Raw genomic sequence first — 69,876 nt, forward strand, 5'->3', positions numbered from 1 at the left:
GAAAAAAACAGACCATCCTCTGATAGACACAGAAACGCATTTGCACTTCTGGTGAGAATTCGCAGTGAAACTTCAGCAGACCAGGGGTACGGGTATCTTTCCGGGTGTCGGCCACGTCGCACCTACTAGTGAAATGTGAGGAGTGCGTGGAAGTCAGGGCCAAGGCAAAGGAGCCCCGCCCTGTAATGGAGGGTCTGACCTTGAGATGTTCAATCTGGCGCCACTAGCCACTACCACAGGTGGGTTTTCAAGTTTAAATCGTATTAACGATTCAGTTCCCGAGTCTCACAAGCTGTATCTCAAGCACTAAGCAGCCAGCTGTGGCGACTACAGTGCTGAGTGCCTGCACGGGGCCAAGGGCGCGCATGTACTCTTCTGAGTTACAATTCAGTTCTTCCGACAACAGCAAGAACTGGTGTGAGCCCCACCCTGCAGATGTGACACTGAGGCAGAGGGATCAAGTGACTTGCCCAGAGCCGTGGAGCCAGGACAGGAAAAGCCAGGACGCAAACCGCGGGCCACTGGCTCGAGCTTGCCCTTTGACACGATGCTCTTTTGCCTCGGTACCCCTTCAGTGCACCAACAAAACAAATTGGATAACATAACGGGGCGGGGGGGGAGGAACAGACAAAAAAAGATGTCTTTACAACAGCAAGACAATTTTAAAAATATATATTTTTATTGATTTTTTACAGAGAGGAAGGGAGAGGGATAGAGCATTAGAAACATCGATCAGCTGCCTCCTGCACACTCCCCACTGGGTATGTGCCTGCAACCAAGGTACATGCCCTTGACCAGAATCGAACCTGGGACCCTTCAGTCTGCAGGCCGATGCTCTATCCACTGAGCTAAACCGGTCAGGGCAAGACACTTTATAAAAAAACAATGAGGCACGAAGCAAACAAAAGACATGCAAGACAGCTCCTTACCGGGGAGGAAGTCCTGGCTCCCAGTCCCTCGCTCTGTCTGGCCAGGGTAGGGTGGCCGCAGGCTCCCACAGATGGCCGGGAGGCACTGTTCGGCACAACTGCAGCCGGTACCCCAGGCAGTGAATCACCTCCTGGATTTCAAGCAAGGACCCCTGGCAGAACCTCAAAATTCGCTTGTGGCCTCCCCTCCTTCCAGGCGGTGACCTGTGGAGCCTCCTCCTCCCAGCAGGGTCTCCCTCAGCCCACAGCAGCCTCGGTGACGGTGCTTGTCTCTAATCTCTACCTGCCGCAGCGCCCAAGGTCTCTCCGTGCTGGACCTCCATCAGGACACAGACACAGTTTTCAGCACCTTGGAGAAGCTCTTCGCATTCGGAGCAGGGGCCAAAGGCTGCAGCCAAGCTTTCCAGCTTCCCATTGGGCTCACTGCTTCCGGGGGGTTGAAAGAAGTCTTTCCAGCGTGTGCAGTGGAATGGCTTGTGTTTTGAGAAGTTTAAAGGATGGCCCCATAATACCTCTGGGATGATGCCCAGGGCTAACGTCATCCTTAATGGGAGCTCCTTGCGCCATCTGCTCTGTCTCATTACAGACTGTCCAGTGCTCTCACTAGGCACAGAGCCAAGGGGGCGTCACCGTCGGGCTCCAGAGTAAGAAGAGGCAACAGAATGTGAGGAGCTACTTCTGGGATTCCCTTCAGGGTACTAAACGCCCTGGGGGGCCCACGGGCTGTGCCCACGGCTGTGCCTCTTCGTGTCCTCAAGCTCATTAGTGGTCCAGCTCTGCCCCCTATTCTCCCCTCAGAGCTGAACAGTAACCCCTACAGCACCTCCAGTCTGTTGATCGTTCTAACGCTAAAGCTCGCAGTTGCAACAATACTTAAACCTACTCCTCTAACTGGGGAAAGGAAAATGAAATTGCTATAGGATAATTTTAAAAATATATTTAAGGAACTAGATGAGTTAATCTTTGTGGAGTTATTTGCATTGTATAAGTAAAGTCCAAGTAGGTACAGTTGATAGCTTCTGATTATCTCCCATCCCCATTACAGTTCCCCCCGTAAACGTTTGTTCCTCAATTGGAAGACTCACAGATCCAGGAAAAATGTTCTGATCCCATTAATTACAACCAGGAGGGTATCAAAACCAGGTCAAGACCGTGCTCACTTGTCAGTGTTCTTGGGTTGCTTAGTTATCTTCCATTCACCAGGATCCCTACGTGCCTTCCATTTCTCAGGGTCCTAGAACTTCAACCACCAAGAAAGAGGGATACAGTTAACTCAGGTGGACTGTTATGGACTGAAGGTGTGCATCCCCCCCCCCCATTTGTATGTTATTAACCCCCAGTGTGGCTGTGTTTAGCATATTTGGAGATGGGGCTTCTGAGGAAGTAATCAAGGTTAAATGAAGTCATAAGGGTGGGGCCCTGGTCCTACAGGATTAGTGTCCTTCCAAGCAGAGACTTTAGTGAGCCCCCCCCTCACCCCCGCACTGAGGAAAGACCAAGTGAGGGTAGAGATGTGGTTGTTTATAATCCAGAAAGAGAGGCCTTCAGAAACCAAATTTGCTGCCACCTTACTCTCAGACTTCCAGCCTCCAGAATTGTGAGCAAATAAATTTATGTTGTTTAAGCCATCTAGACTGTGGAACTTTGTTATAGCATCCTGAGCAAAATAAATACAGCCGACTCTTGACACCATGGGGTTAGGGACACTCCCGCCTCGTGCAGTCAAAAATCTGTGCTTAAAATTTGACTCTACACTCAGCCCTTCAAATACCCGGATTCAACCAACTGCAGATTGAAACAGCATTTGGGAATTGGCAGTTGGGAATGTGGAAATACTGTTTTCCAGCCGTGATCGGTTCAATCTGCAGATGTGACACCTGTGGATACGAAAGGTCAGCCGATTTACTGAAAAGAACCTGTGTAGACGTGGACATGTGGTTCAAACCCATGCTGTTCGAGGGTCAACTGCACGTATAAAGCTTCAGAGGGTTTAAGCTGGGCCCATGGATAGAGCTGTGTTTCAGTCAGACTTTTCAATGTAATCCTATGTAGTTTATACATTTAGAAACATTATTCTGAGAAGGGCTGCAAAGCTTCATCAAACTGCCAACAAGGCCCCATAAATAAGGCACAAAAAATATTAAGAACCAATTTACCTCCTCTGGTGGTCATAAAATAAACCCATGTGGTCTCGGGGTGACAGGCCTCTCCAATCGTTTTCAACCATAAGTCTTACTCTTTTCTAGTACATTTTGCTCTATACCCTTTAACTATATTAAAACCTGTACATCAATACAGATACAGGTGAGAAAGAACATTATATAGTATTGTCTGAAATTTTTAATTCTAGCAGACACATACACTTTGAGTGTGAGACACTATGTAACATAGTATAACCACATATATATACACCAAATGTACCACATAATAAGATTACAAATTACAGTGAACAGCATAATAATAAGTTCAACAGAAGGATCAATGTTTGAAAGCTGGACTGTAAGAAACCTTTCAGGAAAGCAGAGCCACTGAGTCTGACAAGGAAACAGCTCACGTTTGCTGTCAGGGCTCAGGGAAGGAGGCTAACCAGCTGATGCTAATGAATGGAGTAAGTCAAACAACACATTTCTGCTGTTAGGCAGTGGTTTATAATTAGGTCTAAAGAACCTAAATATCCTATCTGGGAGAAATAATCATCATCATAATAACAACCACCAAACTGAGAGATCTCACAACTCCGTCAATACCCAATCCTACTGCCCAAAACACCAGTGCTTTATAAATACAGAATTGGGAAGAATTCATCAATGGGGGGTGGGAGGTGGGTGGAAGAGAGGAAGGCAAGCTTTTAGGGGATATATAAGTAAAATAGCCATGTGAAAATAAACATTTGGGATGGCTTTCCTTTGTATAGTATTTGTACAGGATTATATTTATAATCCTAAATGAGGCCAAGCTTTATGCATAAAGTTCATTACTGTTGCTTCTAACATAGGATGAAAGCAATCTAGCAACCAGGAATCCGGTTACTGTGCACATTCTATCCATGGGGTATTTAACACGCTGGCATTAGAATTAGGATTAAAGGGACAATGTAACACCAGAGGAAAATACTTACGTTATTATATTATGTTAAAAACCCACCAACACTCAAAACTGAAGAGAGACTATGATTCTAAATTATGGGCGTGGGGGAGAAATCTCAGCTAAAGAGTTTGGTAAAACACTTTTTCTTTCTTTCCCTCTTATCCTCGGTGTGTTTTCTCCATTTCTCACCACCATGTCATTCGCTCAGCAAAGTTGGTCAGTGCAGGCACTGCCCTGGGGCAGAGCAAACAGCCTGGGGTGAAAGGTCGGTGCTCGGGAACCACCTCTCGGTTAGAGAGGGCGTAAACTTAGCAAGATAATCCAACTAAATGGCATATCACATGATCGGTGTGCGGCGAAAACTGAAGCACAGAGAGAAAAGAAAATTGATGCTGCAGGTCCTGTTTGACGTGGGCGGGCGGGGGGATAAGGCACCGGTGAAAGGACTCGGGCCGGGCGGCTCAGGAACGCGCGGGACGCGCCAGCCCGGCAGGTGGCGCTGCAGCCGCGCCGTGCGGAGGGGTCATGTGACCCGGGGGGCGGAGCAGGAGCGCTGAGCGGCCCGCGGACTTGGCTCCGCCCTTTCCCTTCAGTCCGGCGGGCAGGCGGGCGGAGCCGACAACCAAACCGACGTCTTCCAGCGTCGGGGGGGCGGGGCGGGGCGGGCGGGAGCGAGCTGGGCCTCCGGCGCGAGGTCTCCGCCGCGTTGGTTCTTGGGTTGCGCGGCGCGGCTGCCGGGTGTGCGGTCGGGCCGGGAGCTGGGAGCAATGGCGACCTTTGTGAGCGAGCTGGAGGCGGCCAAGAAGAACCTGAGCGAGGCGCTGGGGGACAACGTGAAACAGTAAGCGGCGCGGCCTGCCTTCTCCGCGCGGGCCCCGGCCCCGGCCGCCCGCAGACGCCCCCGCCGCCCGGGCCTGGGCAGCCGGCGTCGCGGGCGGCGGGGCCTCTGCGCCGGGCGGGCCGCCGGGCCTCTCGCGCTGCAGGCCGCCTCCCCGCCTCCCCGGGCACCGGGACTGCCCTGGGCGGAGCGGGAGAAGCGCGCTTCACGCCCTGGCCTCCTGCGCGGGTGCGGCCGGTGCGGGGCGCCCCAGGAGGGCTTCCTGGAGGCGGAGGCTCTGCTCGGTGAGGGGCCGGCGCTCCAGGACGGCCGTTTCGGACCCTCCGGTAGAATAGGAGTGGGCACTTCGGAACACCTTCCAAGCGCTCACGTCTAAGGTGCTGCCTCGTGTAACCTCTCAGCAGAGATGGGAGCCAGGTGCGGTTATTCCCGCTTGATAGGTGAGAAGAGGGCGATCCAGAGAGTAAGTCACTGCAGGATTGGGACCCCCTGGCCCTGATACCTGACGGGTTGGTTGCAAAGGGCCCAGGTGCCCAGCCACACCTTCCCCTGGTTACAGCAGGGGACCGAGGACGCTGTTGGGTCAGAGGCTGAATGGGCGAGTGTAATACCCATCGTTCAGTCAAGGCCCAGGCCTACCATCGTAGGAGCAACCTCTGAGATGGAGTGTCCTGTTCAAACCGGTGCTAAATGTTTTGGGTGACTTGGTCATGTGTTACTGCTTTTCTCCAGGTGTCTCCGGTGCTTCCTAGTCTGACCCACTTGCACGCCTCGCCTCCACAGGCTGACTGGCGTGGTTTTGGAATTGTTGAGGAAAACAGCCGTTTGGCTGTGGGTATACAGCAAGTCAGCATAGGGACCAAGACTAGAGTCAGTCTTCCAGCCTTTGATAGCCAGGGCTGCCTGGTTGGGCACAGAGTTTGCCCACAGGTAGACAGCACCGTGTTGGAACAGCTTCCCTGCAGAGCCTCGTCTCAGCTCTGAATCAGCTCACACGCTCCAGACATGCATCTGTGTGCATCTTTCTTGTAAACTATTGATGCAAGTTTCTTGTGTTACTGACCTCTTGTTGGATAGAAGAGGACGGGAAAAGAGCTCTATTTCACTTCCTAATTGTTCCCGTCCTTTAAAAACAAGAAGGCCTCTAAACGTCCACTGTTGGGAAGTTATCAGTACTGAGCGTGTGACACGTGGTAGCAAGCTCTGGAACTAAACATGTTTGGCTGTTGAGTGAAAGTCTTAGGTGACTTTAAGATTCCATTAAGGCTGCGTGTTTTCTCCTGGAAAAAAAGTTTTTTCACTCGAACCCAGAGCTTTGGCTGCAATTTCATTCATCCATGGCCAGTTCCATGCAGAGATCATGGCCAGTTCCATGCAGAGATCATAGCCAGTTCCATGCAGAGATCATGGCCAGTACATACAGAGATCGTGGCCAGTTCCATGCAGAGATCATGGCGAGTTCCATGCAGAGATCATGGCCAGTTCCATGCAGAGATCATGGCCAGGTCCATGCAGAGATCATGGCCAGTTCCATGCACAGATCATGGCCAGGTACATGACAGATCATGACTAGGTATGTTCAGAGATCATGCTGAGGCGCCCAGAAGCTAATCGGTGAGCAGGAGAGGCCCTGCTTGGGGCATATGGCAGTGAGGGCATTAAACCATCTGGCAGAGAAATCTCTGCTTTTTTTCTTTTCCTGTTTGGAACTCAGATGAGCATTAGAAAGTAAACAAGTGTGAACTGAAAGTGATTATGAGACATGTACTAATTTTTAATCTTGTTTGAGGAACAGGGAGCAGCTTCCTTAAGCACTGAAACAAGAAGTGTGGATGTAAAAACTCATATATTTTACTCATTTCAGGTGGTGTTATGTTAGAAAAGGTTGGATCTTTTCTTTTCTACCAGTCAACTAGTTATTTTTATGATTAGCGGTTGCTTTTTACTTTTAAAACCACTAAGTTTCTGACATCTATGGGTGTTTTCTTGGTGGTGAGCCGTTTTAGAAACGAATTACTTCAGCCAGTTAGATTGAAACTGGACTGTATTTGAAAGGAAAGAGGTGAGCCAGAAACAGTATTAATGACCACTCCCCAGCCCATAAAACACACACATTTTAATATATACATCTATTTTGAAATTGAATTATAGTTTTGGATGTACAACAGGATGATTTCGTATTTGTAAATATTGCAGAATGATCACCACAGTGAGTCTACTTACCATCATTACCATACACTAAATAGGTTGCCCTGGCTGGTGTACTATGTGGTTAGAGCGGCAGCTCACACATCAGAGGGTCACGGGTTCGAGTCCCAGTCAAGGTTACATACCTGGGTTGCAGGTTTCATCCCCAGTCCAGGTTGGGGAGGGTGTGGGAGGCAACCAATTGATGTGTCTCTTTCACATCAATGCTTTTTTCTCTCTCTCTCCTCCTCTTCCTCCCCTCTCCCTTCCACTCCAAAAATCAATGGGAAAAAATTCCTTCAGGTGAAAAGTAACACACAAAAAAAACACAGTTTTTTTCCTTATGATAAGACCTTTTAAGATCTCTCGTAGCAGCTCTCAAAGATGCAGCACAGCATTGTTAACTAGAGCCAGTGATACTTTAACTGCGAATATTGAATGCAGGCTTCTGAAGAGTAGTCGCCTCTGAGAAGGGGTCAGTGAGGAAGGAAAGGGACAGCTGTGCTTTTGGCCACTTGGCCCACGAGTCCGACTCTGTGACTGCCTGTCAGCCCCTTTCACGGAGGACTTTCCGCCCTTGCCCTCCCGTTGGTGTTCTGATTGCCAGGTGTGCTGTCTGCGGGGGTGGCCATAACAATGCCACGGACTGGGGGACCCAAACGGGCATGTATTTCCCACCGTCTGGAGGCTGGAAGTCTGACATCCAGGGTCAGCAGGGCCGGTTTCTTCTGAGGCCTCTCCCCTGGGCTTGGCGATGGCCATTGTCTCGTGTCTCTCTCTGACCTGTCTCATAAGGACACCAGTCACGGTGGGTCAGGGTCCACCCTGACACCCCCATGGGAACTGAGCCCTCTCGAAAGGCCCTGTCTCCAAGTAGTCACATTCTGGGTGGAGATCAGGGCCCTCACCCTCACACTAGGCAGTAGAAACTGTCCTCGGGGTGGTGAACGCGGGGGAGAAACGGCCTGTGGTTCTTCATACCGTTCCTGCCCCTGCAGGTACTGGGCCAACCTGAAGCTGTGGTTCAAGCAGAAGATCAGCAAAGAGGAGTTTGACCTGGAAGCTCATAGACTTCTCACACAGGATAATGGTAAAATAGCTGCCCACCTGGGGGGGTTCCCAGGTTTGCAATAAATTAGTCTTTTCACTTAAAAAAAAAAGTTTGATTTTGGTGGTATATAAGGTCGTTTTAATAATGTGGATATTTAAAATTAAGTGTAAAGAACGGCAGAACGGGGGATATCCAAAATCCTTAAAAGCTACACTGAAGTAGTGGTTTCCTTGGTTGTAAATACGGTGTATTTGACTCCGGCACTCCTCCCTTTTACAGTGCATTCTCACAACGAGTTCCTCCTGGCCATTCTCACCCGGTGCCAGATTTTGGTGTCTACCCCAGGTAAGGGAGCCGCAATACGCCCAAGACACTGGCCTCAGCTTCCAGAAACAGACACGTGTGTCTGCAAGCGAAATGTCCTTTGAAGGGCTGAGAAAGGGGGTGGGTGCTGGTGCAGATTCCTTTATGCCCATGTTAAAGCAGGGCTCTCCCTAGACTCACAGCGCCTTTGGTCATGACCCCCCACCCCGCTGGACTTCACACACTGGAGTTGGGCAAAGTGGGGAAGGGCTGGGTGGCCAGGATGAGGAAGTGAAGGCCAGTGCAGGGAGGGCAGTGGGGGTTTGCATAGATGGAGGGAGTGGGGATTACAACCTTTGGGGACCCTGGGCTTCCACTTGTGAGATAACTGGCACCTGGCAGGTAGGTTAGAGCTTCCACGTGTGTGTTTGACCGATTATTGGTGAAAAACAAAAGGTCCTAGACAGCAGCCTATTGGGAGGTTGAACTAAACAGGTGTTGATAGAAACACCCCCCCCCCCCGCCCGTGTCCCTAATTGCTTGGAGCTTAAGTGGTACAAGCCACCTCTTTCAGCCATCTTGTTTTAATCAATTAGTCCAAAACAAATAATTGATTACATGCAAAATTTGCCCCATGATAAAACTTAGCCTGGGCTCTTGTTAAAAAGTGCATTCTTAGGTACCTCCTGCTGTCGATTAAGTTGAATTTTTTTAAAAAGGGCTATGGAGATGCTGATGATCATGTATGAAAAGCCCATATTTATCTAGAAATGGCCGGTATTTTGTATCATCCATCCCTGTGCCAACACCTATTGTGTGATAAAGAATTCAGAAAAGGTCTCCTGGAGCCCAGTTCCCCCTCCAAGAAGTCCCTAACCCTCACCTGCCCTCACTGCACGGGCTCACACGTGTCAGGCTTCTGTGTTCTGTTCAGTTAGAGTGGACTTGGGCCAGGTGGGTCGTAGAGGTAATCCACTTCATTGTGAAAAGCTGATTTGATCGGAGAACCAGCACCGTGAGGATCAGATCTGTCTTTTGAGGCAGATCTCACTTCTGAGCGTACTGTGAGGCACCACACGCCCAAGAGATAAGCGATCTGAAATAGAAACCCTGGTTGAGTGGAGCCCTGGGTACAGGTTTAGCTTAGAGAAAGGAGTTAATTATTGGATGGTCTTAGCTTTAATTTGTAAAATAGAGAGAGTGATGTCGAACCTACGGGATAATAAATAAATAAATAAACAAACAAATAAATAAATAAGCAGCCCTAACCGGTTTGGCTCAGTGGGTAGTGTCGGCCTTTGGACTGAAAGGTCCCAAGTTCGATTCCAGTCAAGGGCACATGCCCAGATTGCGGGCTTGATCCCCAGTGGGGGGCGTGCAGGAGGCAGCCAATCAGTGATTCTCTCATTATTGATGTTTCTATCTCTCTCCCTCTCCCTTCCTCTCTGAAATCAATAAAAATATATTTAAATAAATAAATAAGCAGATGAAATAACAAGTAAAAAGGTGCTTTTAAAAATACAAAATGCCTGTGCCCTAGTCAGTTTGGGACAGTGGATAGAGTGTCTGCCTGCGGACCAAAGGGTTCCGGGTTCAATTCCGGTCAAGGGCACATACTTTGGTTGTAGGCCTGGGCCCTGGTCCGGGCTCGTGCAGGAAACAACCCATCTATGTGCTTCTCTCACATTTATGTTTCTCTCTGTCTTTTCCCCTCCCACTCTCCCTAAAAATCAATGGAAAAATATCCTCGGGTAAGGATTAACCCTTTGCACTCACTTTTTTCTCGATTCCTTTATTCTACTCGGGATTTAATTTTTTAAATACCCCAGATTTTACAAAGCTTGGCAGTAGAATAAAAAACTGGAGTTTCTTTTCATACAAACTTATTTATTTGGATTTTTTTTTTATATTTCAAATTTTGATACATTCAAAGAGTAATTTTAATCTCTATAATTTTTCATGGTGTGATATTTTTTGAAACATTCACCCACATGAAGACCTGGTTTACATTCACATGTTTTGCAAATATAAATCGTCTCTCTTCTTCCTCCTTTGATTTTTCTGTTAGAACAAACAACACAATCTTTGTGTTTTTTGTTAGGGTGAGGTGTGATTATATGGAGCTTTCCATCTCCATCAACACCCAAAATATATTTTCTCGAAATGAAATTATTTAATACTAGTGGCCCGTTGCTCTAAGTTAGTGGATAATAATCTACCCCTGGAAGTTAGTGTACTGGTCTAACCTTTTTCACGTGACTGATGTGTCTTAGAAACAAATAGCCTTTGAAGATGCCATTGGTGAAGCTTAGGTGGTGGCATCAGTTGAGACGGCATTTACATTTTACTTGTCTTTTCATGCTAATGAAAACAAGAAAAGATACTGGAAAAATAGACAAAAATCCCTCTTCCCCCCCGCAGTGAAACTACGTGTCGAGTGTGGCTCGACATACGAGCTGCTACCGATGCTAACCGTGTCGAGTCACACTCGACATCTGAGTGCAAAAGGTTAATACACAAAAACCCACAAAAATGCTTAGCAAATATAGAGAGTTATTAATAAGTATAGCTGGTTGACCTGAATTAAATAAAACCTTTGATATTCTTGAATGTTTATTATTGGCCATCCTATCGAATAATCTAATAAAGGAGTAATATGCAAATTGACCATCACTCCAAGACACAAGATGGCTGCCCCCATGTAGTCAAAGGTGGCTGCCCCTATGTGGACACAAGATGGCTGCCACAAGATGGCTTGCAGGAGAGGGCAGTTGTGGGCAGTTAGGGGTGATCAGGCCAGCAGAGAAGGGCAGTTGCGGGGGACCAGGCCTGCAGTGGAGGACAGTTGGGGGAGACCAAGCCAGCAAGGGAGGACAGTTGGGGGGGACCCAGGCCTACAGGGGAGGGCAGTTGGGGGGACTAGGCCTGCAGAGGAGGGCAATTGGGGGGGACCAGGCCTGCAGGGGAGGGCAGTTGGAGGGGGCCAGGCCTACAGGAGAGGACAGTTGGGGGGGGGGCAGGCCTGCAGGGGAGGGCAGTTAGGGGCAACCAGACTGGCAGGGGAGGGCAGTTAGGGGTGACCAGGATGGCTGGGGAGGGCAGTTAGAGGCAATCGAGCCGGCCAGGGAGCAGTTAGGCATCGATTGGGCTGGCAGGGGAGTGGTTAGGGGGTGATCAGGCTGGCAAGCAGAAGCGGTTAGGGGCAATCAGGCAGAGGCAGGAGAGCGGTTGGGAACCGGGATCGGGCCTAAACAGGTGGTTGGACATCCCTCAAGGGATTCCAGATTGGAGAGGGTGCAGTCTGGGCTGAGGGACACACCCCCCTAATCATGAATTTCATGAACCGGGCCTCTAGTTTTTAGATAAGTAAAGAAACATTTGGAATCTGACAGATTATTTCTCCATCAACACCCAAAATATATTTTCTCGAAATGAAATTATTTAATACTAGTGGCCCGTTGCAGGAAGATTCCTGCAATAGGGCTTCCTGCTGCGGTCGCTGCCCCACCTGCTTTCCTCCCTTCTCCCCCGGCCCCGCCTGCTTCCCTTCCTTCTCCACCACCCCGCTTGCTTGCTTCTCCGAAGCTTCGCTCCCTTCTGCAGGCTTGGCTTCTTTCTACGCTGTCTTGATATGCAAATTAACCGCCATCTTGGTTGGGTTAATTTGCATATTCGCCCTGATTGGCTGGTAGGCGTGGCTTGGGCGTAGCGAAGGTGCGGTCAACTTGCATATTACTCTTTTATTAGGTAGGATTGGCTAGCAACAAAGAGAAGATTTCTCTTACAAGTAAAATACAGAAATGTGGGTCTGAACCGACAGCCCTTGCAGGTGGTGGTCTGTATCCTGGCTGGGCAGGAAAAGTCATTTAATAACTATGTATAGAGTGGCTGCAGTGGGCTGGACATTCACGTGCATCACGTTAATCCCCACAGCAACTTGCTAGGGGCATTTGAGCCTCTTTTTATAGATTAGGAAACAGACCTCAGAACAGAAGAAAATTAGCTCCCAAGGCCCCACCCAAGAGCACGTGTGAGTGGCTCCCAGCTGCCTCCCCGCAGTTCCTGTCCTCGCTGTCTGTCCTCATCACGCTTGGCTTCCTCACCCAGAGCATCTGGCCACAGGACAGCAGCGTCACCTGAGGTCCAGGTTGGCTGACCTTCCCAAGTGAGGTCTGGGTGCCGAGATGCCTGGAGCGATGATGTCCCAAACAGTTCTTTCTAAACCAAGGAACTGGGAGGATTTTTTTCCAAAGCTTTAAAAACTCATCCTTCTTTCCCAGCCGGTGTGGCTCAATGGTTGAGCATCAGCCCATGAACCAAGAGATCACCGGTCAGGATACATTGCCTGGGTTGCAGGCTCCATCCCCAGTAGGGGGCATGCAGGAGGCAGCCGATCGATGTATCTCTCTCATCAATGTTTCTATCGCTCTATCCCTCTCCCTTCCTCTCTCTAAAATCAATAAAAACATATTTTTAAAAATAAAGTAAAAACGGAAAACTAAAAACTCATCCTTCCAAATACATCAAAATGGAAATAATGTTTTGCTAGGATGATGGGTGATTTTATTTTTCTCTTAAAAAATTTGGAGGGTATTTTTTTCAAGTGAATTACAATGAGCTTGTATTACTTTGACTGTTTTTCATTAACACTGAACAATATGTTGATGGCTAAAGAGAATAGTGCAGAAGGTCTTACAATGAAAAGCTTCTTCCCACCCTCGCCCTGTTCTCAGAGACAGCTACGCGTGTTTTCTGTCTGGGCCCTCAGTAGCTCCTCATATAGATGCTTCATTCTCTCTCTGGATGTACTGATTTTAGACGTGTGTTTCATCATCTTACTGCTCTGTGTTTTGTGAGATTTCCTCAACTCCTTTTCCAGCCTTTCTGTCTCCTGCATCCTTAAATTCAGCATTTCCATAGAATCTTCTTTTGTTTTATGGATATGTGACTTCTCAGACTTCTCTGCGGACACCAGCTAGGAGTGACTTGAGTCCTCTGTGTAGCCTGGATCCTTTACCTCTCGAACCTCTATTTTCGTTTGCTTAACTTGGTCTTTCTTAAGGTGCTTCGGGTGGATTATTGTCAGACGCCTGGGGCTTCATGTTTAAGAATGGGCTTCTTCCTTGGAGGCCAGCATGCAGCCCAGCTACCTTAGTAAACCCAGAGGTGCTCTCCCCACCTGTGTTAGGTACCGCGTGGACGGCAGTGAGCAGGGCTGGCCTCAGGGCAGTGACTGCCCCGGAACTCAGCCAGCCCCGCACAGGGCTAGGCAGCTGTGTGAACAGGGCACCCTGCATTTCTGCCCTGTACTGAGCCCGGCTGGGAGGGAAGGGTTTGTGTGGATGACCTTTGCCTGTAGACCTTCCACAGATGGTATTACGGGTCCCTCCTGGTGCCCGCTGCACTCACCTTCTCCGAATCCAGATCCTTTCGGTTTCTCCTGGGCAGGTTGACTCCCGCCTCATTGCCCCGCCTGTGATGAGGTCCGTGGCGTTGGTTTGCTAGCTGGTCATGGCCACCTCGTGTCTGCTCTGTAAGCCAGCACCTTCAGCCCACTGTGCAAATCTGTGGAGATCTCATCTTGTCCCCTCCTCATTGTCCTCTTCGTCTGCTGTGTGGGCGGGCCCCTTACTTTCCTCTGTTGCCATTTTTAGCAGGTCCTGAAGGAGAGCAGGTTAGCACACATGCTTGGTTCCCCGTCCTGAGCTAGAAAACCCTGCTCTGCTTCTGTGATATGCTGCAGGGACAGTAGCCGACGGTCCTCCCTCTGTGACACGGCTGCAGGGACAGTAGCCGACGGTCCTCCCTCTGTGACACGGCTGCAGGGACAGTAGCCGACGGTCCTCCCTCTGTGACACGGCTGCAGGGACAGTAGCCGATGGTCCTCCCTCTGTGACACGGCTGCAGGGACAGTAGATGACGGTCCTCCCTCTGTGACACGGCTGCAGGGACAGTAGCCGACGGTCCTCCCTCTGTGACACGGCTGCAGGGACAGTAGCCGACGGTCCTCCCTCTGTGACACGGCTGCAGGGACTAGCCAACGGTCCTCCCTCTGTGACACGGCTGCAGGGACAGTAGCCGACGGTCCTCCCTCTGTGACACGGCTGCAGGGACAGTAGCCGACGGTCCTCCCTCTGTGACACGGCTGCAGGGACAGTAGATGACGGTCCTCCCTCTGTGACACGGCTGCAGGGACAGTAGCCGATGGTCCTCCCTCTGTGACACGGCTGCAGGGACAGTAGCTATGGTGTGGAAAACCAGGCTGTCATCCTGAGAGTAATTTTGGTTACAGCTAGAAAAGGAAGTGGAGGGAATTGATAATTTTGTTTAGAGAAGCAGAAAAAGATGTGAATTTATTTTTTATTTATATTTTTTGAGCATTCCATACTTTTTTTAGCCCAAAATGAAAACACTTCGCAGTTTCCGACTCGTTACTTTCTCTCACGGTCCTTGCTTCCTGTCTCCTAGAGGGTGCCGGGTCCTTGCCCTGGACAGGTGGCTCCGCAGCCAAGCCCGGGAAGCCGAAGGGAAGGAAGAAGATGTCTTCTGTGCGCCAGAAATTTGATGTAGGTTGTTCGTCAGTAGGTCTGGGTTTTTAAATGAATGTGAAGTCCTGTGGGGGAAAGGTGTTACCGTTTGTGAAGTTGGTGCCTGCATTTTTCTCATTCTGGTTTGTTATTGCATAAACATTCACGTTCTCAGTAGAATCAGTGATTTTTCAGTGATTTGGAAGCTGTGCCCGTGTTCTTTCTCCTCTGCAGTGTTTCTCTGCAGGGACTTGTGTCCCACGGTGCAGGAGGCCTGAGCCGCAGGGCGGGGGCCTGGCTTGCCCAGCAGCCCGAGCTGTGGGTCAGCCGAGGAGGCTCAGGGGCGTTTGGCTGTAGAGTTGGTACAGTTTCAGAGAAACTGGCTTTTCCCGAGGGAACAAAGTTTCCTGAAAGCCTCCCTGCTCCGGGTGTTGACTGGGAAGCGATAGCTCTGGATTAGCGCCACCAGCATCGATCCCGCCTCAGCAGCATTCACCCTGGAGGCATCGGACCCGGGACGCCTCCTTGTTCACACACGTGCTTGATGTAAAATGCAGTGTTTCCCCTGGAAAATGGGAAAAACAAGTGTTGCTTTTCTAATACAAACTTCAAACGTATTAGCTGCGAAGTGTGGTATGTTGGGCTTACACACAAGCTGCCAGGGGCCCGTCTCTGGATGATGACGGAGAATATAAAGGGGCTCTCGGCGTCTCCCAGAGCACGGCTGAAGTTTTATGAGCAGAAAAAAGATGGAGAAAAACGATTTTAAATGATGAGTGTGGCGACGTCGTGTTGGGAATTGCAAGGAGAAGGCAGCAGGAACTAAGTAGTTACCCTGCACTGCACAGCGCTGCCTTGGAGCACTGGCTGTTAGGCCTGTCCTGCTGGGGAGCAAGACTTCCCAGGGTTACCTGAAGGAGCGATTACGCCCTGACGCGTTCAGAACCTGCCTGCTTCATGTACACTTAACGCGCGCTCACTGTTTGAATGTAGCTTTAAACCTTCTCCTTGATGGTTACTCTAGCCCAGAGCCATGTGCTCTGTGGTTACAGAGATGCTAATTATTACAACTATCGGCTATGCATGCTAGCATGCTCCCTCAAGCCACGCCTCCGCTCTTTCCAGGAAACACGCGTGAGTCTATTTGCGCATGACGCGTTGCTTTTTTGGTTTTCACCTGGTGGCGTGGTCCTGGCGGCGTGGCTCTGTGGGCTGTGCAGTCCAGGACGTCGGTTACTCTTGTTGGCGTCTCGTTCCTCGCCGCTGTAATGAATAACTTTGAAAGGTTTTCTTACTCAGCACAGATTCCAGCCTCAGAACCCCCTCTCGGGAGCCCAGCAGTTTGTGGCAAAGGATCCCCAAGATGACGATGACTTGAAACTGTGTTCCCACACAATGATGCTGCCCACGCGGGGTCAGCTGGAGGGGCGGATGATCGTGACGGCGTACGAGCACGGCTTGGACAACGTCACCGAGGAGGCCGTGTCGGCGGTGGTCTACGCCGTGGAGGTGGGTTTGCTGGTGGCAGAAACGGTTGCGTGTGATGAGCTTGTGTGTGTGGTTGGAAGTTGCTGCTGCAAGAAAAGGCCCCACTTGTCACTGATCTCAGAATTGTCAGCATTCACGTAGTTTTCTTCTGAGGGAGAAACGCATCGCACTCCAGGCCAGTGCCTTCGCTTTACAGGCGAGCTTCCCGAAGGCGACTGGTGTTCGAGCCCATGTGTCATCTGTCAGCAAGGGAGCAGTTTTTAAGGGCAAATGAGATCGTCGCTGTGTCTGGCATTAGGAGAGCTCGACGCGGCGTCTGCGCAGTGGGTTCCTGTCGCAGACGCTCCGTCATGCACTCGGTTTTTCACGTCGTTACCGGAGAGTGTCCCTGGGGCCTGGCGTGCACAGGTGCTCCAGGGACGCTGGGTCACCTTGCACTTCTCTGGGTCTCCCTTTCTCACCCGGACCTCGGAGATTTAAGTTACAAACATGACAGTGAGCTCCGTGTGCGGAAATTGTAAACTGTGCCGTGAACTCCTGATGGGAGAGGATCTCACTGGTGTCATTGAAATGCTATCCCTGATCCCGATAACAAGGGCAGGCTGGGACGAGGCTGTCCCTTCGCCAGCCCTCTTACATACTTGGCTTTCATAAGGTGAAGGGATGAAACCCCGAATTTTCTATGTCCTGTGTACCTGTGTTTACATCGCTTCTGAGAGAGCCCAGGCTCTCTGCAGGGGAGGGGCTCAGTGGATTGGGCACTGTAACCCAGAAACCCCAGAGCTTGAAACTTTTTAAGGCAAGTTTCAAGGTGTGTTGCCTCTTTTTAAAGAAAATTACTTATTTTTGTGCTTTTATTTAAAGCTATCTGAAAATCATTTAAAAAAATTTTTTTTATTGATTTCAGAGAGGAGGGGAGAGGGAGAGAGAGAGAAACTTCAGTGATGAGAGAGAATCATTGATCGGTTGCCTTCTGCACGCCCCTCACTGGGGATCGAGCCTACAACCCCGGCACGTGCCCTGACCGGGAATGGAACCGTGACCTCTCCCTGTTTATAGGTCGACGCTCAATCACTGAGCCACACCGGCCAGGCTGAAATCATTTTTGAGAGGAGCAAATTTAGAGATATGAAACCTTTTAAAGTAAATTCCATGTAGAACAAGCCCGCCTGAAGTAGAACACGGTAAAACAGCCCACCTCCCTCCTCCTGGCCCTCCGGTCTGGCTCCTTGGTGAGCCTCACATGGTCCAGCAAGGGCACCACACCCATCCCATCGGCTGCGTCCTGTGAGCGTGAGCAGCTCAGGGGAAGTTTGAGGATTTGCTCTTAAACAGGACTTCATGCTGTTTTTCTTCTTGTTTTACAGAATCATCTTAAGGACATATTGGCATCGGTTGTGTCAAGAAGGAAAGCATATCGATTGCGAGACGGTCACTTTAAATACGCCTTTGGAAGTAACGTGACCCCCCAGCCATACCTGAGGAACAGCATCGTGGTGTACAACAGCTTAATAGAAAGGTATGTGCCTGGCGGCGACACTGCTCTGTGTACGGACCGCTGTCAGGTAAGGGGTTGGTGTGGCCGTAAGTGTGCGGGGCCCTGAGAGCGGAATGATTTACTTTATTGTGTTGTTCACCCGCCGCTTCCCACAGAATTCTGTCCGCATTTTAAGCCTTTGGGAAGAAAGACAGTTTCCTTGTGGGAACGGAAGTGACTGCATTTCTGCAAGTGCTGGGCGTGGTGCATCTGGTCATGGCGACTGAGAGATGCTTGGGAGAAAGCTGGTTGGGGAGGCGGGAGTGATGCAGGCGCAGGGTGAGGAGGGAGGTGGGACAGATGGGGAGGGAGTGAGAAGTGGGGGAGAGGCAGTGTTGGTGCCACAGGGAGGGGCTGTGCCCGCACCCGTTCCTGCCTCCGAGGGCCTGGGCTCAGCTCCTCCGCCCGGGCTCACGACCCACCAGGGAGGTGCCGATCAGTTCTCATTCTCCTGCAGGCCTGTGTTTGGATTACTGGTTCTCATTTGTAAGTCGTTCTCATTTGTAAGTCGTTCTGTCTCCTGCAGGCCTGTGTTTGGATTACTGGTTCTCAGTTGTAAGTCGTTCTAGAGAAAACAAACCAAAACGGGGGCTCCTGCAGTGGTGATTTCTGGGGACAGCACCCCTGACCTGCCAGGCCTCTGAGCCGCCTCTCCCCGCGCAGTCACCCAGGCTCCTCCGGTGGCGTTTCCGGAACAGGGCTGCTTGGTCTGGGGCCCACGCTGTCCTCCGCGTCACCTCCTGAGTGGCTCACGCCGGCGTGTTCTCGCATAGGGTCTGCTGTGTCCGGTGCTGAAACGATGCCCGACTTCCCACCTGTGGCGCTGGGCCCTGGGCCCTGGGCACGGCCGGATGGGTTAGTTTCCCGGGGGCCTGCCTTTGGCCTGTGGCCGCCCTTGTGCAGGCCGTGTCTTCTGGCGGGTTCTTCCCGATCCTGTTGGTTCCAGCACATCCACCTTCCTCTCCAAGTCGGTGTTTTGTTTCCTCTTCCTTGAATTAAGGTCTATTATGTTTTTTCAACTAGAAGCTCTTTAAGGGCAGGGAACAATCTTGGCTTTGTATCTGGAGTGTAGTAAATATTTTAATATTGTGGAGGGAGGGGGTCAATAGTTGCTCTACATTTTGTTTCCTGCGTGCCGGATGGGCTGGCTTCAAAAATGAAAATTCTTCTCTTCGTATATGCACTCACTAAAAAATAGCTGGGTTCCTGCTTCCCTTTTAGATCTTTGTATAGGTGCATTCCTGCAGCCCGTTCCTAGTCTCGCCGGTAGGTGTTCCTCGGAGCTGCCGGGGGTTTCTAACATCCTCTGTTTTCAGCCCGCCAGCCCTCCCTGCCTCTTGTGTCGGCCAGAACTCAGCCGCCCACCCGCACCCCGACGACGCGGAGCAGCAGGCCGCACTCCTGCTGGCATGCTCCGGGGACACCCTCCCCGCGCCCCTGCCTCCCGTGAACATGCACGACCTTTTTGAAGCTTTGCAGGTAACTCCTGGCTCCTGAGGTTTTCCTGGGTTGAGGGTGGCATGCAGGAGCTTGCCCACTTCCCGGCCTTTCGGTTTTCAGTTTGGGCTGTTTTCTGTTAAAGCCATTCATCCCCCCTCATTTCCAAGTCCTGGGCCCGAGTCCTTCCTAATTTCTCTCCCATCCCCCACACCTCCCCAGTGAGAAAGAAAAGGGAAAAAAAAAAAACCCTTGTTCCCTTATTTCTATTTCAGAACCTTGTTATTTCCTGTTTTCTTGTTAGTTGGCTTGGGATTCGTTAGGTTCTGGCTTGAAGTTTATAAGTTGTGTGTCTTTTGTGTGAGTGTTTTGTGGATCTAAACCTTTTCCATGTTAGAAAAGTCGATGTCCTGAGTGTAACTGAGACCCGTCCTGTTCGATCCAGGTGCACAGGGAAGTCATTCCCACGCACACTGTGTACGCGCTCAACGTCGAGAGGGTCATCACGAAGCTCTGGCATCCCACCCACGAGGAGCTGCGGCAGGACCAGGTGCACAGGCAGCGCCTGGCCGCCAAGGAGGGGCTTCTGCTCTACTGAGTCACCCCCTGCTCTGCCGAGTCACGCCGCAAACACTGCTTATTGAGCATTGAATGTCTCGGGTCCACACTTCAGGACTGGAGTGGACAGTGTAAATATAGCCTTTCCTATGGAAATGGGACATTGAGTACATTTTGTGTTGCTACTGTGAAGCCGTTAGTAGAAATCTGACTTCGTGAGGGACCCATATCTGTGTGTGGACGTGTCCCCGTAGGGTGGGCGCTGAGGAAGTTGCCTGCAGTGGGAAAGGCCAGGACCTGAGGTGCCGGGTCCTCTGGTCTGCGTGTCAGGTAGGTGACCTCCTAGAACAAGGACGCTCGCTGTTAGAGCTTTGCCCCTGTGACCTGCAGGACACCTGTGAGTCCAGTGGCATCCTCTGCTCAGTGTCCGGCAGCCCAAGTTTCCGCCTGACTCCTGAGAAAAGCGTGCTCTTGGAATTCGGTTGAAGTAACCTGCAGTGTTAAGAATCAGATACCTCCCTTAGTGACCGGTGTAATTTTCAACAGATATTCTTTAGGCAGCGCCCTACAAATCATTACCACTCCATGGACAGTATGGCTCCGACAGACCGTGCTACTGGACAGAAACACCACAACAGACTCTTAGAATTAATTGGTTAACCTCATGAAATGTCTCCTCGTGACTCAAGTTCCCTCCATTTAGTTAATATTCCCGGACGCTGACTGGCAGGTTCATCTATTCATCATTCCCCTAGGATGTTTAAAGTTTACGTGAACATGTTGCATTGCTACGTGTAATTCTCCAATTCCTGTTTCTATCTTTTCACATGATAAAGTGAAAATAATTTTCATTTGGCAGTGATACTGACAACCAGGCTTGTTTTTAGAGATACATTGCCTTTTACTCAAGAGGTAGTGTTGGTGGGTATGCAGTTGACTCCTGAACAGTGTGGGTGTTAGGGGCGCCAACCCCCAGTGCAGTCAGATATTCACTTACAACCTGTGGCTTCCCAGAACTTAGCTATCCCTCAGTATCCGTGGGGGGTTGGTTCCTGGACCCCCCTACTGATGCCAAAATCCTCTGATGTTCAGGTCCCTGATACCAACCACATGGTGTAGAACAATGTCTGTAGACTCCCAACCGCGATCTTAAAGTAGTCCAGGTGTTCATTGAAGAAAATTCATGTATACGCGGCCCCGCAGTTTAAACCTGTGCTGTTCAGGGTCGGCTGCATTAGAATGGGTTCTGTGGTTTAGTAACATGTATAAATATGTACAAATGGGAAGCTGGCTCTGTGTGTTTGATTTTGTACCTTAAATGTGACAAATAAAACTTTTGGGAGAAAACTGTTTGTTTATTAAATAGATAAGGGACCCTGCCTTCTGCAGAAACATGAAAAGCCCTGTGGTGAGACCTTAGCAAGACGTGTCAGAAGAATGTTGTAGAGGGAAAGATTAAGGCATGCCATCTCTGCCTTCTGTGGTCTGTAGATTAAACCAGACTGAAAGGAAAGGAAACAGCCGGGTTTCAGTTGCTGGCCCAATTCAGAAAAGCCTTTGGACGTATAGATGAGCTAATCCTGGAGTCGCGGGGTGTAGAGGAACTTGAACCAGTGTCGAACCAAACGTTTTGGACTACACACGCCTGGGCCGCAACGCTACGTCTGTGTTCAATTTTGTGGGTTCTCTGGGTGCAGAGGCCGCCAGGCCAGGTCTGCGGCCCATCGAGAGGGCAGGTTTCACCTCTGCTCTTGGACCTGCCAAGTCCCCACAGTGACCTGCTCTGTGGACCTGCGGACTCCCTGTGCCTCCTGTTTGGGGCCCACTCTCCGAGGGCAGGAAGGGAGGAGGAATGGTGCTCAAGAGCCCCTGCGAAGTGTGAGCAGATGTCGCACCAGAGGCTGCCGCCACAGGCTGCCCCGGGATCCGAGTGCTTCCTGCTAAGCATCCCCTTGAGAAATGCTTCCACGAGGAAAATGCTGAGAAACGGGGTGGCTTCACACTTAGAACGGAACTTTTCCTGCAGGAACCTCCACAGTCGTGTTAGCCGCAGGTTCACTCAGGCCCACCCTGCTGTGACCGGCCAAGCACAGCTCTCCTCACGGCACCCACCACCTTGGCGACCGTGACGGGGCTCCAGTTACTGAGTGGTCGCTCCTGACTACAGTGAAGGCCTGTTCCCTATGGCATGGACCCCAACCGAGGTGCCTCTGGGAGATAAAATCAGGACAAGGACGCCTGGTTTCAGGGGTCATGCCTGCTGTGGCCAACAGATTGGTTCAGAACTTAACTGATGGCTTAAAGGGAAATGTGGTCTAGATTATTCTTGGAAAGTAGACAACTTACTCATTGAATCCATGGGCAGGGTAAATTGTCAGGACTGATTTTACTAAACACGCACCACGAAAGGGCACGTGGCGGGTTCGCCATGCGTTCCTTTTGAAAAGGAACAGTTTCTGGTCAGCGTGCTGGCACGTTTTCACTCATTAAAACCCACACCCCCAACGACTGCCTTCCTGATTCTGGTAACGGACCATCCCTCACAGCGCCCAAGACAGGACTGCTTGAGGGGAAAGCTATTTATGCCAGCCCCCCGCCCCAGTTTAAAACCACACCCATTTTGCTTCCCTCTGTAAAGACACCATTGCTGATACTGCCATCCCACGAACAGACCCTCTGATCCAAGGGTGTGACATTCATTGGTACAATGGGTAAGAAAGGACGCGTGCTTGTTCGCCATGTGGCTTTTCACAATGCTAGCAGGTAAGTAATAAACCACCACAGCCTATGGTCTTTACTATCAAAGTTTATTGTGGGGCCATTTCTACCTACTGAGGAGTAAGTACATCTATGTCTCAACATGTGCTGTCGTCCCCCAGGGCCACGGCCACCCTGCAGCGAGCTGTCCTGGGCTCCGTTAGGCAGAGGCTGTCAGTGGAAGCACGAGCCCAGACACCCCGACAGCAGAGCCGTCACTCGAGGAGCGTCCCAGAGCAGCAGCCGAAAGGCACCGCCCATCGGGGTAGAGACGGCGGTATTGGCGGAATGAATCAGGAGTTGGACCCATTTTCCATGCATCTCTGCCAGAGAATTAGGCTCCGATGCAGGATCCCAAAATCAGGTCTTATAAGCATGCCCCACGCAAGTGAAACAGCAGCGAGGGAAGTGCCGGGAACCAGGAAGGTGGAGGATAAATTAAGTGGAATTGCAGGGGATGGAAAGTTCTGGAATGCAAAGTAGCTGGGTGTAGACGCCATTTGAGATGACGAAGAATTCAGCACAGTTTGCCAATGGGGCAATTCAAATATTCAAAGTTATTCCGATAGCAGAAATTAAGTGAAATTTCCCCTTTGGGAGGAAAACTGGTTTTAAGAAAAGGGGAAAGGTGTTTCATCAACAGGAAAATGAGTACCTGAGTAGAAATAGTGGCTCAAGATGCCAAGAACAGTGTCGAATAGGAATGCGGGTGTACAGGAAGGAGACGCGGAGGCCTGTCGCAGGCCTGACATGGAATGACATTTCTAGCAGGGGCTTTGTCTGCGAGGTGCCGGCCTATTTCCTGTAGCGCAGACAGCGTTGAAGGAATGTTTCCGTAACACTCAACTTAGGTGGGAATACAAACCACTATAGTGTGAAAACCCAGAGACCTCCCACCTCCTGCAGGGGGAACGGTTCTTCTCAAACAGCTGGGCTGAAGGCCCGCGCCCTCTCACCACCCTCGAGAAAAAATACTAAAATGAACAAAACCAGCGTCAGGAGTCCATGAGCCTTGTACCATGAGCACAGCAGGCAACGTCTGCCGACGTGTGCAGGCAGCCTGAGAAGCAGGAACCTGGACTGAATGCTGCCCTACATTACCCAGAACCATAATGAAACCCCAAAAAGCTAGCTGCCAACCTGGCTGGGAAGATTAATAAAACAGCCGTTTGTTTTAACCTGGATCTTCCCCACTAACCGAGTTTGTCTATAGAAAAGCCATCGGCTGGCTCCAGGCCAGTGTGTCTGAGTGTTGTCATTAGTATCTCCTTTTCCTAAAAGAGGAAATGCGTTAAGTACAAAAACGACGTTTCTACACAGCCTTCTCCGCAGTCCTGACCTGCTGGCGGCAGGCTCTACGGGAAGCGTTTTTAAAGGCAGAAGAAACGACGAGGTTTTTCTCCCCAGAAAGGACACAGTGGAGTGGCTGACGGGAGCCCCGTGGGCGCTGAACAGCGGTCTCCTCCAGGAAATGCCTTTGCATCTCCCCGCAGGTTTCTCTGGCGGACACTGGAGTCACCTCTATAAGAAACGGGAGAAGCAGTTTCCTTCCTGATCATGTCTCTGACGAAACGAAGGGTCCTGGACTTCTGTGACCCCCGTGGGTGCGGGCTGTGTCCGGGCGGGATGCCCGGGCGCTGTCCGGACGGGCCCTTCGCAGCCCTGCGGCCTTGCCCGCCGTCCCTGTGCGGCCACACTTCCAGCGCTTTCCTCCTGCGTTTCTCCCCAGCGCTTCAAGCACAGTCCCGTTTGCTGGAAAAGAGAGAACCTAAGTGTGAGTTAACCCGGGGACTTTGGATAGCGTGTAACTTTTAACAAGCGTCATTGTTCCCTTCGTCAGATTGCTAATAGATGGGGGCCCTGGAATGCCCACGTCTCCTGGATCCCTCAGGACAGAGCCGCTGCAGTGCCCGCATCCGGTGAGCGGGCCGGCGGTGACGCATCAGCGCCCGCGTTTCTCGGGCACAAGCATCGCTCTGTTCCCTCCCCTCTTCTGGCAACTCGGACCCAGTCCTTTGGGTGGCAGTGAGCTTAGAACATAAAAAATGCACAAAAATGTTACCTAACAAGGAGAGGAAACAAGGTAAAGTGAGAAAGGGACGAACACTCGCTGAGTCAGCGCGGTGAGCAATGGAGTGAATGGTTAGCGGGAAGGGAGGCTGAACCGGGGTGGGAGGCGGACGTGAGAACAGACAGCTTTGGAGATTTCGAATGTCGTGGTAAGACCTGGGCTGCACGGGAATTCTAGGGAGCCAGGCTGGCAGCGGGCCCCGCAGCGGAGCGCCCCGGACTTGGGGGCAGGGTCTTCGGGCAGAGACGGGTCTCCGGGCAGCTCGCAGGGCACAGCCTTCCATCAGCACTTCCCGAGGAGCAGGAAGCGGACAGCATGGGAACACCTCGTCACACTTTAAAAGGAAGCTCAGGCCCCTGTCCGGTAACAGCCGCTTCACATTCAATACGCAATGTGCTTGGAGGGACAAGTCACAGAGAAACAACAACAGGAGGGTAACACGAACCCTGTTCTTCTGTGTCCCTGCGTCCGCGGCTTCTCTCCAGGTGGGGCCTGGTGTTCTCTGCTAGACCCGCTTCCATCTGAGCCTTTCCCTAGACGCAGCTGTGAGCCGCAGGCCCGTTCCCCACCCTCCGCCCTACATATGCATCGTTCATTATTACCATCTCCTGATGAAAGATTCAATTGAAAAGTATCTTCCTTCAGACAACTGAGAACTACAAGACATCGACTGCTCCCCCACGTGAAGGCCGCGATGAAGAGTGAGCCATTGGCAAACACTTGGGAGAAGAAGCACTGCGATGACTCCCACCTCCCAGGGGGCCCCACAGACACCCCCCCCCTCCCCCCCACACCGGGACTGAGCCCCGAGGCCGAGGCCGGTTCTGAAGGCACACTCGGTGCTGCCTCACGTCCTGGACCTCCTGGCCAGCAAGGAAACAAAAAGTGGGCTTTTCAGACAAAACTGGAACCCAGCAGTCAGACTGCTCCATCAGCCCCGGCAGCCAGCAGCACAGAGCTGAGGGGGCTGTCCGCAGCTGGCCCCCGGCCCCCGGCCCCCGGCCCCCGGCCCCCGGTACATGACCACATGCAAGTGCTCGGGGTCCAGCCAGAGCCGAGGACACAGGAAGCGGCAGACGTTTCACCGAAGGAGACAACGCGGGGGCCGCACCCTCAGCACCGCACGTGGGCTCTAGGGCCTTGAGAAGGGGAAAGGCGCGGCGAGACGAGACCACCTGTGGACACAAACGCGTCACCGGGCGAGGCACCGAGCGCTCCCCCGACGGTTACCTGAGCCTGCGGTCAGTTGCTCTCTGTCCTGCTCTCGGCGGGCAGCTCCCCTCCGCCTGGCAGCTCGCCCTCGATTTCCCACAGGACGTCGTCCTCGTCCGCCAGGCTGCTGGAGATGTGGCACTTCCGGAACCCCTGCACGATGGACTCGCTGGAGATGCTGTTCCACGCGACCATGACCCACTCCAGGAAGAGGCCGAGGGGCGGCTTCTTGGCGTTGCCGGTGGGGCTCAGCGCCAGGTTCCCCGCCAGCAGCCAGTTGGAGTACTGGGCCCGCACGCTGTCGTTGAGCGGCTTGTAGACCACCACGTCCAGCACCTGCAGCTGCGAGGTCAGGCCGCCCGGGATGATGACCATGTCGGTGTTCATGCTCTCCATGGAGCTCTTCACCGAGTCGGTGGCGTGGCCCCGGAAGCCGTTCAGGATCAGCATCCCCCGCTGCTTGGGCGCCGCGCCCGTCCGCCGCCGCCACACCACCTCCAGCCAGTCCTGCATCAGGTCCTCGGTCATCCAGCCGTAGCGGTGGCAGCGGATCTCCATCCCGCTGGGGAACTTCCCGGGGGGGATGTACGTGCCCCTCAGAATGATGTAGGGAGGCAGTTTCCTGCCGTCGGCCAGGACCCCCAGCATCGCCGTGATCTTCAGCTTCTCCCTGCCCGGCGTCTTGACCAGGACGGGCTTTTCGCCCTGGTTGTCAACGGTCACCCTGGAGGGCACCTCCAGACAGATGGGCGTCTCGTCTGCATTTCCCATCTGAGCCACCTGGTAGTCGTGCGCCCTGCGCAGAGCCAGGACGCTGCGCTGGTAGGTGACGAGTTTCTCCGTCAGGTCTTCGGGCAGCTGCTGGGGCACGGGCACCTTATGCCTCAGGGACAGGTCATACCTTCGCATCATCCGGCGGCACCAGCCCAAGCTGGCCTTGAACCCTTTCTCCGGAATGTTCATCTCCTGGGCGATCTCGAGCGCTTTCAGCTGCATGGCCTCCCTGGTGATGGGGTCCCCTTTGGCCTGCATGTACCGGACATACTCGGCCACGCGCTGGTCCACCAGGGCAAAGCGCCCGTTCTTGGGGCCTCGGAATGCCCGCCGCATGGCGTGGGCGTTCTGCAGCTGCGGCTTGACCTTGCGCCAGTCTCGAACGTTCTTTTCCAGCACGCCAAACTGCTTGGCCGCCTGGCAGTTGTTGGTGCTCTCGGCAAACTCCACCACCATCAACTTGAACCCCGCGTCGTAACTGCGGCGCATGCCCCGGCTGAACTGGAACTTGGCGGCCAGGTCGTCGGCCGAGAGGTCGTACCCCGGGAAGCCCATGGCCATGTAGAAGGGGTACCCCTCGCTCCACTCGGGCAGCTCGGTGAAGTCCCGAGGCAGGCGGAGGCCAAAGCTGTCCAGGGGCTGTGGCGGGGGGAACGGGGACACGGTGTGCATCGGGCCGGCCCAGTCTGGGGGCTTGACGTCAGCTTCTTCATTTTCTGGAGACAAACAGGAAGGGGCGAAGGTAAGAGCAGTGAGCACAATGTCCACTGTGTTCCTGATTTTGAGGTGGAAATGCCAAGAATGGAAGGCAAGTGTGTCACGGTAGCTGAGCCAGAGAGGTAGAGCTGAGCTGAGCACAGGTACCTAGCTTGAGTCTCGTAATCTGGGGGCCATGTTTGGGCCAAAATGACTCCCATTTGGGTGTGAAGTTAAATATAGCCCGTACCGCCAGACCACGAGGAGTGTGGGCCTCCACGGCTGAGCCACCCCTCGATCCCAGAGGGTCTGCGGCAGGAACCGCCCTCAGCAGGGCTGGGCTTCTGAGGCAGCGGAGAGGCTCGCACACGCCAGTTGGAACCGGTTTCCTTGTTTGCTTATATGTGGAGGGCGTCAGAAAATTGAATACGATTCGGGGAAATTGCCATCTCTCACCCAACTAAGATGTCATCAGTTGCAAGAAGCATCATAATTTTAAGAGGCATTCTCAATTTCAGAGATGTTCAAGTGGCGGGGGGGCGGGGGGGATGTCTTAGAATCAATGAAATACGGCCTTTTAAACTCCTACTTACAGAGAGAAGGCAAGCAAAACCATCGTGGCTGCTGGGAGGTATTCAGCCAGCGCTGCCCGGCTGCCATGTTTCTTGATGAAAGACCCTGTGCCTCTTAGACCTGTTTGCTCCAACGTGTGCTACGCCCGGCGCTGCTTGTCTACCAGGTGAAGTGGACAAGGAGCCAGGGCGGTAACTGGGCGCATGCCTGCCACCTGTCTTCCCTCGTCGCCAGAGGGTACAGGGCCCCACTGAGGTGGCTGCACGCACCCGGATGTTTCGATGCCATTCGGACTCCAGTTTGCTTCTCCGGCCCACGGGTGGCACTGAGCCTTCTCACCACACAGACAGGAGCACGAGGCTCAGAGCTTAAAGGAGTTGCCTGAGGCCGCACCGCACTGGAAGGGGGATTTTCAAACTCCAAAGCCCATCATCTCTCTGCCTGGCAGCCCTGCCTCCCTCTCACGCACCCCACAGAACAAACACGGAAACTTAAAACCCCGCTTCCCAAGCTCCCACGGGATGGGTGCGGGTCGGCTGGATCGCGGTACCTGCGAAGCTTCCTCCTGGGAGCGGCCATCGGTCCGAATTCTGAGACTCTTCCTCCCCATCCAGCCGAGAGATCATGTCTGGCTTCGGGAACGGGAACTCTGTCCGGAGGAAGTAACCGGGGTTCAGAGCACCGTCCACATCAGTCCTTTATAACCCTCACCGCCCCCTCCTCCATGTGGAGATTTATGAAAAACAGGGAAAAGGGCTCAGGACACGGAGAGAAAAGAGGATGGAAATGGGCCTGTCCAGGGGAATTCCTGGGTCTGCTAACGAGGCCTGGCCCCAGCAAACCCGGCACCCTCCAGTGGTTGCATCCTGGTACCCTGACTATCGGTGCTGGGAGGGAGCAAGGATGCTCTGGGGCATGTCCCCAGCTTCTGAGGCTGTAAGAGTGACAGCGAGCCGAGGAGCAGGTGAGCTCAGGCCCAAACCCCTGTGACACCTCTGAGGTTCTGTTTTTCTGACGGATGAGGTTCTGAGACCAGCGCAAGTTACTGGGTAAAATGACACAATATTTATATCCCTGCCTGAATCAAACACGGGAAATTAAAGGCACAGGTGTTGAGGGGACAGAGGCCAAGTTCGGAGAGAGGGTGCTGGTCCCACCACCCAGGAGACATGGACACGCTCTCTGGGCTCAGAGCTTCGGGAGGCAAAGGGACCCGCGGCGTTACCCAGCGACAGCACCGTCTCGTAGTTCATCCTCATGACCTCCCGGTACAGGGCCTTCTGTGACTCCGTCAGAACTTCCCACTCCTCGTCGGAAAAGTAGATGGCCACCTCGTCAAACAGGGCCGGCACCTGGGCAGACAGGCCTCTCTCAGCGGCCAGCGGGCACAGGCAGGCGACTCCCAGTCCATCCCTCCGGGAGGGCCCTCCCCAGGGGAACAGCGGCCTGCCCGCTCACAGGCCGCTAGAGGCAAATAGGCCCCGAGCACAGGTCCCCGCACCCTGATGGTTACCATCCCTGTCGGCTCGCAGACAAGCAGAACAGACCTCCAGGAGAAGCCCCCAGTCCCCAATCCCCGGTGGGAGACCCTCCACAAGCCAGGGACACCCTGAGAGCGTCCCCCCCCCCCAACCTCCTCCCCTTTGTCACAGACCCTCAGCGGGGCTGGTTTGGGTGTGAGTTTGATGGATCACTGCTGTCTGGACCTCAGTGCTTTCCGGACACTGGTGTCCATTTCCCACTGGCCCTAGTGCTGGACTCTGAACCCAAAGCAGCCAGTTACCGAAGGGCCGGCCTTTCCCAGGGCGCACGGGCAGGAGAGGGCTAATGACAGCCTGGGCTGTAATGAGACCCGGCGCGAACTGGACCCAGCTCAGAGCCTCAGGACGAGGGCTGCCCGCTCACGGCCCTGCTGGGAGGGGGCGCCGGGCAGCTAAAGGCGGCCACGCCACCCGCACCAACTCCTCTTGCTTATTCAGCCATTTGCTTTCATTTTTACTACGTTTTTTCCTTTCGGTCACTCAGAACCCTACTCCAAGGTCACCACATGCAGGACCGCCTCCTTCAGGCTGGCTACCTTGACTACGGCTTTCAAAGCTGTTCCCAAAGCTGGAACACGCTCGCGACACGCAGGGAGCACTCCCCGGGAAAGCCTGGGACTAACTCACTGCCCCCCCCCCCACACACACACTTCAAATAAGCAAGAAGGAAGCGGGTTCAGAGAGGACGCCTCTGTCCAAAGCCACACAGCCAGTAAGCGGGACCGAGCAGTCTGACTTCCAGGCTCCAGCCGAGGGGCCCCTCGGTGCCCAGGCCTCCCCTTCCCCTGCCTCCGTGCTCAGCTGTGCCCCAGCAACTCATCTCCGCCCTGCCATGCCCCCGCACAGGGTTCTCCCTCGGCCTCCAAGGTCCCCCATTCCTGGCCTGGCCAATACCCACCCTACATCCAGGACTCGGCCTCGACGTCCCATTCCCGGGACCTGGCTGGGTGCCCACCTCCACGTCCCTGCCAGCCCTGGGCCCCACTCTGCAGAGGCACTTACCACCCTGCCCGCACACAGGGACATAAGTATTGGCTCCCGAGCCTGCTTCTCCCATTAGAACACAAGCCCATGGAGGGCAGCGCCTGGCGCCTCCTGCTTTGTTTCCCTGATCACTTAAACGTGCTTTTGAATAAAAGGTTTAAGCAAATACTCTCCAATTCCCTTTTGTTCCACTTGGAATAGTTGCAAATGGTTTTACCTGACACAAAACCGAACCTAGACGTTGGAGTGAGAGTGGACAAAACCCCACGTGTGAAAACCAGGAGGACCCAGCGCTGGTCCCAGCTGCCCTCCCCCTCCCCTAACCCTCCCCCTCCCCAGCTTTCCCCCAGGCTCTGTGGCCTGTCCCCGAGGAAATGCCAGGTCCCGGCCATACCTATTTATAGCCCCTTCCCTTTGCTGATAAACCGGATGCAGGCTGCCCATCCTGTCACCTCCCAGGCGCAATCGATTCGTAGAAGGCAGCCGCCCTGGTCCAGTGCAAACATCGGCACCTGAGCTGGGAGGGCGGCTGGAGGCCGGTGCCGGCTCATCTCTTGGTTTTTATGTCCGAGCCACAGAGCAGCTTCCAACAAGCCCACATTATGCCGCAGAGGCACAGCCCGAGGCTCAGACGTCCCTCACAGCCGCCCCGTGGCACCGGGCAGGGCTGCACCAGGCCCTGGCGAGCGCCTCCCTCCTCCACAGAGCCCTTTTCTCCGGCCCAGCACAACAGAAGCAAACAGGGCAGCCGGGCAAGACTCAGGGGTCGGCAGACCGAAGTCACCCTGATACCCCTCCTGGTCTCCCGGGAGGGGCGCTCAGCCCTGCCCTCCTCCCTCCGCTCAGACCATCCCTGCTGCCTGGCAGGCTTATCTCCAGGGTCAGTGCCTGCTGCGCCCACACACCGCCCGGCCCCAGAAAGACGGCGGGGATCTCGGAGCAGAGGGCAGTCCTGCTTCCTGTATGTTATCTCACTGAGTCCCTCACATGACACACAGACATGGGGGTCAGCATCTGCTTTCACGGGGAGGAAGAGGCTGTTCAGTAACGTGCCCGGAGTCACGGAGGGAAGTCCGACCCAAAGCCTGTGCTTCCTCCGCTCAGGCCTTGCACGGTGGCTGAAGGGAGCCTCCCGCTTCCCTTGGAAAGATGCTTCAGGCCTGGGCCCCAGAGCCACCAAGGAGGGGCTCCAACCCCGCCCAGCACACCACGCCCCCTGGCCCTTCACACTCATCCCCACCACGCTCTCGGTTCTGGCTCCGGGACCTGCTCCCAGCTCTTCTGCCCCAGCTTCTGATTGGGCCTCCGCGCCGGGAAATGAGCCCCTCACTCCCCTTGGAGGGATCCACTGGTGACGAAGGCTGGGTTCAAAGTCCATCTCTTTTTCTCTCGACACTGCATTTCCACCCGACTCTCCTACGGAGCATTATTCTAGCATCTAGCAGGTCTATGTCGGCAAGGTTTCCACTGATCACCCTCACACACGCTCCACAGCGAAACACACGTGTGAGAGACGGATTCTTTCCCTCCCGGGTTGAATGCCCTAGGGCAGGGTTCCGAACCTCCAACCTCAGCAGAGCCGACACTGCTGCCCAGACCATTCTCTGCAGGGGGCTGTGCTGTGCACTGAGACCTTCAGCAGCGTCCCAGCCTCTGCCCTAAGATGCCAGCAAGACCTCGCACCCCCTCCCCGAGCCACGATGCCCAAAGATGTCTCCAGATTTTGCCAAATTCCCCAGGAGGGGAGCCCACTGAGCAAGCCCAGGCCCAGGCCCAGGACTGCCTTCTGCAGGAAGCCTCTTAAGTTGTCAGCCTAAGTGCGAGGCCCCCCAGGTGCTGACCTCCACTGCTGCACCCCGAATACTGTACTGTCGTCTGCTTCCTTGTCTGCCTTGCGAGACCAGCGACTCCGTGAGCCTGGAGGTCTTGTCTCAATAGCTGCAGCACCATGTGCTCCCTCTGACTTCCTCCTTTCGCAGGGGAGCATGGCCCTCACCTTGGACATGTCTCACTGTCCCGACACTCAGGCACCCACGTCCACTGCACCTGTCTCCCAGGTCCTCCACCCACCGGGATGCGGGGTGGGCTCATTTAGCCTCAAAGCCCAGGGCTCCCACGGCCTGGAGGCCTTGCGCCTGGGTCTCCTCAGCTGCAGGATCCGGCCGGGAGGACAGGTGGGCAGAAAACCCAGAAGAGACATGGGCACTGCGGCCTCCATAGCTAGACTGGCGACCAGGGCCTGGCGGTACGTTGTGTCTTTATTTTATATAGTTGAGATATGCAAAATGCGTAACTTTTCAGGGTCTAGCGCAGGAGGCATTTAAGAACAATCAGTGTCCATGTGTATCCTTGGGGCAAAGGATAACCTCCCTGCACCCCAGTTCCCTCAGGTGGGCGGGGCGCCGGATGTCGGGCAGCACCAGGAGTCTCCGACCACAGATCTCACTGGAAACGAAGGATGTGATGACATTGATAATGTTGACAAGGCAAATGAGGCCGAGAACAGGACTGTCGGCTTGTTGCCCATTTAAAATATTTACCACACACACGCAACTGTCATGAAGTCCAGTGAGTCCTGTGAATAACTGCCTAATATAACGCCTCCTGTTACACGGACAAGTTTACCAAGTTCTCTCCACTGTTCTGTTCGGATATGCTCCCCATCCAGCTGCCGAGCCCCAGCCCCTGCATCCAGGCCAGCTGGGGGGGCAGCTTTCCCTCAGCTCAGTGACCCCACGTCTCGCTGAAAGTGGTTCCCTTCAACCAGCCGCAGGTGACACCGACTCTCTCCTTCCCTGTGAGGTCCCCTCCTGCCCCCCCTGCCCAGCTCAGTGTAGAAAACCCCCCACACTCCGAATATCCCATCACCCGGACCTGCCTTCAGCTGGAAGCCCTGATCCTGAGCACTTTTCCATCCACGGACCCTCCACGCTGCCTCTTGGCCGTACCCCCCCTCCTCTTTACTGTGTTTGGTGTGGAGCCAGGTCTGTGTCCCACACTGTGACCCCTTTCTCAGTGGTCCTGGATAGCCCTTCTTCACGGGAACAACTGTCAGAGCATTTAACACCGGTCAGCAAACAGTGGTGTCCACCACGTGCTGGCACCGAGCAGGGTGTGGGCACCCAGGGGTGCGGAGAGACAGAAGGGCCTGCTCAGGTAACCGCTCTGTTCCCACAGCACCTTTTCAAGCCACAGCACTGTTTTCTCGGGTGGGAACACCTGAGCGGGGCTGGGCTGTTTTTCCTTCCTCTGTCCGCGCCAGGAGGCTTCGCACAAGCCGTGTGGCCCCGAACCTTGACTTACCCACGCGCCCTCCGAGCAGATGCGGACCTTCTGCATGTCGGTGCAGCCGTCCTCCAGTTCCCGGCTCTGAATCTGTTCTTCGCTTTCCTCCACTTTCAGGGTCAGATTCAGAGGGATGGCTGTGGACTCCATGTCTGCAAGCAAGACTCTTTCAGAAAAACCAGGCCAGTGTGAACTCTCATGGCCTGAAAGTGGGGGGGGAGAGGGGGGGCAGCTCCGCCTACACAACCTCTTAGCCCCAAGCTCTGCTGGACTGGAAGGAAGGGAACAGTCAGGCCTGGGGAGGGAGGGGGCACCAGGAGGCTGGAAGGAGGGGCTGCAAGCAGAGAGCATACGTGGCTGCCTTCAAACATTTAAAAAGCTCTGCGGGCCCTGGCTGGGTAGCTCAGTTGGTTAGCGCAGTGGTCGGCAAACTCATTAGTCAACAGAGCCAAATATCAACAGTACGATTGCAATTTCTTTTGAGAGTCAAATTTTTTTAAACTTAAACTATATAAGTAGGTACATTGTTATTAACTTAATTAGGGTACATGGTATTTTGTGGAAGAGCCACACTCAAGGGGCCAAAGAGCCGCATGTGGCTCACGAGCCGTGGTTTGCCGACCACTGGGTTGGAGCATCCTTCCCATTCGCCAAGGTTGCAGGTTCAATCCCAGGTCAGGACACATACAAGAATCAACCAATTAACGCATAAGTAAGTGGAACAACAAATCAATGTTTCTCTTTCTCGCTCCCTTCCGCTCCGCTCTAAACTCAATCAATAAACAATTTAAAAAGCTCTCTGTGGAGGAGACCAGCCTGGTTCTGCAGGGACCCAAGGGCAGAACCCGAGGAGGGGTAAACATTCATTCCGGAAGAGAGCAGGGAAGGGCAGAGCTCAGGACTCAGCCCAGGGGTGTGGGCTTCCTATCGGGGGCTCTGAGGGCGGACAGGACACTTGCTCCGCTGGGTGTTCCTACAGGCCAGCCAGGCAGCAGGAGGTTGTGTGGCTCAGAATCGCCATCATCTGGGTTTTCCAGGTTCAGAGGCTCTGTCCCAGAGCAGGCCCCGAAAGCAATCGCTGGAGCCAGTGGCACAGGGAGCAGCGACGCCGGGGAGCCAGCAAGGTGCACAAATCTGCCCGGCCCGGCCCGGGCCCGGCCCCCGGAGCTGCCTCGCTGTCGCCGCACAAGTGCCCCGTTAGGGGAGCTCGGGGCGGTACAAAGGGCCGCGCTCCTGCCCTCTGGGGCGGGCTGAGTCCCCAGGTGGGCAGCGAGGGCGCATCTTGGGGCCCCAACCTCCCGGGTGGCCGGGGAAAACATCGCTCCCGAGTTCAAAGCCGGCTTCTTCCATATTTCCTTAAAGGACGGCGAATGCAGCTGAGAAGGGTCTGGGGTACGCGGAACAGGCTTCAGATCCTGGAGCGGGGGCCCCAACTTGGCCGCGGCCTCCCCGCCGGCTCCTGGGCAGCAGGTCGGGGGTGGGAGGCGGGGTGCCCGCGGCCTGGCCGCCGCCTGCGCCGGGGCCGCTCGGGTCTCTCCAGCCATCTTGTCCCAGTTCCCGTCTCCGCGCCACGGGAGGCCCGGCCTGGTCCGGCCCCGCGCACCTGCCGAGCGCCAGCGCCGATCGCCTCCCGCCGGCCCGCAACAAAGGCGGCGCCGGTGCAGCTGCAGCCCGGCCCCCGCCCCGCGCCCCGGCCCCCGGCCCGGGACGATCCCGCCCCGGCCCCCGCCCCGCCCGCGCGCTCCCCGCCGCCGCGCGCACTCACCGCCGGGCCGACCGCCAGGGCGCAGGGACGCCGAGAGCTCGGGCCCGGCTGTCACTGCGCCATCCCAGCCGTCTCTTCGGGCCCCAGCGCACGGCCCCTCGGGAGGGAGCGCGGGGACACGTGGTGGGAGAGGGAGGGTCCGGCGCGAGCTGAGGGTGTTGGGAGGCGGGGGGCGGAGCGCGCTGATGTCAGCGGCCAGGCGCCCGGGGACGCGCCCGCGCCCACCCTCCTCCCGTGGCTTCCGGCGCCCCGCGCGCCCCTCCCGCCCGCGCGCCCCGCTGCACTCGGCCTCCTGTGCGCTGCGCGCGACCTCCGGTGGAGGCGGCAGGAACAGCCGGGAGCAGGCGCCCCTGTGCTCCTGGGCACTCACCAGTGGTTTGCACCCGGGCACTCTGTTCTGCTTCAAGGAATGCGTTGTGCAGAGCAGACCAGCTAGGGCTGCAGGGGGCGTGGTGTGTGTGTGTGTGTGTGTGTGTGTGTGTGTGTGTGTGTGTGTGGTCTTTGGGGTCGATCCTGCTGTATTCTAGTAGACATGTGTGCAGAACTTGTTCATATACATGGAGAAGGAACTTCCTGTTTAATCCCAAGCCTGGAATCTCATGGACCAAGTGTCTGGAAGGATCCTCCCCAGAATGTTCAAAGGAGCTGTTTGCCGGCAACTCTGTGGACAGTACAAGAGCGGATAAGCCAGAGCCCTTCCTGTTCTAGAACAAGATTCTGGGTTTGGGTGTGGGAATGCGTTCGAGAAAAAATTATTCTGGCACAATTAAAATGGAAAGGAAGTCTTTATTTGGGATTATGGAGATAAGGTGTCAAGGCAAGAGGGGTGAGACATCCACGCAACTCCATCCAGCAAAGACAAGTTGGGAATTACAGCTGAAGAGAGTGAGGGGTCAGTGGGTAAGAATTTCCCAGCAGGAGGCAGGAGGGTTGAGGGATTCTTGCTAAACCGATTTAACAGGATTCTTGCAGGTGGCAGACTAGATTGATCTGACAGATATCAAGGGAGGTGGGTGGGGAGGGGGTTCTCCAAAATGACAGAATTCTTGCTAAAACCAGGCTGGAAGGTCAAGGACAAGAGAGGTGTGTGTGGCCAAGGTAGAGGCCTGCTGGGAAAGAGAGCCGGAGAACTTCAGTTTGGTCAAGGGGAGAGATTTGTCCACTTTTCCAGCCAGTCCCCAAGATCTCTCTCCAAGCTTTTGTGGCCATTTTGACTGTATTTATATGTGAATTTTACTTCTCTCTGATATGGGAGGGGCTACTGTGCAGCTCTTAATACACAAAATAGAGGGTAGCAGATACATCTCTAGAGTATAATTATGGTGGACAACCCAATACCAGAGGTCTAATGGATGGATGGGGAACATTACTCAAATGTGGGAGGGTAGAGGTGTTAGAATTTTTTTGTTTTTATAAACAGGTCTTTTTTGTGTGTAAAGATAGCGTTTTGAGAGCAAGGGTGACACCTTAGCTCACATTGATTGACATTCCCATCTTAACTCTTCTGAGGAGATGGCTGGTTGAGAGGAAAGACAGGGAGGGTGTCAGGAGATGGGTACTGGGGGCATGTGGGCAACTCACCAAAAAGTATCCTAGCTAATAAAAGAGAAACATGCAAATTGACCGTACCTTTGCTACGCCCACAGCCCATCAGAGCAAATATGCAAATTAACCCAAACAAAGATGGCGGTTAATTTGCATATGCAGGCGCTGAGTGGCCTGGGTCCTGGAAACATCCCCCAGACCCAGGCCACTCCTAGCCTGTAGGCCTGCGCTTAGGTCCTGAGCGGCAGGGGTCCCAGAACGCCCCCTGGCCACTCGGAGCCTATGGGTGCAGGCGCCAAGCAAATGCTCCCGCACCAAGTGGCGGTCTGGGTCCATGCCCCCAGCCCGGCGCCCACGACGGGGGGCTGGCTGCTGGCCTCTGGGGTGTGCTGAGACCCTGGCGGCCACCGCTGCGTGCAGTCCAGGGTCCCTGCATGCCCCCAGCCTGGTGCCCATGGTGGGGCTGGCTGCTGGCCTCAGGGGCGTTAGGCGACGGGGATGTTCCCGCCCCGCCCCCAGCGACTATCCGAGCTCCGGCACCAAGTGGCGGTTTGTGTCCACGCCCCCAGCCCAGCGCCCTCCACAGGGGGATGGCTGCTGGCCTCTGGGGTGTGCCGAGACCCCGGGGGCCACCACTGGGTGGCAGGGACACACCCCTAGCCCAGTGGACACAACCCAGGGGCTGCATGAGCTGCAGAGAATACACCTTTTTAAAAATATATATATTTTATTGATTTTTTTTTACAGAGAAGAGGGGAGAAGATAGACAGTCGGAAATATCAATGAGAGAGAAACATCGATTAGCTGCCTCCTGCACACTCCCAACTAGGGATGTGCCTCCAACCAAGGTACATGCCCTTAACAGGAATCAAACCTGGGACCCTTCAGTCTGCAGGCCCATGGTCTATCCACTGAGCCAAACCAGTTTGAGAGTAAATATCTTTTCTGACAGCTTATTGGCTAAGCTCCCTGTAGGCCGCCACTTGCAGTGTTCTTGGTAATTTGGGTTATAAGAATCCAAGAAGGTGATCTAGGGTTTTTCCACCACACTCCTGGAGGAAAAAATGAAGATCCGCTGCTGGAGGGGCTAAGAAATGTCATATCCTGCCCTAGCTAGTTTTGCTCAGTGGTTAGAGCCTTGGCCTGCTGACCGCAGGGTCCGGGTTCGATTCTGATCAAGGACATGTACCTAGGTTACAGGCTCCTCCCTGGCTGGAGCCCAGGTCAGGGCTCATGCAGGAGGCAACCAATCAAAGTGTCCCTCTCACATTGATGTTTCCCTCTGTCTCTCCCTCTCTCTTCCACACTCTCTAAAAATCAATGGAAACATATCCTCAGATGAGGATAAAAAAAAAAAAAGAAATGTCATATCCTATGAAAGATGCATCTTGAAAATGCCTAAAGAAAGGTGTCATTTTTTCACAGTGAAGGGACTAGAGTCCGTGTTGATGAAAACACCTTGGTGGCTGAAGTGGCTGGCAGTGGCTACAGCAGTGGGGTGATGGGGCTGGTGCCTTCCCTTGATCAACCTGGTCGCCTGACATCCCTTGAGGGGTCCCAGATTGGAGAGGCTGCAGGCTGGGCTGAGGGACAACCCCCACATCGTGCACGAATTTCGTGCACCGGGCCTCTAGTCCTATCTAATAAAAGAGTAGTATGCAAATTAACCATCACTCCGCTACACCACCAGCCACACCCACCAGCCAATCAGGAGCAAGTATGCAAATTAGCCCAACCAAGATGGCTGCGGTCACAGAGAGCAGGAGGAAGGCTTGGGTTGCCCCTGGCAATGGAGGAAGCCAAGCTTTCCGCACACCCTGGTGGGCCCAGGCCTCCACTCCAGGCTACAAAGTTTCAATTGTAGAAGATAAATAAATCCCAGATACCAGGGCCTACGCTTGGGTCACAGGGAGGCGTGGCCAGCCTGCAAACCACCACAGGCCCCTCGCCCAGGCTGCCCTATGCCCCAAGGGAACCCCCACCCTGATCCAGGACACACTTCAGGGCAAACCAGCTGGCCCCCACCCATGCACCAGGCCTCTATCCTATCTAATAAAAGAGTAATATGCAGATTGACCATCACTCCAACACACAAGATGGCTGCCCCCATGTGGTCAAAGATCCTGCCACCATGTGGACACAAGATAGCCACCACAAGATGGCCAGCAGGGGAAGGCAATTGGGAGGGTCCAGGCCTGCAAGGGAGGGCAGTTGAGGGCGATCAAGCCTTCAGGGGAGGGCAGTTAGGGGTGACCAGGCCTGCAGGGGAGGGCAGTTTGGGGCAAACAGGCTGGCAGGGAACAGTTAGACATCAATCAGGCTGGCAGGGGAGTGGTTAGGGGGTGATCAGGCTGGCAGGCAGAAGTGGTTAGGGGCAATCAGGAAGGCAGGCAGGTGAGCAGTTGGGAGCCAGCAGCCCTGGACTGTGAGAGGGATGTCCGACTGCCCGTTTAGGCACAATCCCACCAGGATTGGGCTTAAAAGGGCAGTCAGACAATCCCTTGAGGGGTCCCAGATTGGAGAGGGTGCAGGCTGGGCTGAGGGACACCCCCCCACCCCCATGCATGAATTTCGTGCACCGGGCCTCTAGTTAAGACATAACGAGATAACCAAAGAGCAATAGCAGGTTAGGGTTTTAGTCTCTGAGAGCCCTAATGTTCTCAGGAAACTTCGATTAGCTTTTCCCTGGGAAAAGGCCGATCAGCGGAGACCCACCTGAATTCTTGACTTTGTGCCCCTGGTCTCAGTTGTAGTCTTGGGGCCCACCTTTGTACTAGTCCATAACTGCCAACAAGACCTACTCGTAGGGACAGAGTGCTGGAGTAGGGACAAGACACTGCGGACGTCCATGTGTAAGTCAGGTCACTGGTCTCCGCCTGGCTCTCCAGCTAACCAGATGTTGTCTGGGCTCCGCCTCCACCCTGTCATTTAGAGATTCCATTCTCAGTAAGACAAGACTTCGTCTTGGTCTGAATGGGGAGTGACTGAAGCTAGTCCTTGAGGCTGTGCATGGCTGTGGCAATCCTGTAGGATGGAATTCTGTTGGTGGGTGGTTAATAAACATGAGGCCAAGAAAGGAATCAACATGACAGTTCTTTATTGGTGCTAAGGGTCTGACTCCATCTTCCCTCTTGAGTCATCGCAGTACACAGCCATGGGGATTTAGAGAAGCCACGTTGCCCAAAATACTCACAGTGAACTGACCTTCCGCAGAGCTCCTGGCCCCCATGCTCCATCCTTGGGGAATGTGGCAGATTGAACGATCGGTCCTGTCCTTTGGTCCCTATGTAGCACCCCCCGCTGTTAAACAACACACCCTCTAGGTCTCGTGTGTGCAGAGTGTGCTCCAGTGACCCTTCCCTTGGCCCGGCCATGTGACATGCCTTGGCCAGTGGAATGAGGGTGGGAGTGGCTACGTGTAAATCCCGAGCACAGGTCATGAAAGGTGTCACAGGTTTCCACTTCACCGCTGGGAGCTTTTGTCCTCTGCCATGACGAAAACATGCCGAGGCACGCACGCCCCTCCAGCCTGGGCTCCAGAATGAGACCTGTGCTGCGTGGCCATCCTGTGAACGTGAGCTGTTGAGTGCTGGGGTGGCCGGCTATGTGGCATTTTTGTGGCAATGGCTGATTGACACAGTGACGACAGCAACCTTGGACTTGGTGCTCTCAACAGTGGCCCCATGGGGATGCTCCGAGGCAGGGAAAGGAGACTTGCTATTTCGTGGTGGGAATCCTCAGACGTGTGGACAAGGAAATTCTAGATTGGGGGAGGGGGTGAGGAGAGGAAAACAAATGGGGAGGAGGTGTCACTGCTGACTGTATCTTTCTCTTCCCTGGGGTGCTGGCACCTCCGAGGAAGATGAAGACATGACCTTCACTTCAGGTATTTGCCAGTAAAGCCTCAGGATATAGCTGGCAGATATTGACAGAATGGGAGAGACACCCTGTTCTGCACAGCTCTTGGGAGGGCTCAAAGGGCTCTTGGAGAGGAGGTGTGTGGTTAGTGCACCTCAGAAGGTTAAGGAACACTTAGCAGTCTCGCTAGGAAAAGAGAAAGAGAATTTTAATACTGAGTATAGACTAGCTACTGGAACAAACAGCCCCCAAGTGTATAAAGGCTCAAACAATCAAACTCTTTTGTTCATGTAACAGTCCTTTGTGGGTGTTGCTGGTCCACGGGTGACTCTCCTTCAGGCTGTGTTTGAGGGACCCAGGTTCCTTCCGTCTTGTGACTCTGTAGTTGTCTGCATTCACCAGAGTGAAGGGCGAGAGCAAAAGAGAGAAGGCACACCCTTTCCTTGGCCCCGAAGGGCCACACATTTCTTTGTCTACATGTCATTGGTTAGCATGAGTTACATTAGTTACATGGCGGCGTTTATATGAGGGGGCGGGGAAGGTAGTGTGTCTGGGCAGCCACAGTCCAGTGACATCTCCACACATGGCAAAGGGAAGCCTGGGTGTCTGTCTCTGCCACAGGGATGCCTTTTCTTTCAACACTTTCCATTGTAAAATGGTGCAACTTTATTTTTCAACCCCCAATCAGAACAGCCTGGTGACAAGTCAGGAGATGAGAGTAGATAAACAGAAAGGCAGTTTATTTGAAATCAAAGCTTTCAGAAAATTGTGAATGCTGCTCAGTTGGTTGGAGCATCGTCCCATGCACCAGAAGGTTGTGGGTTCAATTCAAGGTCAGGGCACATACCTGGATTTTGGGTTCAATCCCCAATTGTGGTGTGTATGGGAGGCGACCAATCAATATTTCTCTTTCTCTCTCTCTCTCTCTCTCTCTCTCTCTCTCTCTCTCTCTCTCTCTCTCTCCCCCTCCTGTCTCTAAAAATCAATAAAAGGACAAACCGTATCTCCACTTGAGGATTTAACAGAAACAAACAAGTCAGCAGTGTACCAAGTGCATCCCACAGCGGACGTTCAGTGCAGAAGTGAAAAGGGACAATAGGGAGGACCCAGACACAGTGAGCGTGAAAATACCTAACAACAGACGACCTCGATGGAAAGCTATATTCAACTTACAGCACTTTTATCTTAGTAACTATTTTATATATCTACTAGAGGCTCAGTGCACGGATTCATGCACCGATGGGGTCCCTCGGCCTGGCCTGTGGGGATCAGTGGACCTCTGTGCCGCCGCAGCCCGGCCTTACCCGCCAGCTCCTCGGGCTCCAGCCTGCTGTCTGCGTTGATCCCGCACAGTGTGAAGTAGTGCGTGAAGTTGCAGGCGGCCAGCGAGGAGCCTGTGCTAAGCTGGGCGGTGCTCTCACTTATCCGGGCCACTGCGCCTGCGGCCACCTCTCGGGTGCAATGGGGGAGTTTTCCGAGGGAGAGGCTCATGCCTCCTTAGCTGCACTCGCCAGCCGTCAGCCCTGTGTCTGGTGTCTGTCAGCTGAGTGGTGCTCCTGCTTTGAGCTTCTGTCCCCTGGTGGTCAGTGCTCATCATAGTGACCGGTCATGTAGGCTTTTATATAGAGAGACCAGAGGCCCAATGCACGAAATTCATGCAAGAGTAGGCCTTCCTTCCCCCAGCTGCTGGCACCGGCTTCCCTCTGGCACCTGGACCCAGGCTTCCCTCCAGCCCGGCTTCATCCAGACAGACAGGGTCTAATTAGCATATTACCCTTTTATTATTATAGATGCTGGAATTTTGCTACTTTTTTTGACATGCATCCATTATGGAAAATGTGTGAACGTGTCCTTAACAATAATTGCCTACTCAATTCCAGAGCCACCAAGGGAAAAGGCATCCTCTTTGAAGGAGGACAAGCCTCCATTCCTGGGACGTGAACCAAACCAATCCAACCAAGAAACAAAAATCCTTCTGTAACCCCCTGGCACCTGCTCCCATGAGCGGCTCAGGTAGAGTGGCTCTTCCATGAGTGGCTCGGGCAGAGCTGGGGGCTGGGAGGCTTCCTGGAACAGGTGGGCTCAGCAAGACCTTGAGTGTTAAGTTCAACAGGTAGAAATGAGGGGAGGAGTTAATGAATATACCTCAGCCTGTCCTTCAAAGGCCGGAGATTTATAAACGGGATCAAAGGCTAGTGCACCCCGAGGGAGAAAGTAATGTCGGAGGACTCAAAGGATGTTTCCAGAGAAGCCTGAGAAAGAGGCCAGTTGGTGTGATAATTGCGTTTATAATTCATGGAAATGTCAGAACATTTACAACCTGATGAAAGTTTAAAGATGCTGATTGTTAACTAATAAAAATAGCTAAGTGATGATATCACACAGCTGTGATCCACATTATATCCACTCGGATGACTGGGTTAATAAGTGAAACGGTTATAAGTGGGGTAGATTCTGCTGGGCCTCATTAAAGCTTTATATCTGCAAACTCAGCCTTTCAAGCTCCAGGCCAGGCACCCAGGAATGAAGCTTTTTCTGCGCCCGCTCACGCCAGCTGGGTGGGCTGGTGTGGACCTGCCCCTCTGGGCCTTAGAGCCGATGCCTGGCTCGTGTGCCTTTGGAACCTGCACACCACAGGCATCCCACTGGCTTACCCTCTGAACTAACATCTCTGCCAAGCTGGTTCTGTCCACAACGGCTGGAAAGTGGCATATTGGGACAGGCTGGATGGAGAAGCGATGCTAGAATCCAGCAGTCTTCTGTCAAGCCAGACACTGAAGAGATTTGCTGAATGAAAGAAATGATGCCACTCTCCTCACTAAAATGTCTTTGTTCTGGAAAAGGGAATTCTTTTTCACAAAGCACATTCTGTTAATAGGCGTTGGGCTTATTTTTGTTCTTCATCAAGAAGCAAGTACGTATTTTTCAATCTTTCATTTCGAATAAATTATTTTAATAATTAATAAATACTAATTATTTATTATTGATACTACCTACAGCAGTAGGTAGTATCAATAGAGGTAACCTACAGCATCCTTTTGGAGTCTTCAATGATTGTAAGGGTAGAAAGGGGGCTGAGAACTAAGGACATTACTTAAAATAAGGGAGAAATGTTGCTATTTACTAGATGGCTTAAAGGCTCAGATTTTTCACATCATTCAGGATAATTTAGGCAATTTATCAGTAAATAGCTAAGGGACAATGTGTTTTGTAAAAAGTATTATTCATTAGGGATAGCCTGTTAAGAATATGTTTAAATATTAATAGCAAATAACTATAGAATAAAACAAATCAGGCTAGAAAGGAAATAGAGCAATCTCCTAAATTTAAAAAACAAGCAAAAAAACAAACAAACAAACAAAAAAACCACAAACAAAAGGAGCCACATAGACATGGAAGATCCATTACCAAATCCCCAAGGGCAGAAACGTGGACTTAGAGGATTATAAAGAAGGAAATTCTAAGAAGGAATGTCTTTTATCTAAAAATAGTTCACCGAATAGAATTCTGGGATCATTAACAAGAATACATTCACTGAGCTAAACCAGTTAGGGCTGTTCTGAAGCATTAAAATTTTTTAAATTGTGTAATATGTTACAGATACACAAATGTGCACCACCAGACACAGAGGTCCGTAAACTGCTATGAAAGGGAACCTCGAGCTGCTACCAGGCCGGTGGAGGAAGGAGCAGTGCCGGCTCCCAGAAGCCCTCGGGTACTCCTCTCCCGTCACAACTGCTTTCGCTTCGAGGTGGCCACCGTCCTGTCCTTTTCGACAATCACACACATTTCTTTACAGTTTTACTTCCTAAAGGACCCTCCCGTAGCCCTGGAGGTGTGGCTCAGTTGGTTGGGAGTCATCCTGTGCACCAAAAGGTTGCTGGTTCGATTCCCCGTTAGGGCACATGCCCGGGTTTGGGGGCTCGATCCCGCAGTGGGGGCATGCAGGAGGCAGCCCATCACTCTCACACGTTTCTCTCTCTCCCTGCTCCCTTCCTCTCTGAAAATCAATAAAAATATTTTTAAATAATATTCACCCGTCATAATTGTTATAGTATGGAAATGGAGAAGGACTTTGATAGTTTCTTTTTGTATGTATTTGTCCAGTAGGCATGACAGTCAACTTGAATTTGTCAGACCGTTCACATTCGAAGTGTGAACCTCAGGAGTTCAAGTTGCAGTTTATTCATGTAGCAGCTAGAACGTCCCCAGTGGCCCCTCCACCTGTCATCGTCCTTGCTGGCTATTGAGTAAGGACTCTCGGTGGCAGGAGGTTTTGCTCTTTCGTCAGCACTGGGAGCCACAAAATACCAACATGGGGCTGATGCACATCTGAAGTTTCACACCTAAAGAGACACGTTCTTCTCCATTTTCACATTTTTTAATGTAGCAAAATAGAGTTTGGATGAATCAGGGGATGTAATTAATCTTATTTTGCAAAAGGCTTTTGTAAACTTTCCACATAGAAAGTCATTTTAAAACTGAGGCATCCTGGAACTGAAGCCGGAATGCGGGGGGAGTGCGGTGCTGATGTGGAATCAGTAGGGACCAGAAATAAAGGGTCGAGATAAAGGCCCTCGTGCGATGGTGGCCGGGGTGAAGGCTGGCCCACCTTTAAATCATCTTGAAAATTTACCATTTGTAGAGGATAGTATGGTACTCCAGGAGGGAGATGCTGGGATAAAATGTGGGAATGTCTGTTATTATAGTTGTTAAGGGACAAAAATATAATCAATCAATCAAAAGGATTTCGCTCCTCTCTGCATTTTATTGGGCAGTTATCCCAGGCTAGGTAGGTAGTTTTAGGCATTTTGACTTATGTCCGGTTTGTGAGATATCACTTTCCCGTTTTTACCTATGAAGAAACCGAAACATAAAATTATTATGTTTCTGTAGCTTGTCCAAGGGACCAGATCCTGTATGCGGCGGAGGTGGGACTTTGCTTTGGAACTTCATTCCAAAGCTTCTTTATACCAGTATCTTCCTCGTGGAAATCCTCTACAAACTCTTACGGGAGGGATTCTGAAGTGAGCGTTACAGTTTAGGGGAGACACCCAGAGACGGGAACAGATGAGTGGTTCTCGCTCAGCGGGGCCAGAAGCTGTCCCGGAAGTCCACACTTTCACGTGGCACCGAGCACCCAAGCTGCAGGCGGGAGCCAGCGGGCCAGCGCCCGGCGATGCTGTGCTCAGTGAGATGGAACGCCTTGAAATCGTTGTTGAATCATGGTTTTCGGAACCATATTTTTTCAATCAATAGTTATTGGCAGTTTCATTAGTTTCATCGGAGGCTGTTGAGTTTTTAAATTGTGGAATGGCATGTTCAGACTTACATGGGAAGGAACCACTATTGTAAGTTATTCCATATTAAGTGTGCTTATTACTTATTTATTTAAATGTCTTTATTTGATTAGGGAACTGGGCTAGGTGCTGTAATGCCAGGAAGATTGACTCACTCTCTCTTCCTGTCACTGCATAGGGTCCGCCGGCTGTTCCGGCACAGCCAGGGGGAGACAGTGTGCCAGGAGGAGACAGTGTGCCAGGAGCTCTGGAGCCTCCTCTGATGAAAGGGTTTGAACCCTCTTTATTTAAATTAAGTTTATTAGCATATAGTTTATTTTAAAAATGAATACATCTATTTTAAATGGACAGTTTCTTTTTTTATTTCAGAGAGGAAGGGAGAGGGAGAGATAGAAACATCAGTGACCTCCTTTTTCATATGTCGACGCCCAACCGCTGAGCCACACCAGCCAGTCACTAGGTAGCTTGATGAGGTGGCAAAACGGCAGCAGGCGTTAGACCTCAGTTCAGTGACCTTGGTACTTGAGTTCTGGCTGAGAAAACATTCAGAGCCCAGACTTAAACTACAAGAGAAAGTTTATCTAGAAAGTCAGGTAAAAGAAGGGAGCCATAGAAGAAATGGGCCTAGGAAACGAGTTACAGAGACAAAAGAAGGGCCCTTAGAGCTTAGGAGAGAGATGGAAGAGGGAGGAAAGGTGCTGGCACGCAGAGAGAGAGAGAAAGAGAGAGAGAGAGAGAGAGAGAGAGAGAGAGAGAGAGAGAGAGAGAGAGAGAGAGGACACTGGAGAGGAAGGGGGAGAGAGAGGGAGGGAGAGAGGGACAGGGAGAGGAAGCGGAGGAGAGAGGGACAGGGAGAGGGAGAGAGAGGGAGACACCCAGGTGTCCGTGTCTGAAGAACTTTTATCTGGAGGTCTCAGGGGAGGATCTCAGTAGAACATTCCTTCGCTTTCCAGGTGTGCCCCCTCATGGTCTCCACTGATTGGTCAGCACCAGGCAGGAGGTCATTGGTCGATGCTGGTCCTGATGTCGCCATGGTGTTGTGCTCCCTCTGATTTTGCTGCTTCTCCGGGCTCGGAGCTGGAACACAGCTGAGGCCTAGGTGTCATCTCCAGGGGCTAATACCGGGGCAGTGGTCCTGCAGGGCTTGTCGTTTTGCCGGTTGCTGGGCACCGGGGCCTGTCCGCCCTGGTGAACCTCTGCACCTGGCCTATGGTTCCTCCTCGGCTCAGGCCTCGCTGCCTCCTGCAGATCTATGTTGCCACTCCCTAGTCAAGATTTAAAATATTTCCATCAGCCCTTCCCAGTGAACCTCCTCCCTCCCCCCACCATCTTTTGAGGCCTACGCAATCACTGCTATGTTTGTAACTACAGACTAATCTTTCTGTTCTAGAACACCTTGTACATTGTCAGCGAATGCCACAGACTTCCTTTAAGGCTGGAAGAGCACTGAGCGTTTGGGGGATTTGGGATCTGACGTAGCAAGGGCCCAGCCATATAGAAGAGGACCTCAGCTTATTTGTTCAGGAGCGGGGGCAGGGGGGGGGGGGCGGGGAAACAGCAGCTCTGCAAACAATAACTGACGGAAGATCCGTAGGCTCCAGGATGTTGGACCGGGAACAGCTAGTCAACAAAGCCCTGGGCTCTGGCTGCAAAACTCAACAGACATTTCAGTAAAGAGCCCAATTATCGGATGAAGTAGAATCTTGGGGGCAGACTGAACACCGTTGGGATCAAAAGTCAGGTTACCCTTGACACCCAGACACGCCTCTTTAAACCCTACTTATCTCCCAATAAGGTCCATGGTGCTCTTAATTGAAATAATTGAATGATTATTATAGAAATAGAACCACACGCTCATCTGCCCTAAATTGTAAGCTCCTTGCGAGCAGAGGCCACACCTTATGTACTTGTACCCAGGGCCAAGCACACTGTCTGGAGAAGGCCCACAACCAGAAATGTTGAGAGAATTCAAGCTTTAAACCAAGCATGTTGTGAACGGAAGGAGCCACATGCTAACCTGACAAGCTCAGGGGAGGCCTATGTGGCAGTCTTGCAAACTCAGAGACCTGAAATAACCACAAAGGATGGTTTGAAAATTAAATATTTAACTACAAACAGGTTATAGTGGGCAGTCATGTCCTAGGCCGATATCTTCCCTGACAAAGGTCAACTTAGATCTTTACTGAGCCCATTTGCCTTTTTGCCTCTAAGATAACATATCTGTGAGATGTCTGTGAGATGTCTGGGTAACTTGTAACTTCCTTTTTACCCCGGACCCCTCAGGGCACAACAAATGGCACCGGGACATTCCTTCATTGTTATTGTTATCAAGTTAATTGTCAACTGTTAATTACGTTAAAGTATCCTGTATCTATCTCTGTAAGAGAAGCACATGTCCATCATTTCACTTTTCACCCAATCCCAGAGGTTTCCCCCGCTTTGCTTTGTCCCACCTCCCTAATCTGTCACCAATGGATTTCATGTAACTCACCTACGTCCCTTTTCTTTGATTTCAAGGTATAAATATAGATGTAACCCTGCATTCTCCGGAGCATTACCTCAATTCATTGAGGTTCTGCTTCCCGGCATATGTCGACATTTTGGCTCAAATAAACTCACTAAAATTCTTTACAGGTTTCAATGGTTTTTTCGTTAACATTTTTGGCGTAGTCGGCAGGATTCCAAAGAAAACTCACCCGGGATCATCCTTTGGACTTGGACTTGGAGCTAGGATCCAGCAAAGGGCCCGTTGAGCCCACCGGTTCTCCGCCCATTGGGTGAACGTGGGTGAGTGATCTCTCGGATCCAGGACCGTCCCTTGTTGGTAGAGGGTCTCTGACTTTATTTGAGCTGTGTTTTAAAATCCTCGAGGTAGAACCAGGGTTGACAAAACCCCAGGTTAAGGGTTGGCAGAACCCAGGCTTAGGCTTTCTCTGGAGGAAAAATGGGTGGCTGGTTTTGATTTTGGCTTTTCAATTGGAATTGCTGAGAGTCTGAGCAAAAATAACCTTCGCCGTATAAATGAGCTGAACTCATTCAGCTCTGAAGATAAAGGGGCAACACTTTTTTATTTTTAAAGAATAGTCTGATTCTGAGGTGTTCTTAGGTGACTAAGAATTTTGTGGAAGTGTCAGAAATGCAGGAGCCCCGTCTGGAAGTTCCGACTGTAATTAACTAAATGGCTTTTCTAGGGGGCCACCATAAAGGCTTGGTCTGCCCGGGCCCCAAAAACTTTTTGTGGTTTTAGACAGCCGGGAGAGAAGCTGAGGCCACATTTGACCTACTACATAACATATCTAAAGTTTGCTCAGACTACAAATATCCAAAAATAAAAAAAAATTTAACATGGGAAATTGTGCCTCCAAGGCTAGAAGCTCCCAAGACCCCAGCCCTCATTTAATACTCCTGATAAGAAGCCTTTACTTGCAAGTACTTAACAGAAATGAGAAAATTTAACTAGAACATATTAACTGAGGAATGGCCAGAAAGAAAAAAATGCAGTTTGTTTGGGGTACCTTTGTTAATATTTTGCATGCAGAAAAAAAAATGCCGGCTCTGAAATTAAAGTGAATGAGTATATGGGAAGCGTATCTTGATTTGGAAACTAGAAGCTTCTAAGAAAAAAAATTTTTTTCTTCCTATCGATGGAAATTAATAAAAAAGATTTTCAGGGACTGTCTCAGAACTATTCTGAAGTTAACAAATGTCTACAGCCATTTTTGAATAGTCCTTTGGGAATGGACTGAAATTCTAGAGAGGGGCAGTTCCCGAACCGGGGACAAAGACACTGCTTTGGTAATTTTAATGCTAGACATTCTCTGGTGTAAATTCTTAGTGTGTTTTCTGCGCGCCTAATAACAGTGTTGATGTTTTTGTGTCGCTTTGTTGTTGTTTAATTTGTTGAAAGAAAAGGCAAGTCCCACTTCGGGGAAGCCTAGTTGTGTGTGGTGGGGTTGAAAGTGTGAGAGAGATTGCAAGAACGTCCCAGCAGCTGCCAAGAATTCTTAATCTTGGGGGCTCTTCTTGCTCTCCCTCTCAGGGTTCAGCTTCCAGAAACAGCTAGTGAGATTTCTGTCTGTTTGTCTGAAATATAATTGTGGCTGTCTATCTCTTAGGGATTTCGGTTTGCTCTTTCCTTTGTTGTGAGAATAAACAAATCATCTTTTCTGTCTAAGAATAGTTTAGACAGCCTCCATTTTGGACTGTGACTTGGCAGCCGCCATGTTGGCCGCATGGCTTGATGCTTCCCTTGAAAGAGCAAGGGCCAACCCCTCCCTTTGAATTAGCCAATCAGGAAAGACTGTGTGCCTGAGCTCCAATCAAGAGCAAGGACAGGTCACGTGCGTTGTTAAGGCACTCTGCTTCAGAAAGAAACTTGCAGAGATTCTCAGAGCCAAGTTCAAACAGGAAACTTTAGGAGGGTAGCATGTGTCCAGTCAGGGACACCGGCAAGCCAAGAGTCATGATTCCCTGTGGGGGCGTCTGCCAGTGATACTCTGGGAATTTGCGTTTCACATATTGGGAGTTTATGTGTTATTTTCAATGCTCAATACACTGCTTGCAATAAGCCTTGTGCCTCATTTTAAAATCTTGCATATTATTCTTTATATGTTAAAGTTATAATTGAATCTAAAGGTATACAAATTTTATATTATTCTCTATGTCATTTTACAGGGATTATTACTTACCAAGAAGTTGTTGTCTTGGAATGTTATATTTTATAGAAAAGCAAGGTTTTTATCAAATCTATAACCATGCTACTTTTAAATTTTTGTCATTTGTGGACTGCTTTATTCTGATGCATTTGTAGGTATATATGTCTAGAAAAATCCATGAAAAGGACTCGGATTTACTCTTAACTTGCAGGCTTCTAAGCAGGTCATATTTTGAACTGGATGAAGATTTATAGAACTTCAAGGAATAAATAAACAAAAACAACTATGAGACTAAATGAATTGAGGATAATTATTCTTATGATTCTATTTAAATTATTGTTGACACTTAAATCTTTTGTTTCCTGAATATAGGGAAAAGTAAAGAGCAGACATTCTGCATTGTAGGAACTAACAAATTGGTAACAGATTCATTTCACAGTGCGCTCCCGGGAGACGAAGGGTTCAAAGATCATGGCTTACAACCAGGAGATTTGCTGTCTTGGAAAAGACACCAAATAAAAGACTCTCCAACCTCATTGGAGGGGACCTTACCAGGTATTACTAACTAACCCATTTGCAACTAAACTTAAAGGAGGTAGCTCATGGATTCACATTTCTCATTTAAAAAAGGCATTTGACTATGAATGGACGTCTACTCCCATCTCTGACCCCATCTCCGTCTGCAGCGGAGATCAAAGACTTTTCAAGGATAAGGAACAGCTGGGACCTTTCGAGGACGAGAAGTCGCCGACCACGGAGGCAGACAGCTATCCCAAGATGACATCAACAAGGCCTGTATGATCACAAACTGATACTGCTTGAACCTTGTTTTATATCAACTGATGGTTATTGATTGAATGTATATAAAATGATTTTCATATTATTATTATCCTTATGGTTCCCTAGTGGAAACAATATCTGCCTCCCCAGACCTCTTCCTTTATTAGATATGAAAATTTAACCTAAATGCCTGCTAATCTTTCCCACCTAGTATACAATGATGTTCTGATTATCAGGTATGATCGTGAAATTAATGCTTGTTAGCCACACATTGGTCTTCTCCTACTATCAATATAAGCTTTGGTGGTTGTTGTTGTTTTCTGGCTCTATCCATTATAAAGGACCCACCTTAGGCAAATACCTCCAAGAACACCTCCCTGATAATTCCACTGGTAGAATTGTATATGGATGTAATCTGGATGAATATTGTATGGCTATAGAGATGGGTGATGAATAACTAAGAAAAACACCCTGATATAATGGCCAAAAGCTTGCAGCAGCCTGTGCTATCTGTCATAGCATATCATGTCCTCAGACTCACCAGCCATGCTCTTATGGCTGGATGTCTGTGAAATAAGAAAGAAATCAATGGGTCCCCATTTCAGAAATTATTGACATCATTTGGTGGGTAGATATGTTTATAATTACCCCACCGTCCTTGTGTCCTGGATGTTTGAGGAGCCCTATAAATACTCAAACTCTAGCCCATTTGGGAGTCTCCTTCACTCATTTAACTATGGCATGGGAAACTCAACATTTTTGGCTCCACTCAGTATACCCTAACTGCTCCCAAGTCATAGCTACCCAATGGCAACAATATTTCTGGTGGATCCAACAACATTGGTCTCCCTAAAAGAAGCAAAAGGGGAATACTTGGAGGAGTAGGGGCTGGCCTTGGTATCCTGGGACAAGCTGAACTTGCAGCTAATGAAGAACATCATTCATTAGAAAAGGATTTTTATTTCAAATAGGTCATCTAGAGGGAATGCTGTTTCAGGAAGAAGGAAAAACAGTGGGAAGCAGCATGGAAAGACAATAAAGCCTTAGTTTCATGGATAGAACAGACTCTAAAAACTTATGCACAAACCCAATAATGGGAACGTGCCTGTGCCCTAACTCAACAGGGCCTATTGTCTATGTTAATGCAAGGAATCTGAAGTGGCTCTGCAACAATGGCCAACTATAATGGTTGCAGAAGCCCAGGCCAGACACTTATGGGACTCATATGGTTCCCCAGGAATTTGGAAAATTTTAAATGGGAAATGTTATCTACGATATTGTGTTTTTAAAAGCCCAGGTGTGAGTTAAATCCTAAGCTTAAAATTCCCAGTAGTTCAACTGGCTGGCGTAAGGACTATCCTCTATAATACTAGAATACTTCCAATGGGAAGTTTATGGGCCATATTTAAAAATAATAAACAATGTGAACCCATCTCACTGTCAGTGAAAATTGGAAAGGTGAATGGTTATGCCCTCAATCCATAGGGAATACTGAATTCACCCAGTCCTGGCCTATTGTATCTACCCCCATGAATAACAACATATGGTATATGGGAAAGGGGCGTTTTGCTGGGAAGGGTTAAAAAACTCTTCTGTTATAATAACTGATTTTTACTGTAATAACACCACGTTTACTTTAAATAATACTGGAATATGGTGTAATACTGAAATTATAGGCAAAATAACTTTGCCTGAGGTTCATAAAACCTATGATAATATTGATACTGAAAAACCAATGTATTGGGAAATTGAACTCCTCCCCATGAGGCCATTTTTATGGGAACTAATTGGCCAGAAGAAAATTAGAGCTTCTAGATAATGAAATAGTGGAGTCTTAATTCATTTGGCCAAACATATCATAAGGTACGAATGACAGTGGATGAAGGAGGAAAACATATAATTAGCTTAATAAAAATTATGATAATACATGTAAAGGGTTTTTCAGTTGGCTGTGATGCTTGTTCCCCTTAGACTTTTCCTTGTCTAGTATTAGACATTTTCTGTTCCTAATCAGTGTTATTGGTTTACTATTGTTACTTTTGTTCATGATATGTAAATGTTATATTAGATGCAGAAAAGCAGAATGTAAGACAAACAGCAAAAAGACTCGGATCATGGTGGCTCAAAATTAGAAATGATCCAGAATACTTTTTAACAAGGACATATAGGATCTGACTGCCTCCCATTTACCTGCCTTTTTAAAATATATATGTAATTCGACCTTAAATGCCATCTAAGGTTATGGTCTTGCCCCATCCCCAGTGGTCCACCTGTTCAGCGAGACATGCTGACACTGAGACATCCTAGGAATGAGCCTTCCTAGCACCGTGGGACTCCATTATCCAACCAAAAGGTTGGTCATCAATGCATCCTTTGGATTGATTTATGACCAAAAGGGGAATGTGTGAACGAAAGGAGCCACATGCTAACCTGACAAGCTCAGGGGAGGCCTATGTGGCAGTCTTGCAAACTCAGAGACCTGAAATAACCACAAAGGATGGTTTGAAAATTAAATATTTAACTACAAACAGGTTATAGTGGGCAGTCATGTCCTAGGCCGATATCTTCCCTGACAAAGGTCAACTTAGATCTTTACTGAGCCCATTTGCCTTTTTGCCTCTAAGATAACATATCTGTGAGATGTCTGTGAGATGTCTGGGTAACTTGTAACTTCCTTTTTACCCCGGACCCCTCAGGGCACAACAAATGGCACCGGGACATTCCTTCATTGTTATTGTTATCAAGTTAATTGTCAACTGTTAATTACGTTAAAGTATCCTGTATCTATCTCTGTAAGAGAAGCACATGTCCATCATTTCACTTTTCACCCAATCCCAGAGGTTTCCCCCGCTTTGCTTTGTCCCACCTCCCTAATCTGTCACCAATGGATTTCATGTAACTCACCTACGTCCCTTTTCTTTGATTTCAAGGTATAAATATAGATGTAACCCTGCATTCTCCGGAGCATTACCTCAATTCATTGAGGTTCTGCTTCCCGGCATATGTCGACATTTTGGCTCAAATAAACTCACTAAAATTCTTTACAGGTTTCAATGGTTTTTTCGTTAACAATGTCAAACTCAGAGGCGAACACGGGCCAAATAAACCAGGCCTGCGGTGAGTTTGACGTGCTTGCTTTAAACACACTGTAGCATTTTCTGATCATCTTTCTGTGCCAGCTTTTCTAAAATTACAAAAACCGAGATTTCACTGGCAGTAATTACATTCAGTGAGTTTAAGCTCAAACTGATTTTTAGCTTATTTATGAGAAGGCCCAGGAGCTAATGGTCTGTAATACCGTCCCTAGACTGAAGTCCTCTCTTTGTAGGGAGCGGACGGTGGGAGGGGAGGACTCCGACTGCTGGTGAAACCGTTTCTCTTCCTATTTCCTTGTCAGCTGCCCCTGAGCTATTCCTATTCCTATAATGTGCTCCGACCGCCGGGCTGCCCTGGGCAGGCTGTGGATTGCGGCCACACACATGCACAGCAGGACTCACCTCTGCAGGAGAGGGAAGGACAGGACCACCATGAGGCCAGTCTCCCCGAGGAGGAGTGCGGCCTGTCGGCAGTGGGAAGGAATAATCCCGTCACGGCACAACCCCGGCTCCCTGCGCGGCTCCCTGCGGCGGGGAGCAGCGTGCCCGATCGCGCGCGGCTGAGACGCTGCAGAAATGCGCCCCTAAGGGGCTCGCTCCGTGGGCCCGCCTCCCCTCCGCTCCCACCGCCCCGTACAAAGCCCGCTTGGCTGGATGCTCTCCACTCGCCCAGGAAGGTGCATGGAGACCTGCCCGCGCCGGCCTGTCCAGGCGGCTTCTCCGGGCTGCTTCCGCGGTTCGGTGACCCCGGCCACGCCGCCCGCGGCACCGCCCGGAGGACCCAGAGCTAGAAGCGGCCCGCGGACAGTCCCACTCAGTCCGCGCGGGACCTGGCCCCTCCCTCGGCCGCATCCGCTCCAGACGCCCCGCCCGCGGGCACTTCGGAGCCTCTTGGCCTCGCAGGGCTGTGCTCACGTCACCCTGACGTCACGTGACGTCACACCCGCCCCAAAGCGCAGGAGCAGCGAGGCTGGCAGTTCCCAGGCGCCCGCCCAGGAGAAGCCGGAAACTGCTTGTCACCCGCATCAGATCAGCAGCAGCCTGACGTCACTAGCCTGACGTCACTCGCCCTTCATGTCGTCACCTGGGCCCGTGTCATTTCAGAGCACCCCCGGGAGAAGGTGGGTGCAGCACAGCCGGTGTGAGAGACCCTCAGTCTGTTGCTCCAGCTGTTCGGTGCTAGTTCCTGTTGGCTCACGGTATGGATGTCTGGGGAAAGCTATGGGCTCTCCTTGGAAATAGGAACTTACATAAAGTCCCTGTCATCATCTGTCGGGAGAGGGGACTGCATTGAAATAGCCCGTGGATCTGTGCGTTGCCTGTGTGGCTCTAGCCTGCGGTCACCGGTCACTCCGGCCTGCCCTGGAGGCCCGCCTTTGCCCCGGGCACTGGGCGAGACGCCCAAAGGCAGAGCTCACACCTGGAGGACGCATGGATGACCTTCTGTCATCCCAGAAAGGTCTGAGTGCGCTCTGTCCCGCCCCAGTTTCTGTCCTTATGGTGTGTTGTTCCTCACCTGCCCTCGATTTGCCCTAAAAGTTCTAGTTAAATGGGACGAATAGTGTTCATTTCGTAATCTGAATTTTGCAGATTCAGCTACTAAAGGGACTTGGTGACCTTGTAAAACTGCCCCTGTGGGTCAGAATTCTGCCACCAGGTGGCAGTGGTGCGCTCAATTTGCAGTGAAATCAAGTTTCTGGAAAGATTCCTACAACATCGCCTTGGCCTCCCACCAGCTGCCTCCCTGGTTTCTCTTTCCAGTTTGGAACAGATTCTTCAGTTTCACGATTCATCCCCATTCTTGGGTAAAAGGAAAATGCTTTTATCCAAAAAGTTGAATCGGACAATTCATATTCAGCACACCTACAGTGGTAATTTTTTCAGATATGTTTAAATAATCATGTTGTGGTTTATGTTATTTATATGCTTACTAGAGGCCCGGTGCATGAAATTTGTGCACTGGGGAGGGTGTCCCTCAGCCCAGCTTGCACCCTCTCTAATATGGGACCCCTTGGGGGATGTCCAACTGCAGGTTTAGGCCCAATCCCTGTGGAATCGGGCCTAAACCTGCAGTTGGACATCCCTCTCACAATCCGGGACTGCTGGCTCCTAACTGCTCACCTACCTGCCTGATTGCCCCCTAACTGCTCCCTTGCTGGCCTGATTGCCCCCTAACTGCTCCTCTGCAGGCCTGATTGCCCCCAAATACCCTCCCCTGCTGGCCTGATCACCCTCAAGGCTTTTATTAGTATAGATATGACCCTGCACAGAAAATTTTACTAACCCTGCTTTGCAATAAGGGCTTGACGATTGAATCATTAGGACCAGACACCAAGATTTCCTTTATTTGAATAGTGGAGGGAATACTTACCTTGTCTTTAAGTTGCCTGGAAATTAAAATGAGATAATGACTTAGAAAAGTATAAAAGCACCATATAAAGACAACTGTCTTTTTAATGAAGTGGTAAAATGAAAAACACTATTTTTATTCTCCCCTTCCTTCCTTTACAGCTTTTATTTAAAATTTGAAATTTATAAAAATTTCACTCCAATTTTCATATCTTTACATTCAACATTATTTTGTATTTGTTTCAGGTTTTATATTAGTTACAGAATAGTGGTTAGACAATCATATACTTTACAAAGTGTTCCCTGATATTTCTAGTACCCACCTGGCATCATACCATCATCATTACAACACTATTGACTATATTGCCTATTTAAGTGACAGTGGGTTTACAGGTTCCTTTCAGTCTTTCTTTTGTGTTGCTCGTCCTTCCTTTTCTTTCTCACTTCTTCCCTCATTTTCTTTATATAGTATCTCAATTGGCCATCAAAGCTCAGTGAAGGCACTGGGACACGCTTCATCCATTTTACAGACCAGGAAACTGAGGCCAATTCCAGTTGGCTGTGGAACTTGACTCAGCACACAGGAAGCCCTCAGAGCCATGCTCTTTGCGCTTCCTAAGGGGCAGCCGCCCGGCAAACAGATCAAACCTTCCAGTCAGGCTTCCAAGCCTCTTTCTCGAGCACCTCTTCATTGTGGATGCTCCACATTCTTTCCTCTCCCCGTCCCCTGCCCCCCATTCTTTACTGCCCCCGCTTCTCCGGAGCAGGTGGAAGGCTTCACACTCACTGCCTAGGCATGCTCTGCCATGGGGCAGGGCACCGCAGGCTTGCTTAGGAGCAGGAGTCACTGCCTCTGAAGTGTGAAGGCCGCCTGAGCGAGGCCCGTTAGCACTGGGAGCTTCTCTGAATCACATAAGTCAGTCCAGTACCCTGCAGTGCAGCACCCCTCCACTGAGGTGGCACCACCCCTCAACCCCTGCCTCAGGGGTGAGGGTCCTTGCCCCTCTGCCAGGAGTCCTTCATGCCCCTTGATCCCTGGCTGGGCCCACCAACATCTTGGGGGCACTGCAGAACCTCTGTCTCTCTGCAGATGAGGCAGATCCCTGCCTTCGGTCTCCGTGAAGCTATGAATCTGTGGCCAGAGGCCTGGTCTGGGTCTCAGCAACCCCATGCCTGCAATGTTCCCAGGGACCCCAGGAGCAGCTGGGCGGGTCCCACCTCACCTCCCCGGGGTGCCGATCTCCTCAGGGACCCCTGGGAGCAGCTGGGCGGGCCCGGCCATGCCCCCTGGGGCTGCGATCTCCCCAGAGACCCCCGGGAGAGGGGCTGGGCGGTCCGGCCACGCCCCCCCTCCAGGTTGCTGATCTCCCCAGGGACCCCCGGAACTAAGAGGACTGGGCGACGCCATCTTGATCTTCTCAACGGCCGGATAGGCCACCCCGAGTCCCGCCCCCCAGCCTCCCACCAGCCCAATCGTGGACGTAGCAGAGTGATGGTTATTTGCATATTACCCTTTTATTAGGTAGGATTTTAATGTTTAGACTCAGAAAGCTGTATTTTATGAAGTTTTGAGCAAAGGACCTGTCTGTGTTTTGAAGGAATGAACAGAATAGAACTTTGCTGGAAAGCAAACATTCAAAGTAACCAGAAGGGGAATTTTGAAGGCCGCCGAAATGGTCCAGGGCTGTAAGTGAGGGCCAAGGGGGAAGTGTAGTAAGGACTGAGAAGTGGGGGACAAATGCGGGTGGAGAGAGAGGGTCAGCAGAGCCCGGCTTCCCTGAAGAGCCCGGATCCGTTGAGGGACGATGGGGGCAAGGCCATGGCTCTTCAGTTCGGCTCTTGCCCTCCCACTGTTCTCCTGGGAATTCAGTACCACGTGTCCAGTCCACCTTCTCACGTTTGCGAGGCTGGGTGCAGATGTGCGGCAGGAAGTGGATGAGCATGGGGTCGGCCACGGAGGCAGAGGTTGGGTGGAGGTAGGATGCCTCGGGGTTAGGAAGGTTCTTTCTGTGGTCAGGGAGGGATTGGTCTGTTTAAGGAGGGAGCCAGGTCACGCTTCCAGGTCGTGTTCTGTCTGGGTCCCTGATGCTGAGAACAGAAGGCCTTGAATTACTTCCTGTGTGGGACTGGGCCAGGGGCTCGCCAGGTGATGGTTGTGGAGGGGATGGCGGTGCTTGCAGCTGTGGGACAGAGGGGACAATGATGTTTGGGGGAGCTGTGGGCATGCTTCCCAGCCCTTAGGCCTCTCAGTTGTTTAAAGTCTCCCTTCGTTACGACCTCCCGTGCCATTAGTTCTCAGCCTGTTACCTTTATAAATCCCAGCATGTGGAGACACCAGTTAGTAGGTTACTGAAATAAATTATGGAATTTACAACAAAGTAGAGATGGCATGTCCCAATTTTTGCAGAAAAACGGGAGGGGTATTGATTGCATGAAAACACCTTCTCTGCCCGTGCTTTCTTCGTGTTTCTTGCGTGGCATCGTGTTTATCTGTCTGCCGAGTACCTGCCCCGGAGTGTGTGGCTCCTCAGGGGCTGGCACTTGGTTTGCTTGTGTCCTGCTGTGTCCCCAGGGCCCCGGACAGTGCCCGGAGCTCTGCTGACAAATGAATAAATGAGCAAAGTGGCATGAATGGAAAATCCTGCTAGCACCGCGTTGAAACAGCAGCACCTCCGGGGTCGGTGGGGCCCTGTTTTGCCTGGTTTTGTCTGCCGATTAAGCAGCGCCTACACCAGCCCAGGGAGGGGTGTTGTGAGGTTGCCAGGACTGTCTGTGCTTTGAACTGTGTCCGGCAGGGGTGCTGAGGCAGGGGCCGGCTGCTGCAGCTCCCACTTGAACTGCAATAAAGGGGGGCAACTGGGAGCCTGTGATCCTGTCACCAGGTGTCGCTGCGTGACTGTGAGGCTGCCCTGGCGACACTGGGGCAGCGCGGTTACTGCTTGTCCAGGGTTGAGTGACAGTGCAGCGCGCGGTGCGACTCCAACTCGCGGGTCCCCTGCGGCCGGCCAGCGCACAGCTCTGCTCTGTCACCTGAGACGCGCAGGGACAGTCAGCTGAAGGTCACTGTGTAGCGTGATCAGTTCCTGTTTCAAGTTGTCCCACGCTTATACGTGTCATTGTTTTGAAATAGACTCCTGTGAAGATTCAGGGAAAACCACATGCCCTAATACTAAGCTGGCCGAAACCGTTTTGGCTCAGTGGATAGAGCGTCAGCCTGTGGACTGAAAGGTCCCAGGTTCGATTCCGGTCAAGGGCATGTACCTTGGTTGTGGGCACAATCCCAGTAGGGGTTGTGCAAGAGGCAGCTGATCGATGTTTCTCTCTCATAGATGTTTCTAACTCTCTATCCCTCTCCCTTCCTCTCTGTAAAAAATCAATAAAATATATTAAAAAAAAAAAAACAAAAAAAAACTTAAGTTAAAAAGTTTCAGCTTTCAGTCTGGATGAAACGTTGATAGAATTACTCAGAAGAAGGAAATATAACATTGAAAATAAAATCAATAATAAAGCAAAATTTTATTTATAAATTCCTCTAAGGAGCTTTGTGAAACCAATTTAGGTATAATCTACATTGCAAATGCATGCTTACAGCTTACCCAGGGTTCCTCTTTTTTTTTTTTTTAATCCTCACCCGAGGATATTTTTCCATTGATTTTTAAAATATACATATTTTTATTTATTTCAGAAAGGAAAAGAGATATAGAAACATCAATGATGAGAGAGAAGCATGATTGGCTGCCTCCTGCATACCCTCTAATGGGGATCGAGCCCACAACCCGGGCATGTGCCCTGACTGGGAATTGAACTGTGACCTCCTGGTTCATAGGTTGATGCTCAACCATGAGCCACGCTGGCTGGGCTCCATTGATATTTAGAGAGTGTGAGAGGGAGAGAGACAAAGAGAAACATCGATGTGAGAGCAACACATTGATGGGTTGCCTCCGGCACGCTCCCCAGGGACGGAGCCTGCAACTGAGGTACATGCCCTTGACCAGAATCAAACCTGGGACCCTTCAGTTCCAGGGCCAACCCCCTATCCATTGAGCCAAACTGCTCGGGCCATGTTCCCCTTAATGATAAGCTTTTTCACAGTGCAACTAGATGTATGAAGTCTACTTATTTTCAAAGGAAGAAATCCATTTGTAAAGTGTATCCAGATTCAATTTTCTATAGCAGTTACGTAGTACTCAGTTATAATGAGCGTAGGTTATGACTTAAACATTTTAAAATACCATGGTCCAGGACTAGTGGAAGCGATTGCATGCTTTTCCTGTTTAATGTCCATCCATTTATTTCCGTTACCACAGTGATGAATGTATGTAAAGTAGGCTAAGCCAGCAGCCAGACATGCAAGGCCAACGGTGCCCTCTGTATCCAAGAGTGTCGAGGGAGAGCCGGTCTCACTCCTAATCCTGTCCTCAGAGGCTTGACAGTCCCCTCTCGCTGGGTCAGGATGGCTCTCTGGGCCCTGCCCACCTCCCCCTGGCCTCTGCAGCCGGTACTGGTGCAGGGTACACGACCCAAAGAGAACCTCCATGGCCAGCTTTGGAGAAAGAGGACCAGCAGGTGTGGCAAATCAAATCCGTTTACTCAATGTGACCCACTTGGATGGTTGGCGGGTGTTGTCACGTACCTGGAACAGGTTTGAGGACAGAGCTTTGTGTCATCCGAAAGCTGCAAGAACGTCTACTCAGAGGCAAACAAACAGGAGTAGAAGCTAAGGTAACCCACTCTGCACGGTCCTATTAGAAACACGTAGCAATATGCCTGTCATCACAGGCACGAAATAGATGCTTAATGAACGAATTAGAAATATTTCATCTCTTCCTCTAAACATTGATGAGAATGGCACTTGAATACCTTCTCTCTCTTTTTTTTAAATTTCTTTATTGATTAAGGTGTCACATATTTGTCCTCATCCCCCCATTCCCATCCCACATCCCTCCCCACGGATGCCCCAACCCCCTGTTGAACTTAACCGTTGGATAGGCTCATATGCATGCACACAAGTCCTTTGGTTGATCTCTCCCCCCTCCTCCCAACTTCCTCTATCCTCCCTCTGAGGCCCGCTAGTCCGATCGATGCCTCCTTGTTTCTGGTTCTGTTCTTGTTCCTCAGTCTATGTTGTTCATCATTTCCCCTAGATGAGCGAGATCATATGTCACTAGATATATACTTATAAGAACTGAATGTGAGACGAGCAATAATAGTTATGCTGACAGGCAAATGAATCAGTCTGTAGTGACCAACAGTTCTTTTGAGACCCAATATCAATGTCCACCAGTTCCTTATGTGTACATGTCGACACTGACTTTTCAGCTCTAGATGGTGGACAAATGGTGGTAACGGAGGTCCGACTCCCTCTGGTTTGGTCTCGGCCGGACCCAGGGGCACGGCTTCACCCGGACTAAGGGGAACGTGGCCTCACCCAGACCCAAGGGGCGCATGGCCTCACCCGGGCCCGGGACCCAGCCTCACCCGGATGGATCCAGGGACACACGGCCTCACCCGGACCCAGGATCCGGCTTCACCCGTACCCAGGGGCGCAAGGCCTCACCTGGACCCAGGGGCACATGGCCTCACCCGGGCCCAGGGACCCAGCCTCATCCGGGTCCAGTGGCACGTGGCCTCACCCGGGCCCGGGACCCAGCCTCACCCGGGTCCAGGGGCGCAAGGCCTCACCTGGACCCAGGGGCGCGTGGCCTCACCCGGGCCCAGGGACCCAGCCACACCCGGGTCCAGGGGCGTGTGGCCTCACCCGGACCCAGGGGTGCGTGGCCTCTCCCAGACCCAGGGGCGCGTGGCCTCACCCGGACCTGGGACCCAGCCTCACCCGGATCCAGGGACACATGGCCTCACCCGGACCCGGGGGCGCGTGGCCTCTCCCAGACCCAGGGGCGCGTGGCCTCACCCGGACCTAGGTGCGCGAGGCCTCACCTGGATCCAGGGACACATGGCCTCACCCGGACCTGGGAGCGCGTGGCCTCACCCGGACCCGGGACCCAGCCTCACCTGGATCCAGGGACACATGGCCTCACCCGGACCCAGGGGTGCGTGGCCTCTCCCAGACCCAGGGACACATGGCCTCACCCGGACCCGGGGGCGCGTGGCCTCTCCCAGACCCAGGGGCACGTGGCCTCACCCGGGCCTAGGTGCACGAGGCCTCACCCGGATCCAGGGACACATGGCCTCACCCGGACCCAGGGGCACGTGGCCTCTCCCAGACCCAGGGGCGCGTGGCCTCACCCGGACCTAGGTGCGCTAGGCCTCACCCGGCCCCGGGACCCAGCCTCACCCGGATCCAGGAACACATGGCCTCACCTGGACCCAGGGGCGCGTGGCCTCTCCCAGACCCAGGGGCACGTGGCCTCACCCGGACCTAGGTGCGCGAGGCCTCACCCGGATCCAGGGACACATGGCCTCACCCGGACCCAGGGGCGTGTGGCCTCTCCCAGACCCAGGGGCACGTGGCCTCACCCGGACCTAGGTGCGCGAGGCCTCACCCGGATCCAGGGACACATGGCTTCACCCGGACCCAGGGGCACGTGGCCTCTCCCAGACCCAGGGGCACGTGGCCACACCCGGACCTAGGTGCGCGAGGCCTCACCCGGATCCAGGGACACATGGCCTCACCCGGACCCAGGGGCGCGTGGCCTCACCCGGACCCAGGATCCGGCTTCACCTGGACCCAGAGGCGCGTGGCCTCACCCGGACCCAGAGGCGTGTGGCCTCACCCGGATCCGGGGGCACACGGCCTCACCCGGACCCAGGGGTGCGTGGCCTCACCCGGGCACAGGACCCAGCGTCATCCGGGTCCAGGGGCACATGGCCTCACCCGGACCTGGCATCCAGCTTCACCCGGACCCAGGGGCACATGGCCTCACCCGGACCTGGAATCCGGCTTCACTTGGACCCAGGGGCACGTGGCCTCACCCAGACCCAGGGACGTGAGGCCTCACCTAGACCCAGAGGCGTGTGACCACACCCGAGCCCAGAGGCGCGCAACCTCGCCCGCACCCGGGTCCCAGCGGGGTTTCGTCTTCTTGATCCCAATTCCTGTTGGTCAATTCCCTCTCAGCAATCCCTTCGGCCATTTTCCCAGAGCTCCAGGACGGCTGCTGCAGAACTCGTTGGGCGGCGGGCTCGGCGAAGCTCCGGTGTGCCCGGTGCACGGCGGCGGGCTGGTCCGGTGTCGCTGCGTCGGCCCTTGGGTCTGCAGCGGTGGCCGGTCGCCGAGCGTGCGCACCTGGCCGCTTCCGGGGCATTGAGATTTTTGAAGGACTCGGAGGTCAGCAAGCACGGAGTCTCCCACCCCATGTCTCCCATGGGCTCGTCTGTCCGTGCTTGGCAGCCAGTGGAGCCGTCCCCTCAGCCGGAGACCGCCGGGGGAACTGCGCCGAGCACGTTCCAGGCCGCCATTGTGTCGCCTGAGCTGTAGTTCTCAAAGTGTGGTCTTTGGGTCACCGGCATCAGCATCATCCTGCATACCCCTCTTTTATTCTAGTTGTAGAGCATCCGCTTAGCCAGCCCTATGGTGGTTCTGGATGGTGTCTTCTCTGCTCTCCCGTCGTAGTCTCAAAGTTGTTGTGGTAGGCAACAATCAGGCTTCCGCCCTATGCCTCCATCTTGGTCCTCCTTTGTATAGCTAAGTCTTGACTGTTGTTGGCGTCACCGGGAGGAATTGTCTTCCAGGCCAATTGGCCGTGAGGGCCCTCTTTGTCTACAAAGGAAGAGTTGCTGCGCAGGAGACACGCCTATGGGCTGGGTCTTGGTGCAGCAAGGCCCCGGCGCTCACTGAATCTGCCTCCCGAATGTGTCCCCTATGCGCGTGGTTGAAATCTGGTGTCATCTCACACAGACCACTAGATGCCCTCGTCTCTGGGTCTCCAATGGAGTGCAGGTCAGCTACTCCCTGAGGCACTCAGCAGGGATTACTGCAAAAACTGTAGTTTCCTCCTCCTGTCTGAGTGGCCCTGGAGCAGTCCGACTAGAACCGCAGTTCATCTGGTCAAGCTGCCAGAGGGCAGGCCACCCACATGCACAAGCCGTTGCTTGGAGTGCAGGTGCGCCTGCAAGACTTGCGGGGCGGGTCTTCAAAACGTGCGGGGCGGGTCCCAGGGCAGGGCGGGTCTCAGGGCGGGGCGGGGTCTCAGGGCACCAACAGGCCATGGCGCGGCGAACCGCAATGGCTGCAAGTCTGCTCCTTCTGCCTTCCACGTTTCTAAGCCCCCTCGTTCTGCACTCCAGCGCAGCAAACACTGATTGCTGGGCGCACCTCCGCAAGAGTCCCGCCTCTCCCCGCAGGCATCTGGGTCTCCCGAGTGTCCCCAGAAGCTGGGTTTCAGGGTGATGGGGAGCTAATCTCCCCTAGGGTTGGAACAAAAGCCGCGCGTCCCTTCCCCCGCCACCAGCCCGACCCACGCGCCTCCGCACCTTATCCCCTCCGATTTCGCTGGTTTCCTCTTCCCTCTTAGCTGTAAATCTACCATTCAGCCATCTCTCCTGTAGATCTGGGTGGCAGACGCTCTGTCCTCCAGTCGTGCCCCTGAAATTGCTGTGCACGGCGCAGTTCGCAGTTCATTTGTTTAACTTTGCCGCCTTCTTGGTTCTCCTCTGTCAAAATGGCTAGAGGACTTGAATGTAAGATGGGAAATCCTAAGAATCCTCCAAATCGGTGTTGGCGGCCTCCGGGGCCCCGCGGATCTCCCTGGGCAGCTCGGCCAGGTCGGTGGCGCGGATGAGCCCCTCCTGCAGAAAGATGGTCTCTTCCTTCACCGAGAGCTGCTGCGCCGAGTCCACGGCCGCCGCCACAGCAGCTGCCGCGGCGCCCACAAGCCCATGGCCCCAGCTGCGGTGCTGACTGAGAGGAGCAGCCACCCGGTCTGGGGAGATGCGAGCAGCAGTCGCCACCCTCACCAGTCCATGTTTCAGTTGTATTTCCGAAACTGCCATGCGAGGCAACAGATCAGCCTTTCACCTCTGCCGCCATCTTGCCTCTTTCTCGGTCTCTTGAATACCTTCTCAACCAATGGTTTTTCCCATGTTGCCACTTTTATAAAACTGACTAGCGTTCCCGTTGCAGGAAAAATCCTGCAATAGGGTTTCCTGCTGCACTCTACCCCGCCCTGCCTCCGCTCCTCCCTTGTCCCCCGGCCCGCCTTCTCCGCCAGCCTGCCCAGCTCTCCTTCCTTCTCCCCCAGCCACGCCTCCGCTCCTCCCTTCTCCTCCCCCCGGCTTGCTTGCTTCTCCACAGCTTTGCTCCCTTCAGCATCTCTTGGCTTCTTTCTACGCTGTCTTGATATGCAAATTAGCCGCCATATTTGTTGGGGTAATTTGCATACTCGTCCTGATTGGTTGGTGGGCGTGGCTTGGCTGGTGGGCGTGGCTTGGGAGTAGCGAAGGTGCGGTCAATTTGCATATTTGTCTATTATTAGGTAGGATGATAATGGAGTAGGTTAATGGAAATGAATTTCGTTTATATAGACACACATACACACACAATAAAGTCTTTGGAATCCTGACACAATGTGGCAAGGTAATTGTTGCATATTTTCTGTCTATATTCCTCTTTGCCACCAGAAGACTGATGGACCTTGAGCTCTGGCAAGGGCCAAAGCTATGCACTGATTGTTTAGTTGAGACAATGGTGGCTCAAGCAATTTCCTGACCTAATACTCCCAAAGTAAATCTTTACTAATATTTACTGACCTTTAAGATAATCTGTCTGCTACTGGAATTGCCTGACTAAGGGCAATATGTATATCTAAAATTGAATAAAAGGTTGGCAGGGCCTGGGCACCAGTGAAGCCCTCCCACTAGAGTTGGGCTTTCAGCCTGGCCCCCTGTTTCCAAATTCATATTTCTTGTCTAGTCTCATCATTTGTGCATGGCCCTTCTCCAGGTCCTGAACCCAAGCCTCGCAGGATGTGATTATCACAACTTTCACAATAAATAACTATCCCGAATTCCAAGTTAACAAATATGCTAAAAGAAAATCATGCATGCAATTTGCATTCCCCCCTGAATCTCTGCTTACCTAACTTTCTGCCGCTAATAATAGTGATTTTGAACCCTGAGTGCCTTAGTGGCAACCTCAGCTCTCCATGTTTTGAAGTCTTATGTTTTATCTTGAAAACTTGTGTGCATCTTGCTTTCTGTGCCCTGGTATTTTGCTAGTGTTAAAATATTTCAGACTACATTGAGTGGAGGAAAAATGGTGTATGACTATGGATTCTGGTTTTAAAAAAAGATAGTCATTGATTAATATTAGCCTCCTCTCCACCTCACTTCTTACCAAATTATCATTTGTCAGTAAAATCAATCTGCAAGTTAGATTTAGAATACATTTGTAGCAGAATTAGTCATCAAGGCACCTTACCCAAGTACTCATCCACATATTTGTTAATGACTGAGCTGTGGTCTTAACTCCACTTCCAGACATTCGTTAATCCATGCTCCAGAGAGGAGGAAGACAGGGGAAGGGCAAAGTTTTATGTTGGGGGAGCAGGACACTTTTTCTAGGCAAACATTAGCCTTCCCAGCAAGTCCATTCGGTGGTCTTCCCCTGACTCTTATTGGAGAAAAGTGGGTCACATGACCCGCCCTCCAACCAAAGAATCTTCTGTTGCGAAGATCAAGGTGCTCCTTGGCAATTCCAGGGGGGTTTGTGACAGATAGGTGGGACTTGAGCTTTGAAACTCAGAAGTTATAAGAGCAGAGATGGACATTATGATTATTGAAAATTCAAGACACTCATATTTTTAAAGAGTACCATGAGCTAAACCAATGGAAAAATGATATAATCAGAAAAATGTGACATGGATAAAATATGGATAGATCTTGCCATGGCCAGGTGGCTCAGTTGGTTGGCACATTGTCTTGTACACCAAAAGGTGATAGGTTCAATTACTAGTCAGGGCACATACCTAGGTTGCGGGTTCGATCCACAGTCAGGGCATGAATGGGAGGCAACCAATCAATGTTTCTCTCTTACATAAACATTTCTCTCTCCCTTCTTCTCTCTCTTAAAAAAAAATCAATAAAAAATGCATTGATCTTGATAGCTGGTTTGGCTCAGGGGATAGAGCATTGGCCCTCGGACTGAAGGGTCCTGGGTTTGATTCCAGTCAAGGGCACGTACCTTGGTTGCAGGTTCCCTGGCCCTGGTCGGGGTGCATGCAGAGGCAACCAGTCACTGTGTTTCTCTCACATCGATGTTTCTCTCTGTCTCTCCCTTTCCCTTCTACTATCGCTAAAAATCAATGGGAAAATATCCCCAGGTGAGGATTAACAACAACAAAAGTATTGATTTTTATGTTTTAAAAAAGTTCTTGCAAACACAAAACTTATAACAATGACAAGGACTCTGGCCTTTGGTTTTGTTGTCACCGCATGCATTAATTTTCTGAAGTGCAGCTCTAGTCATGTCACCCGTCTGCTTTCTTTTCTTCCCTCCTCACACCTTCATTTTGTGGAAAGAGTCAAGCACATTTGTGGGAATTTCCCTTTGCTAGGGCCTTTTGTTTAGTGTGTATAGCTCACAGTCCCAGATGGTCCATCTCTATCTATTTGGATTTCATTATAGACAGATTGCTCACCTCCAGTCCCCCTTTTTCTTCATCTTCTTCCATGTTGAAGTATCAGTTCTGACTTATCTGTTGAGGATATATCCTCAAATAACTTTCCTTATTACAGATGAACCATATCTTGTCAGAATTTAGGATTCTTAGGTTGAAGACATTTTCTCTCAAAATCTATAGATCCTATTCCACTGTGTCTGAGGTTCCAGCGTTGCAAATGTAAAGTCTGATGACAATCTAACTAGTTCCCCTTTGTAGATAATTTCTTCGTTCTGGTTGGAAGCATATTAATGGAATTCACCTAAGGGTATGTCCGTGTGAGTGTGTGTGTCTTTATGTGTGTGTCCTTGTGTGTGTGTCCTTGTGTGTGTGTTTTCAATAATCCATCCTGGAAATTTTTTGTTATTTCTTTGAATACTGTCTCTTCCATCTGTTCCCAATGCTCTCAGCCCATCCAATAACCATTCTCTCTCCTTCCATCTATCTACTGTCATATTTAGGTCAGAAGTGTTTTTAAGCTTCAAGGAATATTTGTGCTGTACTTGAATCTCCTTATAAGACCTTTCACATGTTTTTATGCAAATTGACTTCTCTTCTTCTGTTTTTCTAGGCCTATGTTCTAAGGTTCCAATTCTCCTCTCTGGATGCACACTTCATTTATCTGAGGGTGTTTTTCTTCGATAGCTACCTGGAGTGCTGTGTTCTGCAGGTGGGAAAAGGTGAAGTGGGCCACCTGTATGGGCCCAGGATGTAGAAACAAGCAAGCAGCCCTTCACTTGTTGAGGTGCCTAGGGAAAGCCTTTCTGTCCCTGACTTTGGGGCATTTCCTGGCCTCAGGAAGGCTGAGCCTCCCCTCCCCAGCGCTGGCCACCCATTCTTCCTGAGGGCAGCTGTTGGCTTTCACCGAAGAGTTCCGCACTGAGTCTTACCCAGGATCTGTTGATCTGGTCCTTACCTTGGAGATCCCTGACGCTGGTCTCCCGGCACTGGCCTGGCCATGGGGGAGAAAGGCTTGCCTAGAGTGCAAACCCTTCATGGACTCCAGTTGTCTTTAGGCTCCAGCATCTGTCTGGCTCAGGGGATAAAGGCAGATAGAGCTGGGATTGGAGGGAGAG

General features: G+C 51.8%; 2 protein-coding genes and 1 long non-coding RNA gene across 5 annotated transcripts; 1 reads left to right on the forward strand and 2 right to left on the reverse strand.

The window, feature by feature from the left end:
• Positions 1-4,693: 4,693 nt before the first annotated feature.
• Positions 4,694-20,445, forward strand: TADA1 (transcriptional adaptor 1). 2 transcript variants are annotated; one of them, XM_008153168.3, is made up of 8 exons: positions 4,694-4,857; positions 8,040-8,131; positions 8,372-8,437; positions 14,864-14,961; positions 16,222-16,431; positions 17,778-17,929; positions 19,264-19,426; positions 19,830-20,445. In XM_008153168.3, exons 1-8 carry the CDS (start codon positions 4,784-4,786, stop codon positions 19,980-19,982), a joined length of 1,008 nt encoding a protein of 335 aa, XP_008151390.1. In that variant the 5' UTR covers positions 4,694-4,783; the 3' UTR covers positions 19,983-20,445. The 2 variants fall into 2 exon arrangements, with proteins under 2 accessions (XP_008151390.1, XP_027983603.1); XM_028127802.2 differs by lacking the exon at positions 8,372-8,437.
• On the reverse strand, positions 8,408-14,162 carry LOC129147928 (uncharacterized). Of its 2 annotated transcripts, none has more exons than XR_008555149.1 (3): positions 13,805-14,162; positions 9,279-9,491; positions 8,408-8,524 (listed from the first exon to the last, which is right to left on the reverse strand). It is a non-coding gene; the product is annotated as an uncharacterized LOC129147928 (long non-coding RNA). The 2 variants fall into 2 exon arrangements; XR_008555150.1 differs by having other exon boundaries at positions 8,414-8,498.
• A 2,287-nt stretch (positions 20,446-22,732) lies between the features above and the next one.
• On the reverse strand, positions 22,733-35,749 carry POGK (pogo transposable element derived with KRAB domain). Its single transcript, XM_054712005.1, has 6 exons — positions 35,601-35,749; positions 33,854-33,987; positions 29,251-29,377; positions 28,576-28,674; positions 26,001-27,472; positions 22,733-24,451 (listed from the first exon to the last, which is right to left on the reverse strand). Exons 2-5 carry the CDS (start codon positions 33,983-33,985, stop codon positions 26,013-26,015), a joined length of 1,818 nt encoding a protein of 605 aa, XP_054567980.1. The 5' UTR covers positions 33,986-33,987; positions 35,601-35,749; the 3' UTR covers positions 22,733-24,451; positions 26,001-26,012.
• Positions 35,750-69,876: the final 34,127 nt, after the last annotated feature.

Source organism: Eptesicus fuscus, chromosome 22, assembly GCF_027574615.1.
Source record: "Eptesicus fuscus isolate TK198812 chromosome 22, DD_ASM_mEF_20220401, whole genome shotgun sequence".
NCBI classification, from domain to species: Eukaryota; Metazoa; Chordata; class Mammalia; order Chiroptera; family Vespertilionidae; genus Eptesicus; species Eptesicus fuscus.

Bases quoted from the DNA above. Each gene is read 5' to 3' on its own strand.
- TADA1 (XM_008153168.3), top strand. From the start codon at position 4,784: ATGGCGACCTTTGTGAGCGAGCTGGAGGCGGCCAAGAAGAACCTGAGC. The intron at 8,438-14,863 runs GTAAGGGAGCCG...CCTGTCTCCTAG, and splicing joins GATTTTGGTGTCTACCCCAG to AGGGTGCCGGGTCCTTGCCC. The intron at 19,427-19,829 runs GTAACTCCTGGC...TGTTCGATCCAG, and splicing joins ACCTTTTTGAAGCTTTGCAG to GTGCACAGGGAAGTCATTCC.
- POGK (XM_054712005.1), bottom strand. From the start codon at position 33,985: ATGGAGTCCACAGCCATCCCTCTGAATCTGACCCTGAAAGTGGAGGAA. The intron at 29,378-33,853 runs GTAAGTCAAGGT...CTGTCTGCCCAG, and splicing joins TCTGCTCGGAGGGCGCGTGG to GTGCCGGCCCTGTTTGACGA. The intron at 27,473-28,575 runs GTACCGCGATCC...GTTTGTCTCCAG, and splicing joins CCCAGGAGGAAGCTTCGCAG to AAAATGAAGAAGCTGACGTC.